General features: G+C 35.4%; 4 protein-coding genes and 1 non-coding gene across 6 annotated transcripts; 2 read left to right on the forward strand and 3 right to left on the reverse strand.

Annotated features, from left to right (window-relative positions):
* The first annotated feature begins 13950 nt into the window (after positions 1–13950).
* LOC110803885 (glutamine--fructose-6-phosphate aminotransferase [isomerizing] 1) lies at positions 13951–21178 on the forward strand. 2 transcript variants are annotated; one of them, XM_022009427.2, is made up of 11 exons: positions 13951–14337; positions 15087–15259; positions 15660–15771; positions 16281–16423; positions 17898–18059; positions 18815–19175; positions 19263–19513; positions 19601–19715; positions 19920–20175; positions 20325–20493; positions 20791–21178. In XM_022009427.2, the coding sequence occupies exons 1-11, from the start codon at positions 14112–14114 to the stop codon at positions 20872–20874; spliced, it is 2052 nt and encodes a 683-aa protein (XP_021865119.2). In that variant the 5' UTR covers positions 13951–14111; the 3' UTR covers positions 20875–21178. The 2 variants fall into 2 exon arrangements, with proteins under 2 accessions (XP_021865119.2, XP_021865118.2); XM_022009426.2 differs by having other exon boundaries at positions 13952–14337; positions 16278–16423.
* A 1421-nt stretch (positions 21179–22599) lies between these two features.
* On the reverse strand, positions 22600–28358 carry LOC110803887 (serine carboxypeptidase-like 40). The gene is made up of 7 exons (XM_022009429.2): positions 27809–28358; positions 25117–25224; positions 24762–25036; positions 23742–24002; positions 23515–23630; positions 23253–23345; positions 22600–22964 (listed from the first exon to the last, which is right to left on the reverse strand). The coding sequence occupies exons 1-7, from the start codon at positions 28254–28256 to the stop codon at positions 22694–22696; spliced, it is 1572 nt and encodes a 523-aa protein (XP_021865121.1). The 5' UTR covers positions 28257–28358; the 3' UTR covers positions 22600–22693.
* An 8048-nt stretch (positions 28359–36406) lies between these two features.
* On the forward strand, positions 36407–37288 carry LOC110803894 (protein BPS1, chloroplastic-like). Its single transcript, XM_022009436.2, has one exon. It carries the CDS (start codon positions 36407–36409, stop codon positions 37286–37288), a length of 882 nt encoding a protein of 293 aa, XP_021865128.1.
* Positions 37289–37617: 329 nt separating this feature from the next.
* On the reverse strand, positions 37618–41922 carry LOC110803891 (agamous-like MADS-box protein AGL15). The gene is made up of 8 exons (XM_022009434.2): positions 41407–41922; positions 39187–39268; positions 38862–38926; positions 38681–38780; positions 38536–38577; positions 38353–38394; positions 38093–38265; positions 37618–38002 (listed from the first exon to the last, which is right to left on the reverse strand). Exons 1-8 carry the CDS (start codon positions 41586–41588, stop codon positions 37930–37932), a joined length of 759 nt encoding a protein of 252 aa, XP_021865126.1. The 5' UTR covers positions 41589–41922; the 3' UTR covers positions 37618–37929.
* Positions 41923–63005: 21083 nt separating this feature from the next.
* On the reverse strand, positions 63006–63112 carry LOC130466558 (small nucleolar RNA R71). Its single transcript, XR_008926760.1, has one exon. It is a non-coding gene; the product is annotated as a small nucleolar RNA R71 (small nucleolar RNA).
* Positions 63113–72089: the final 8977 nt, after the last annotated feature.

A 72089-nucleotide genomic window follows, 5' to 3' on the forward strand; every position in this document is an offset into this window, starting at 1 on the left:
GGCAAGATCATTTTTCGGGGCGCGTACGGTACACCAACTAGTATCTTAAGTATATCATTTGGGAATTAACATTGAACTTATTGAGACCGATAAGCTTATGCAACACGGTTTACAAATGTGCTTCGAAATGTTTGGTTGTAGAATGAAGTCAATGCTCTCAACTATTATTTCGACTTCTCAACACGCTTTTATTTCGGGGAGATTTTTGGCATACAATGTCCTTCTAAGTCATGAGCTTATTAAGAAAATTAATTCTCGGCGTAGGGAAAGTCTTATCTAGCCTCTCTTAAAATTGATATGAGTAAGGCTTATGTTCGTATTCATTGGGATTTTCTTTTACGAATTCTGCGAGCTTATGAATTTTCAGGTCATACATCAGTGTATTTCCACTATTTCTTATAAGGTACTTCTTAGTGGGTATACTTCCAATCAATTTAGACTAAACCGTGGTATTCGACGGGGAGACCCTTTATCTCCCTTCTTGTCCTTTTTCTGCATGGATATTCTGTCGCGAATGCTACAACTGGGAACTGATGTTAATCTTATTAGCGGAATAACTCTTTCTAGAGGATGCCCTCATATTTCTCATTTTTTCTTTACTGATGATGCTCTATTATTCTTCACGGCTTCGAGGGATAGTTGTACTCAAATTTCGTGTATCCTTAAGAGGTTTTGTGGGATCTCAGGACAACAACTAAATCTTCAAAAATCTCATTTTAAGGTTAGTCCTAATACTCCTATAATTGAACAAGTAGCTTTTAAAGATATCCTTCAAATGGAGCTATTTCCCTATGTAGGGACACATCTTGGGGTGCCAATTGATTTGGCAGGGGAAAAACACTCAACTTTTAACTTCATTATTGATAAGGTTATCACAAAGATTTTGGCTTGGAACTCATGTAGGTTATCCCAACCTCAAAAACGGATCCTTATCAACTATGTTCTTATTGCAATGGCTTCTAATTTACGAAGCTCTATGGAAGTCCCACTCGCCATTTCATCAAAATTAGATTCTATCTTAAATTAGTTCTTTTGGGCTGGTAAAATTGGATATGGAATTCATTGGATCAACAAGGATACAATCCAATTGCCCCGAGGTTTAGGAGGGTTGGGAATCAGAAGTACTTCTTGTTTGAACAAGGCTCTTTAAATGAGACATGTTTGGCGCTTGATTAATAACCCGCAATCTATGTTAGCAGGGGTTGTTTGACATAAATTTCCGATGCCTCTACATACAAGAACTCCACCTATTCTTAGGGGACATTTCTTTTCTTGGGGCATGAGAGGCATGTGTAGAGCTAACAACAGAATTCTGAAAGGTTGTGCTTGGAAAGTGGAAAATGGAAGAACTATAGTTGTAGGGAGAGATAAATGGGTTAATGGTGATGTCCCTGTTTTTAGTTCTAATGTTACCTTAAGGCAAGCTAAGGATTGGAAGGTGCACCATTTTATCTTGCCAATGGGTGCAGGTTGGAACCATGACAGGATTCACTCAAGCTTTGAGTTTGAGGATGCGAAGATTTTAGTACGTACGTAACTTCCATATGTTGATGCAGAAGATTTCCTCTACTGAAAATTCCATAAATCTGGGGAACTTACAGTTAAAAATGCTTATGCGATGTTGATGGCGGAAGACACGACGTACATGGGAGATGACCCTGCTCGAGCTTTCTAAAAGGTTTTGTGGTCAATGATCATTCTTCCTAAGTGGAAGTTATTTATTTGGAAAATTCTTCACAACGGAATTGCCACCAAAGTTGATCTTGATAGAAGAGGTATTCATGTTTCACTCTTTTGCGATCTATGTGACAATCAGGAGGAAGATGCTCAACATATTTTTCGTTTTTGTGGTATTGCTAAACAATCTTGGAGGGGTGAAGTTTTATCTCTTCACTTAGAATACAATGATTCCATGTCCTTTAAGGAATGGTTTATGTTCTATATCCGGCAATTTCATAGCCAAGATGGAAAGAATAGTCATAGGACTGTGTACTTTATTAGTACTTTATGGGCTTTATGGTTGGTTAGGAGAAATCGGGTTTTTAGAGGGGAAACTACATCCTTTTCAGTTGTGCAGGTGCTCATTACTCAAGGTATTGAACAAAATGGAATTCTTCACCACCATGCTCATCCTTTATTACGTTTCCTTTACCTTTCCAGAGGTAGATCTAGAGTATCCGCCATGATTTTTCAGAGTAACCATCACTGGCAGGGAGAAAGAAGGGGGATACAACCTTAATTTCTGTTAAGGGGTCGTGGATGAAAAGATATAGGAATGCAGGTATGGGTTGATATTTAGAGGGGCAAGCGATTACAAACGGAAGGATCTTGGGTGGCGTGATTGCGGAGACTGTTGCTATAGCTCTGCAGGCGAAGGCAAACACTTGTCTTGAGGGGCTTCGTTATTTTCCACGTTATAATCCTTTCAGATTCGAAGAGACTGCTTCAACTTCTTTTATCTAATGTCACTTTGGATGTGCAGCTAATGTGGACGATCAATGAAATCAGGCGCACTGGGAATCGTTTGAATGGTGTAGAATCAACAACGTAGATCGGAGAGGGTACATAAGGCTCAAGATCTTGCAAGAGCGGCTTCCACCCTACTTATTTCTTTTTCTAATGTTCTATAGTTTTGTTTCTTTAAGCTCATGTAAAAAAACATATATTGAAATGTCAATTCACAAGTCATAATAAAGAAAATGTATCCACATAGTGTTCTATATAATCAAATAGAACGTATGATTAACAAGTCAACATCATATATTAACTAAAGAATTAACTAATTAAAAACACTCCATATATTTTCTCCCTACTTTATTTTTCTACAAAGTAAAGTTATAAACTACACATTGATAATTTATTGGATCAACTTTTCAGCAAAATCCTATCCAAAAGATTCTTTCATCAAACTTCCACCAAACAATATGAGCATAATTAAATCACAATATGACATCTTTGTTTATATTATGCACATGTGTAACGAGTTCACTTATTATTATTTATAAAAAAAAAAGTCAATGAATTCTCTAAAATCAAAATAATTATAAATAGAAATAAAATGACAATGATCTAATCATCTCTACCCTCCCCATTCTATAAATACTCATCTTCAAATCCCAAATCATACAATAAATAAAGTTAATACAAATTAAAGAGAAAACTAGAAATGTGTGGAATATTTGGTTATATAAACTACAAAGTTTGTAGGAAGAGGTCTTACATTATTCAACTCCTTTTCAATGCTTTGCGTCGGTTGGAATATCGTGGTTACGATTCTGCCGGCATTTCCTTTGATTCCTCTTCTTTTCAACATTGTTATTGCAATTCTGATCATAATAATAACAATGGAGACGTACGTTGTTCGTGTCTTTTGCCTTATCCGTTGTTTTTTCGCAACCAGGGCAATGTTGATGCCCTCGTTAACTTCGTGTATGAAGGTATGAACTATTGAGATTTGAGTACGAAGTATTATTTATTACGTGTACCACTTTCTATTTTGTTTTCATTTCTAGACTAGATAGATATGATCTTATAGGTAGCCATTTTGAACTCTTTGGTAAGTAGAATTACATACGAGGAGTTTTAATCGTGATAGAATGAAATATATGAGTTTCATCGGGTACGTTACTATAACTACTATATATATACGTGTGGAGTTGTAGTACATATGGTATGGAGTACACGTTGTATGTTGTATGCTTTCTCATTCTCATGGATACTTCCTGAGTTTTGGATTAGAGTAGTACGTTATAGTAGTTTAGTTACTCCCTCCTTTTTTTTAAAATAATTGTCGCTTTAAATAACTCGATGTTTCCAAGCAATTGTAACTTTTAGAATATCTACGCCTCTACGCAACTCCATATTAATGATTTAAACAATTACACGAAAATACTTGTCATATTATGAAATTGTGTGGAAATTATAAAGATATGTTTGGGGAAACTGGAGCGTATTCAAGAGAAATGTACGTTGGTAGAACAATAGTTACAAGAGAACTTAACACAGTTACGAAATAGAACGCATTAGAAAAGACGTCTTATTTTCCTCCCACTAAGGGTGCGTTCTGTTCACCTTAAAAAAATAAGTTTCAGTTCCAATAAGTTCAGATAAGTTTCAATAAGTTCCAATAAGATTCAATAATAATAATAATAATAATAATAATAATAATAGTAATAATAATAGTAATAATAATAATAATAATAATATAATAATAATAATAATAAATAATAATAAATAATAATAATAATAATAATAATAATAATAAATAATAATAATAAGAATAAGAATAAGAATAAGAATAAATAAATAATAATAATAAATAATAAAATTAATAATTAATAATAAAATAATTATTCTTATATTATTATTCTTCTTCTTCTTAATATTATTATTATTTTTATTATTATTAGTGAAATATTACTATTATGATTATAAATAACCCGACACGATATTAACCCGAACCGATAAGAACCCAAATTCGGCGAAAATTGACCTATTACATTCAAACCCGATTTACCCGATCTGACATGAAGATGACCGATATGATTCTCAAATCCGTTTAAACCCAACCCCTTTTCAACTCGTTCCCGTTTAAACTCGTACCCGTTAATACCCGAAACCGTTTCAACCCGTTCCCGTTTAATCCAGGATCTGTTAAAACCCGAACCCGTTTCAACCCATACCCGTTAAATCCTAAACCCGTTAAAATCCGAACCCGTTTCAACCCGTACCCATTAAAACCCCAAACACGTTAAAATCTGAACCCGTTTCAACCCGTTCCCGTAAAAATCTGAAAACGTTATTTATTATTATTAATTATTTTATATATATATATATATATATATATATATATATATATATATATATATATATATATATATATATATATATATATATATATATATATATATATGTTACTAATTAATTATTATTATTATTAATTATTAATTATTTTAGTATTTTTTTTTTTTTTATTATTGTTATTATTTTTTATTATTAATTATTATTATTATTTTTAATAATTTTTTATTGTTATTAATAATAATCATTATTATTATTTTTATTTATTTTAATTATTTTATTTATTATAATAATAATTATTATTATTATTTTAATTTATTAATTTATTAATTTTATTATTATTATTATTATTATTATTATTATTATTATTATTATAGGAAAACACCAAAACGTTACAAGCTTAACAAGCTACAAAGAACAAGTGAACTACAAGAAGTTGGAGGGGAGCCGAGATACAATCTGGGCCCCCACTCCTCTAGCTATGGCGAACCCGATCCTGCTGAAAATGTGGGCAGTTGCCCGCGCCCCAATGTCCTGAGCCCTGGAGTACGTCTGGACCCGCTTCAGCAAAGAAACAGCCCCTTTCTCTAATTCTCCAAAAGAAGAGAAGGAAAAAGGAAAGAAACCGTAACCCAAAGCCCTACAACGTGCCGCATACTTATCCTGCTTCCGTTGCGCTGCAACCGCCACAACCCGACCCGGAACGAAGCCTGACAACCCCGATTGCGTCATAGGGGAAGACCCAGTCAAGTCAACACACACATCTAGACCGCCATCCCATGAGTAAAGCAAAATATCTGCAGGACGAAGAGCTCCATCACTCTCCCTAGTCAGCCCAACATCAACCTCCTTGCGAGCAGAAATCCCCGACCGATAGCAAATATCCAAAAGGGTATCACGAACAACATTATGTCGATGTTTGATACCCACAATCCCAGCACAAGACACGGCATGATCCCCATAAATGTCCCCGTCGAAAACCCGAGAGCAAGCAGAACACGGCGTCGAATTAGAGAACAACGGAATACCCAACCGATAGCAAAGAACCGAACGATAAGTCTTACCGTTCATAGTCTGGCCTAAACCCGAGATGGGGACTGCCCGCAACCAAGCCGAGGAGTGATCCCCCTGCTGCGATTTCCATAGGGCAACAAGACGTGAAGATAAGGAGTAGGCGGATTCCGCATCAGCAGTAACCTTCGTGAAATATATGTCTGCCAATTTCTTCATGAGTGTGGGGGCAGCGATCTCACTAGGGCTACGCATAAGGTCGGACTCCACGGTCCTATTGAAAAGACCAAGAGCATCATCAAAGGCCGGTCTCGGTCCATCAACACCTGAAAGCCGAAGAAGCGAATCCTGCAAAGCAGAATACTGCAAACGGGATGCAAGAAAAGCATAATGCCGAACATCACCAGCTGAATAAACACCCAATCCTCCATAAGAATAAGGCAAGGTGGCAAGGCGCCATTGCCAGTCACCGAACCCAGGCCCCGAAGCAGTCACGATGCGCTCTAAAGAAGCCCGCAGAGCCACATCAAAAGATAATTGGGCCGCTTCGAAAAGATGAGGCGGACAAGTGCGCATAGCAAAGTAGAGTTTAGAAACTCCAGTACACGCACGAAGAAGCAACAACTCACACTGGGGATCATTAAGCTTGGCTACAGCATCCATCAACACAACAGTCTTCGACACACGCTGCGAAACCAACTCCTTGCAAAAAGAAGAATCCGTACTGACTGGGCCACCAAGCAACTTAACACCGAGCGCAGGACGAGCAATATCCGTAGGAAAGACACCCTCCAGACGACTGCGTGGGTCCTCCGAAGGCCAGAAAACCTCCGTCTTCTCAACATTAACATGGAGACCTAAATGAGGACCCTCCTCCAAAATCAACTCCAAGACCTGTCCAACCACCAAAGTGTCACCAACGATAGTGCCATCGTCCAAGTACCAAGCCTGAAGAGATAGATCAAATGAGTCTCTGATGCGACACACCAATGGATGTAGAACCAAAGAAAAAAGCAAAGGGCCGAGAGGATCCCCTTGCTGCACACCCTGACAAGACCACAAGGTATGCTCCCCATAATACAGCCGCGCTGGAGAAGAGTAGCAGAATTCAACCCAACGCGAAAGAGCAGGACAATGAAGCCGAACCTCACGCAACAAAGCCGATCGATCAACTAAATTGAACGCATTCTGAAAATCCACCAATAACATAGAGAGGCCAACATCGGCCCCACGAGCCTCAACCAACCGATTGACAGCATGGAGAATGGCCTCACCACCTGCTGGAACCCCAACTCCAAACTGAATACCTCCAAAGTAGGCTCCTAAACGCGGACCAACCAAAGCAGCCCCGACCTTAGAAACAAGGCGCCTCCAAATAGTGCCCACAGCAATAGGCCGAATACCCCCACCAGGCTTAACAAGTGGCGTAAGAGGAGCACTAGCAATGTATCCTCCAAGCACAGCAGGGCACTTTCCAGCAAGAAAGAGATTAACTACCTGAGTGATAGCATCCACCAACTCATCAGAAACAGCTACAACAGCACCACTCAAGCAATCCAAAAGGTGTTGGGCACGCAAGCCATCCCTACCGCACGAAGTACCACGCGGAAAGCCCTTAATCTGCTCCAAAACAACAGCGGAGGAAGCAGTAAGGTGATGATCAACAGGGATATCCGGTAAGGTAGGGACCGGAACGGAAGGGTGCTTTGCTCGCAAATCTGCAAGGGTAGCATCATTGTAAGGGGCAAGACCCGAGGAAGAAAGAACCCTAACTGCAGCAGTGTAGTGATCATCAGAAATCTTTCTCTTGCATTGGTTAATATTACGCTCCGCCAAATCATGGTCTTCGTCAACATCCAATGGAGACACACTAGCCAATGTGTCTATGACTAGTTGCTCGGAACCACCAGGCTCACCCCAAGAACGAATAGCAGAGGTGATACACTCTTCTTCTTCTTATTATTATTATTATTAAAAGTTTCAATAAGTTCCAATAAGTTCAGATCAAATAAGTTCAGATCAAATAAGTTGAACAGAACGCACCCTAAAATGCAAATGTTAAAGGAAAAACTACTTCGTAATACGTATATAAGATGGGAGGAAGTGATTTCCTGAATGAATGATTATGTAATTAATTTGGGGCAGTGATCACATGGAATGCTGAAACTTAACCAACCAAAATCTAATTAAACAATTTAACAATGTAACATCACGTGATTTCATTATTTCATAAACTGTTACCAAACTCAATTTTAAAGTTGTACAGGTAATAAAGTAAAGTAGTACTAATATAATACTCGTATGTTCTCATTTGCATAATGATCATCAATCTGAATCTTGACTCTTGAGCAACAGATAGATAAATTTATTACCCACTTTCTTGGAGTAGTGATAATACTTGCATTTTTTCTAAATTATTATTATAGTTGATCCCATTACTAATTTAAATCACTTTATCAACGCACTAATTACTTTTGGATAGAGGAAGTAAAATTAGAACAAAATTTGTTAAGTTACTTTTAGGATATTATTAAGGTAGTTTAGGAAGCTCTAAGCTAACTTTACCTAAGAACTCCAGACTTTCACGGATTTAGCTAGGGATTCTTCTTATCCAACGAACTTCCTTGCTCTCATTGAGAAATGTTTATTCATTGAGAAATAAACTATAACTAAAAGTAAATATAGCGCAAAAACATACTTTCTCTGTTCTTTTTTAAATGACACAATTATTTAGACACGTTTGTCAATGCATTATTTCAAACATTAATATCTTCGATTATGGATAAGAAAAAATTGTAAAAAATTGACAGTTAAAAAATATTTATTGAGACGAATCTAATAAGATCTCACACGATTATGTTTTTTCTTAAGTATAAATCACAAAAGGAGTCAAAGAAGCGTGTGTAAATAGCGTCTTAAACTCAATTGTGTCATATAAATAAGAACGGATGGAGTATTTATGATGGGTTTGTACTTTATAGTCCGGCTAGGTTAGGTCACGGATGAGACTAATATTTTTTTTTTCTATTCTGAACAATTTATTTAAATGAAGTTTTTAATAAAATAAAATCTTTTTTTATCAACGGTTGTTGAGAAAATCAGAGAAAATTAGTATTTATTTGGATTGTAAAGTGATTAGTGCAAATTTAAGAGTTTAGCGGAAAAAAAACTTATCAGAGTTCAGTGTAATTTATTTATTAACTATTGTAGGTTAAGAGTATAATGCCTTTTTTTGAAAATTTGATATGAAAATCAAAAAAATATTTTGCTATTTTTCTTTGACGAAGTTTCCATAATAGCTTACTACGTATTATAGAAACATTAATATAAAAAAAAAACTGTGATTTTTTTTCCATTCCTAACATATATGTTCTTCAAATCAGTAATAATTCTTTTTTTATCCTTGTCGTAATACATGAAATCATAATTTATTTTTTCATAAATACTTTTTTTTTGAAGGAACCCTTGAGAGGGAGTTTCATAAATACTTCTATTATATTAAATAAAAGGAAAAAATAAAAACAAAAAAAAAATCAGGAAATCAGATCTTTTAAAAGATTCTTAAATTAAAAATCTAATATACATATATAAAGGAGGCATATTTGCTGAAAGATTAGAGCGCCACCTAGGATTACTAATGGTTTCGACCAATTAAAAATAAGATTTCTAATTTCTTTTTGAATTAGAAAAATCAAGTTCCACGTGGATATTTTAATTAATTAATTTAATATATACAACTCCATCGAAAATCAAACACTCTAATAATTAAAAAATAATCGATTGCCACGTAGATAATTAATTAGGTGCCTCGTAGATATTTTAATTAATAAATTAATTACTAATATATACAACTCCGTCTAAAATCAAACACTCTAATAATTAGAAAATAAATCTAAAATAAAATTCATCCAAAATCAAACAATAATCTAATTTATATATATATATATATATAAAGGAGGCATATTTTCTGAAATATTAGAGCGCCACCTAGGATTACTAATGGTTTCGGCCAATGAAAAATAAGATTTCTAATTTATTTTTGAATTAAAAAAATCATTTGCCACGCAGATAATTAATTAGGTGACACGTAGATATTCTAATTAATTAATTACTAATATATATAACTCCATCCAAAATCAAACACTCTAAAAATTAAAAAATAAATCTAAAATAAATTCATCCAAAATCAAGCACTAATCTAAAATAAAATAAATAAAATTCAATTTAAAATCAAACATTAATCCAATATTAGAGCGCCACGTAGGAAATCTAATGGTTTCGGCCAATGAAAAATAAGATTTCAAAATTAATTTTGAATTAAAAAAGTCGAGTGCCACATAGATAAATAATTAAGTGTCACGTATATATTTTTATTAATTAATTATTAATATTACGCATGTACAATTTCATCCAAAAACAAACAACTCTCATAATTAAAAAAATAAATCTAAAATAAAATTCAATGCAAAATAAAAAACTAATCTAATCTAATATATATAAAATCGGTATATACATAGGAGTTTTATTTAAACATAACAATTTAATAGAATCCGTGCATCGCACGGGCTAAAATCTAGTAAAATTAATAAAATAAAATAAAATAAAATAAGGATTCACCAGGATATGATACATGTCATTATTAATGTGTCTTTTAGTACGGAATATATAATAATAGATGCAGCTATCTCTCATTAAACCAACTTGCAAAACCATTAACGGAAACTTGTGTTTACTCCGTATTACGGAGTACCTTAGTGAGTTGACATTTTCATAGAATCTTAGAACTCCCTTGTTAAATCTTTTTTCTTTTTTCTTTTTTCTTTTTTCTTTTTTTGACGATACCCTCGTTAAATCACCAATGAACTACTTGTCGAGTTGTCTACCTATCGCATATCTAATACTCTTATCTATAAAAGTAGAATTATTAAACTGACTTATCGCATATCTAATACTCGAGTTACTTGTTGAGTCGTCTCATTTGTTAAATTATTAAGGTCTACTAAGATAACATAAAACAAGGGCTAATGAAATAAGATAAGATAAAATAAGTTTAAATAAGTACTCCCTCTGTTCCTTTATGTTCTTCCCGTTTGGAAATGGTGTGGAAATTAAGAAAATTGAATCTTGTAATGATTGGGTGTAAGAGTAATGATTGAATATAAGAAAAAGTAATAAAGTAGTAAAGGAAAGTAATAAATAAATGAAGGAGAGAGAATTTATTTTTAATAAAGTAATAAAAAATCATAAAAGTGGGGTTGGGTGGGTGAATAGGGAAATGTGAATGAATCAAATAAGGGATGGTGGTGAATTTTATGGTAAAAAGGTATATCCCAAAAAGGAAATGGGAAGAACATATAGGAACGCCCGAAATAGAAACGGGAAGAACAAAAAGGAATGGAGGGAGTATAAAATAAGATAAGTTTAAGGTTAATAAGATAAGATAAGATAATATACTCCGTACCTGAAAATTCAGGTGAATAGAATGGTACCAATAACAACTTGTAAACGACCGCCTTGATATCATACTCCTTCCGTCCATTAATAATCGATCCACTTTCTTTTTAAAGTCGTCCCTTAATACTCGTCTCGTTTCTATGAATGACAGACTTTTAATAATAACATATCATTTTTCTCACTTAATCATGGACCCACATACATTCCTATTTGCTAAAAAACATTAAAAAAATTCAACCTCACCCCACCCCTTTATTTGACATATTTCTCATTAACTATATTAAAAAAATACCTCTGTATCAACTACCACCTACTAAATTAATAAGCCAATTAAATTGCCTAAACCTTTGTGCCGGTCAAACCGAGACGAGTATTAAGTGGCGGAGGGAGTATAATTTAAGCAATAAAACCAATTAGTTAAGAAATGAAAATAATTAGTTAAGCAATGAAAATAATTAGTTAAGCACTGGAACCAATTATTTAAACAATGAAACTAATTAGTTAAGCAATGAAACCAATTTGTTAAGCACTTAAACTAATAGTTAACCAATCAAAGTTGTCTTTTCAGTAACGCGATCTTGCACAAAAGTTGTCGATAATATTATTAATTACTCACATTACGTGTCCCGTTGTCAACTTGTTAAATCATTGAGAACAACTTGTTGTATTTATTTGTGAGTTGACATTATATACTCCGTATAACGTTACATTCCCTTACAAAAGGCAAATGATAAATCATTAGAATAATTTCTCATTTTTCAAGTAAATCAACTTAAAAAAAATGTGAATTTACTTAATTGGAAGAAGTAAAATCCTTGGATTTATCACCTCCCCTTATAAAACTATTGATGAGTATTATTTGCCGAGTATTATTAAATTATCGATGAGTATTATTTGACATTTTATTCTCAGTATAACGTTACATTCCTTATTAAGTCATCGATGTGTCTTATCGCACATCTAATGCTGCCCTGTTCGGCAAAACTAGCTGTAACGTGAAGCGCTTGAGTAGCGATAACTATTAGAGTAGCGGGCATCGTTTAATAGTAGCGAGTAACGGTTAGTTGTCATGTTAGCGAGTAACTAGTATGCGTGTTCGATAAGAGTAGAGGTAGATAACGTAAAATACAACAAAACTATATACAGTATAACGAATTACTCCACTTTATCATAAACTAGATTAGATCCCGTGCATGCACGAATTTTGATCATTTATTTTACAAAATATTTAACTGAATATCCCCAAATTACTGCATAATTATAAATTTGTTTAAACATACTCATTTAAATTTATTCATCGAATATGTGTAAAATGCTAATTTGACCAACATGACATATCGAGTTAATATATTTTTGATTATTAATGTACCGATTTGATTAAAATATTACCAAAAAGTATTTAGCAAAATTATTATTACGTGGTATCTATTATTACCATAATTTCTATACTAATATTTTTTTTCATACATAAATAGTTTATAAAAAAGGGTAAAGAATAAAAATAAAATAAAATAGATATATTTTTTAGGATAGTGATTTTTGGCGGGAAATTTTACACCAGGAAATGGCACGTGTCATTCCTGGTGTCTGTTTTAGTATAAAGTAATAGATAGATAAATTTATCAAACGATACCCGCTACCTTTGAACGCTGATAACATTAACGTTTGACAAAAGTTAACCAACCGCTAAACGCTACATAAAATCTATTTTTGCCAAACAGTTACAAATTTTACAAGTAGCATTTTAACTATTTCAAAATACTACCCACTACCTCACAAGCTACCGCCGAACGAGTAGAGAATCTAAATAGTCTAATTTAAAGGGTCCATTCCATTCCATTCTTTTTTTTGTTGACATAGGGTACATAAGAGAGTACCAAAATCTAATATATATATATATATATAAATCTAATATATATATATATATATATATATATATATATATATATATATATATATATATATATATATATATATATATATATATAAAGGAGGCATATTTGCTGAAATATTAGAGCGCCACCTAGGATTACTAATGGTTCCGGTCAATGAAAAATAAGATTTCTAATTTATTTTTGAATTAAAAAAATCGATTGCCACGTATATAATTAATTAGGTGTCACGTAGATATTTTAATTAATTAATTACTAATATATACAACTCTATCTAAAATCAAACACTCTAACAATTAAAAAATAAATCTAAAATAAAATTCTAGATAATCAAACACTAATCTAAAATAAAATAAATAAATTCAACTTAATCAAACATTAGTCCAATTTTAGAGCGCATCGTAGGAAATCTAATGGTGACGGCCAATGAAAAATAAGATTTCAAAATTATTTTTTAATTAGAAAAGTCGAGTGTCACGTATATAAATAATTAAGTGCCACGTATATATTTTTATTGATTAATTATTAAATATTAGCATATACAATTTCATCAAAAAAACAAACACTCTCATAATTTTTAAAAAAATCTAAAATGAAATTCAATGCAAAATCAAAAACTAATCTAATCTAATATATAAAATTGATATATACATAAGTTTTATTTAAACATAACAATTTATTAGAATCCGTGCATCGCACGGGCTAAAATCTAGTTGAACACAAAAGTAAACAAATTCAATTCTCCGCAGAATTTTCCAAATCTGTTATTCTCAAAAACACAACACTTTAAAATTTCCCAGGAAACTGCAATTCAATCCAGAGTCAAAAAGTCAAATTTGACACCCCTTTTCTAATCAGTTCTTCCTTTCTCTCTCCTCCCCTGCATACAAACATCCCGCGGATCCTCCGATCTCCCACCCGAAATTCACATAGAAAGCAGAGAAAAAACTAACAATGTGTGGAATTTTTGCATACTTGAACTTCAATGTCAACAGAGAACGCCGTTACATTCTCGAAGTTCTCTTCAATGGCTTACGCCGTTTGGAGTATCGAGGTTACGATTCCGCTGGAGTTTCAATTGATTCTTCTCTTTCCTCTGATCTCTCCATTCTCTCTCCTCCTCCCCTTGTTTTTCGCCAGGAGGGTAACATTGAATCCCTCGTTAAATCCGTCTATCAAGGTGAAATTCTTCACATTCTTGTTGATTTTGTGATGTTTTTAGTTGTGGGTGTTTTTGGGAGCTTTTTCTGGGTTTGAGGATTTTATGTTAACTGTTTTCTGTGCTTGAGTAGTAGTCTAATGGATTGGGAATTTCATCTATTTTCTGGGTGTGAATTGTTTGTTGCTTAGGATCATGGTAAAGAATTTAGATCATGGGGTTTTGAATTTTGTAATGTGAGAGTTTATTTAGAAAAATTAGTCTTAGGTGTTTTAGTGGTTGAAGTTTTTTTGTGTGTGGAAATTATGATTGTTAATTTAGCAATTGAATCTTGTTTTTTTTTTTTTTTTATCATATACAGCAGTTCTCTGGAGTGTATTTGTTTTAACTGTCAAATTGGTGCTTAAATTATGCGATTCTGCACAATGCAAATGTACATAACTGATACTACTGGCTGTCGAATTTTTGACATTGCATTTATTTGTTGCACTCGATTTCGCTTTAGCATGGAGAACGTCTTTATTTTGTGATCCATAGCAGGAATAAGAGAATGAACATGCAAATCTACTTCCTTTAGGATGTGGTAGCATTTCTAACTCTTAAAATAGCAATTTCGAATGTCATTGTTCATGTTCAATGGAATGGCCCTCATGTTGTGTGTGGTCGAGGAGGAGGGTGTGGGGGAGTAGGTAATTGTGAGCTGAGTGGCATCGCGTAATATTTCGATGAATTGTGCATTTTGTAACCTGTGGTAAATTCGCATATTACAGATGTTGCAGCCACAGAATTGAACCTAGAGGAGTCATTTTCTGTTCATGCTGGAATAGCCCACACTCGATGGGCGACACATGGTGAGCCTGCACCAAGAAATAGTCATCCACAGACCTCTGGTCCTGAAAATGAGTTTGTGGTTGTACATAATGGAGTTATTACTAACTATCAGGTCTATACCGAATTCTTTTTTAAGAGTCCTCTATGTACTTCACTATTGATTTCAAAATTGTAATTCTTGTATGCTTGTTTTTCATATGCTTCATTTTGTATACAAGGCTTCGTCACCTCTTGTTCCTGAAGTTTTGTCAAGCTCAACTTTTGGCTTATGAAAGGTTTATTTCCCCCAAAACAGAACAACAATGTCAATAGCTTGAATGCTTGATCTTTTTAAGGGGACATTCACTGCAGTCAATTCTAGTGGAATTGCTAGGATCTGATTAAAGCTTTTCTTCTATGAGAACTGTAGAGTAAATTTCATCATAGAATGAGCCAAGTAGCATTAGGTGTTTCTTTCTGTTACCAATGCATACTTACTTCTTACTTTGTTTATGTTTCTTTTGCATGTTTAGGTATTAAAAGAAACTCTACTTCGACATGGTTTCACATTTGAATCTGATACTGATACTGAAGTAATACCGAAGCTTGCTAAGTATGTTTTTGACAAAGCAAATGAAGGAGAAGGTATGTATTCCTTTTGAATTGGTTGATATGGTGATTAAACGTACTACTGTTTTAATTTTGTGGATTCCCAGCCATATCCTGCAGTTGAGACTTGAGACTTTTGAAGTTTTAAATAATGAGTTGTGTTTGACCTTTTGCATTATAGGATTGATTTTTAGCAGAACTTTCCTCTCTTTTTTTTTGGGGGGGGGGGGGGGGGTGTTTGGGATCGTGGACATGTGGTTAAGGGGGTGAGAGTGGGGTGGCCGTGTGTTTGAACTTTTTACTCTGCATTACGTTTCAGTATCTCCCAGAAACTATGCATCCTCTTTAAAATGTTTGATTCTTACTCATCCCTTCTTTTCACCTCTTACACATTTTAAAGTGAATGGATGATTCAAATCTCAATGAATATGACCCCCTTTTTAAAATATAGTTTGTTAGTCCATGACACGGTTAATTTGAGGAACATATTAATCAAATAACAAATCACCTGAATCTATCATATCACACTTTTCTTTTTGCAGCAGAGAACACAATCTCATTCAGTGATGTTGTCCTGGAGGTTATGCGGCATCTTGATGGAGCATATGCACTTATTTTTAAAAGCAGACATTATCCAAATGAGTTGATTGCTTGCAAACGTGGTGGCCCACTGCTTCTTGGTGTCAAAGTAAGTCAAAAATGCAGTTATGTTGTGTAAAGTGGTTTGACTTTACCAAGGAGCCCCTACACATGTCTCTTTGTTATTTATGTCATGGAGTGTGTTATTAAAAATATAAGTGGCAAATGTATCCGTTTATCATTTATTTCATAGATTTATGTTGTCAATATATGAATTAACAAACCTAAGAACATTCGTCTCAAATGAAAAAAAAAACATAATCAAATATGCAGATTATAAGGATGTAAAGGAAGATTTTGATTTATAAACCGGTAATTACAGAAAAGCAATGGATATTCAAGCATTTAAGAAGCTTGATTCTCTCCCAATGAACTCTTAAAAGCTCAGCAAAACTCTCCACAATATAACATTCAATATGATGCAATATCCTTGCAAACTCAACCAGTAAATCAGAATAGCAAGCACAGCAATGGTAGAGGAAAGTGGGAGATTTGATTAACTAAACTCAAGGTACGGATAATACAACCAAGTAGCTTTAGGCTACCAATCTCCAAGGCTGTAACTTTAGGTTACATTTCTCTAAAGGCTCTAGAAATTACACAATGTCTTTCCTCTCTCTTTTCTGTTCTATTTATGCACTTGGTAGTTCATTTCACTAAGACAGAAAACCTGAGGAAATTGAGGATACCGTTTCTTCTTTAGTTAGACAGTGCAAGAAGAACTTGGCATTTTCATTCCCTGGTTTCCTATTTTTAAATAGGGACTAGGGACAATCTTGTTTGATGTTCTCTAAGCTTGAGCTTTTTATATTTTGAAATGCATAAATATGTTCTGTCATGTGTAATCTCTGATTCTCTTCATTGATGTTCACCATGCTGTACAGCTGTAGATAGATCGAACTTTAAGAAATTATTCCTTTGTTTAGCATTTAAGAAAAAAGAAGTTTATTTTTCGTAGTGTTGGGTGTCTCACCCTATCAAACAGATAGTTTTGTCATAATGAGATACTTGGCGTCTGGAACAGATATCATGGTCGTGTTATTACTGTTTAGCTGATATAAGTTTTGGCATCACGTGAAATTTGGTCTTTCATATTTACGTTTCCTCGGAAAATACTTTGACATAATTGAGTCAGGTGCACATTGATTCTTGATAAATGGAAATTTTCTCTATTCCTCTTTCAAGGACCTCACATTCTGCTCCTTACCACTCGCTTGTTTGTATGATGCTTGCATCGATGCTTGCATCGATGCTTGCATCAGCTTCATTCTTTTCGATAGCATTGGTTATTTTAATTGGGGTTTATTGGTACTCTTACATCAACTCCAATTGTATCCATTATTGGCGTAGGGTCATATTAAAACTGTAAAACTTTGGTGTATTTTGATCAGTGCTTAAAATCAGGTTGAGTTTATTCGTCCTATCTTATGGTAGGTAGAATCAGTGTATCGTAGATTCTTGTCTTGAGTGCATAATTCTTCCTCATGTTACCACTAACTGAATCAGGAACTTTACTTATTCAGGAACTAACAGAAGATGTGATTACTGGAGCATCATTTCCTGACTTCAAAATTTTGAGCAACGGGCAGCCAAAAGAACTTTTTCTTTCAAGTGATCCTAACGCTCTTGTTGAGCACACGAAGAAGGTTTTGGTCATTGAGGATGGTGAAGTAGTTCATATAAAGGTACTTCTGTGGTTATTATTGTGATATTCAAGTGTTACATACGAATAGTTACTTAGGGAAGCATGCATTTTCACCACTTCCATTGTATAGCGTTAGAGCTTGGTCATATTGAAATTTTAAACTTGGTGGTCAGATTGAAACGCTCTAAAGAACGACTTCATAAGGAAAGAGGGCCTTGAAGGGTCTTGATTTCTATATTTAACGTACAATGCATAGTTAATGTGCATATGGCTGAGGACATCTCTGGTCATGAAGAAATACTTTCAAGGAAGCTTGGCCTTGGAAATATTAATTGAGTTTATCAGTATTTAAGTGCCTTATGAAGTATCTTGTAAAAAATTCATACTTCTGAATTTCAATAGGTCCATGATAATGATTTAGGCCATGTTCAGTTCACCTATTTTCACTTATATCAGGAAAAATAATTTCAGATAAGATAAGTTCAGCAAAAATAAGGGCTGGCCAAGTACAATTTTAACTAAATAAGTTTTGATAAGTTACAATAAGTTCAGGAAAATTAAGTGAAAATCAGGTGAATAAAATGCACTCTTAGTCTATCTTCGTCATTCTTTGCATGGTTGGACCTCTATATTGCTCCTTTTTGAGGTATTTGTATGTCTTAGTCGCTGAGGAGATGTAGACAAAGAATCCATCAATGTTCCTAATTGTGTTTAAACATTGATTTCTCAATTTAGCGAATGCATGCTCAAGTTCGGAATTGTGGTTTTACTTTGTATTTCTTGGAACTTTTTCAGGACGGAGGGGTGACTATTCTCAAGTTTGACAATGAGAAAGGAAAGAGTAGTGGCGCTATATGCCGCCCTTCTTCTGTGCAACGAGCACTATCCATTCTTGAGATGGAAGTTGAACAAATTAACAAAGGAAAATATAAACATTATATGCAAAAGGAGATTCATGAACAACCAGAGTCCTTGAGAACAACAATGAGGGGAAGGCTTATTCGTGGAGGTTCTTGCAAAGCCAAATCTGTCCTGTTGGGTGGAATCAAAGACCATCTAAAAACTATCAGGCGAAGCAGGCGTATTCTTTTTATTGGATGTGGTACAAGTTACAATGCTGCTCTAGCCGCTAGACCCATTTTGGAAGAACTTTCTGGTTAGTATATGGTGCTTTGTGCTTTTAGGTTTTTCTTTGAATTGTTGTATCAGTTTGTATATTTGACCATGCTGCTTCGTTTGTCAGGGGTTCCTGTTACAATGGAAATTGCTAGTGATTTGGTTGACAGGCAGGGACCTATATATAGGGAAGATACAGCTGTCTTTGTTAGTCAGTCTGGTGAAACTGCTGATACCTTGCAAGCTCTGGAATATGCTTTAGAAAATGGGGCTCTGTGTGTTGGTATAACTAATACAGTTGGGAGTGCAATTGCCAGAACCACGCATTGTGGTGTGCATATAAATGCTGGGGCTGAAATTGGTGTGGCAAGTACTAAGGTATATTCACATATCTACTATCTGATTTCAATCTGTTGTCCAGTTTCCTCTCTGAATCTGACTGTCAGAGTTATTTATTATGAGCAGGCATACACAAGTCAAATTGCTGTGATGGCTATGTTAGCTCTAGCAATTGGTGACGATACTATCTCTAATCAAGGCAGAAGAGAAGCCATAATCGATGGTTTATTTGAACTCCCAAGTACGTTTTACATCCTGTCTATTTACATTATTTTTACCTTTGTTAATGATTCTGTTTGTAGGCCGTTTTGAAAGTCTACCTATCCCGTGACATTAACAGAATTCATGCTGATTCAATATTTGCCCCCTTTCTCATATATATACTAGAATGCTACCCATTCACCATGTATATGGTTGAGTAAAATATTAATTTTGTGAATTGCAGGTCGGGTAAAAGAGGTGCTTCAACTTGACCATGATATGGAGGAACTTGCTCAACAACTAATTGATGAGCAATCACTTCTTGTTTTTGGAAGAGGTTACAACTATGCAACCGCTTTAGAAGGTGCTTTGAAAGTGAAGGAGGTCTCTCTGATGCACAGTGAAGGAATACTTGCTGGTGAAATGAAACATGGTCCATTGGCTCTTGTTGACGAAAACCTTCCTATCGTCGTGATTGCTACTCGTGATGGTTGCTTCAGGTTAGTCTTCCAAGTTGTCCAAAGGATAATCATTAACTGGATCCCCCCTTCTCCTAGACTATTCTCATTTCATTTTTTGTTATTGTTCTTATCTTTTTTCTTTTTTCATGGTGTTGAAGTTATAAAATCTGTTTTGTATATTCTTACAGCAAGCAACAGTCAGTAATTCAGCAACTTCATGCTCGTAAAGGGCGTCTAATTGTGATGTGTTCAAAAGGTGACGCAGCATCTGTCTGCCTAGGTGGCTCATGTCGTGTAATTGAAGTTCCCCAGGTTTCAGACTGCCTTCAGCCTGTGATTAACATAATTCCATTACAGGTAAAGAAAATACTCATTCAGCTCTCTTTGACACGGGATAGTTCATTACACAAAGCCTGAAAGCCATTACCATTTTCTTAAATTTGTTATAAAAGTGTGCTGCTTCAGAAGTTTAAAGTAATCATCAGTCTATTTGTCTACCTCTTCCGTCTCCCCCCTCACCACAGGCTGTGGTTTTATCATCTCCGTAAATCATCTTTGTAGTTGAATGGAATTTGGAATGTATAGCTAGTTGGTGAATAATCATGAAATTTGCTGTATTATTGCGTTTAACACTAGATTGCATTTTCCTTGCAGCTATTAGCTTATCACCTGACAGTATTGCGAGGCTTCAACGTTGATCAACCTAGAAATTTGGCGAAAAGTGTGACGACGCAGTAGTTAGAATTTGTAGTTTTGTACAGAAAGAGGCTCTGAAATGTTGTTTGTTCAATCTCCAGAGTGTTTCCTGACGGTGGCGATGTAAGTTCTGTTCTGATGCACTATTTTAGATTGAGTGTAAAATCTGAGTTATTTTTTGTAAAAAGTTGTCTACACAATTAATTCTAAATCTGAGGTTAAGTAGCTTAAAATGGTTCTCAGCAATGTATACGTGTGTCCTTTTCTGTATGAGAACTGGATAACAATAGTTTCAGCACAAAGTTAAGTTACAGGCGTTTCAACATCAGTCAGTCGATTCGAAGAATGATACGGAGTTGTCTTGAGAAAGACTCACTTTGTCCTTGTGCCTGTTGTGAGTTTGTGATGAGAAAAGAGATCGTTTCCCATTGATTTTTTAGCTGATATGCAATTATTATAACGGGTAGACCTGGTTATCGGGCGGGTCGGGTCAGGGTTGGTGCGGGTCAAAAGAGGGTCGGGTATTAAAAGGGTCATTTTTAACGGGTTGATAATGGGCGGGTCAATAGCGGGTCGCGGGTCAATAGCGGGTCATTAGTGGGCGGGTCAATAAACGAGCAATGAAAAATGAAAAACAAAAGAGCCATGTGCAAATACAAGTGAATACGAAGCTATATACGTAATTTTTTGTATCATTACTATTTTAATTTTCAAAATAATCGTAGTATAAGTTAGACCTTATAATGACCCTGTCCAATAAAGATCCTGTCCAATAAGAGCCCTGCCCAATAAAAGCCATTTACTACGTATTTCGATATTTGGGCTTTTGGTATTGTTCTTGAGAATTATGTTGTAACATTGAATATTGAGATCATGTTGTCAATCGTAGGATTCGGAGGTGCAAATAAGCGCAGAATTTTGTACTATCTGGTGTTAAATAATACATGGTGACTTTTCTAGTTTAGTGGTCGACTCTTTCTTACGAGCATTAGTATTACTCTGTATTAGGGGTAACTTAAATTTCTCATGAATGACAACTGACAATTTTTGTGTGAGATCGTCTTACTAAAAAGACCACTTTGATTGCTTAACTAATTAGTTCCAACGCTTAACTAATTAGTTTTAGTGTTTAACTAATTAATTCATTGCTTAACTTAGATGACACCAAGGTAGTCTTTTGTGTATGACCGCCTAATATAAAAGTTTGTAAATGACAATCGACACGTGTCACTTCTTGGTGCAAATTTTTCCCCTAAAAAATCTCTACTTTATTTTTATTTTATTTTATTTTATATCTTTCTTTATTTACTGTTTATATATGTATGGAAAAAAATATGAAGTATTTGTTTATAGATTATGGAAATAATATATCTCTCATAACAATAATTTGCTAAATAATTTTTTGGTAATATTTTAGTTAAATCAACATATTAATATATCGATTATTTTGGTCAAATTGGCATATAAAAGATGTAATCGTAGCAGACGGAGATTGTAATTTACATATTAGATGATTAAAGATTTATTAAATATGCCCTAACTGTAGGGGATAAATATGTTAGTCAAATATATTATAGAAAAAATTAGTCAAGTAATTATAAAATATGCATGTGTGCATGCACGAGTCTTAATCTAGTTATAAGTTATTTAAATGAGCTTCAGCTAAGACTTACCGAGGATAAAGAAAACGAAAATGGTAAGATTAACATTTTTGGTTAATTATATTGAACCCATTTATAATTAAGACACCTAAAAAAGAGTTAGCAATTAATCACTCAAACGTACTCCCAAGTTATATTCTATTTTATTTTCCTTGTTGGGAGACATAGAATTCCTTAGGAATAATTTCATAAAAAAAAAATCAATAGAATTTGGTTCTAGAAGTATTGGGTAGAGGTGTTCCAGCAAGGAAATGTGAGATCAAAGAAAGAGCCCTAAGAGGTTGAAAGCTAGGCACTTGATGTCCTGCTCCTCTTACTGTTGCAAATGTTAAATTCCCTTGATATTCTTGTGTGTATCCTCCTACCTCTCCCTTTATAAACCAAGGATGCCATTTTGTCTTTATTGGAACTCCCATTTTATTTATGGATGCCCTTGTTGAAGATACTGGTATTCTTCCATCCGTGTCACCACTGCATCATATTCACATGTAATTACATCATATCTTCATTAGGTCAATATAATTATATTTCAACCACAAATCATGCATGCTCTAACAATCCATATATCGTGGGATTTTGAATTCATTTCACAACCCAACTTTAACACATGAACGTAACTATGATTCACAAATTAATTTAATGTGCAAAGACATCTTCTAGCTAGCTTAATTGGCACAATCCATCAAAGGTTAAAAAAAGCATATATATATAATCATAGCATATCATAAAAAATGATGGTTAAATCAATATAATAATTACCTAAAAATCCATACACGAAGGCCCTTTGCCATAATTTCCTTTAGAAGAGGGATAACTGTTGATGGACTGTCTCCCCATTTACTGATAACCGCACTGCAAAATTACATCATTCATTATTATTATAATTATTATAACCCATTATAAGTTATATACTTGATAATTTAAGCACTTTCCACAGATTCATATTCTCAATAGGGAATATATATATGCAATAAGACTAGCTAATATACCAAACTAGATCGATGTAGATTAATTTTATTACCTGCAAGGCTGCCAATCATAAAAGAGGTTGGTCACATTTGCATGAAGAGCCTTTTGGACCTCAGGGTTGTTCATGTAAGCAGTCACATAATGGTCACTACATGGATCCAAATCATGCTACACATACCCAACAATTAAAAATTAAAAATTAAAAATTAAAAATTAAAAATTAAAAAATTAAAAAATTATTAGCGAATGGGGTCTGATCTGATCGAATTGGAGACTTACAGTGAGCTTCTTGGATTTGAGAGTAAGATTAGTGGAATGACAGACAGGAGCATAAATGTTGTAAACATCCAAGTATTGTATATCTATCTCTACTTGATCCGCGGCTGAATTGCATTCTATTTTCTGGTTGTTCGCATTTGGACTGAAATTGCAGTGCTTCATTACATCATTTCTTACTTCGTCTGATATTATTGCATGTGTCCAGAAATACTCGTACATTTCCTTCAAGTCTGTCTCATCATTTATCACTGCATTTCCCATCTTCATTTTTTATTCATATACCAATATAATTAATTAGTTAGTTATAATCACTCAAATATACAGTAGAAAATCAATAACATCATTAAAACGCGCGTACATGAACAACAACGTAACCATCTATATACAATGTTTATTTAGAAAATTACAAATTCTTGTACGTAAAATACTATTTGATGTCAAACCGCATGATACATCACCCTCACCTAACTAGCTAGAATTCTAATTGAGCATGATTTGACAGTTAAGTACGTAAGTGTCTCACATTCTTACAAAAAGAGAAAGGAGTTAAAAATTAAAGAGTTAAAACTAGGCTAGGTTGAATATTGGGTTTTGGGTTCCAAAAAATCTTTGAGACAAAATTCCAAAGTGTAAATCCCAACATTAGACATCCAAATTCCAAAGATGTTGCCATTAAAACAGCACATGTTTTATTGGGTGAATGTCAGAGATTTTTGTTAGTGGGAAAAGGCATCTCAACTTGTTTCTCAAGTCAAACCCTTAATTATCACTTAAGCAATCCACATGGCCGGCCTTGGGTTTCAATTATTAAGGCCAAATTCCCAATTATTGCAAAATTGATCCATTTATATGTATATATGCAAAGTACATTTGTACTCTATAGTCGTCAATTAAATCACGTAAAAGTTAATTAACACACCTAGCTATACTAGCTTGTGTATAAAATTAAAGAAAGAAGTACGATGATGAAATTAGTATGTATAAGTACGAGGGCGAGGAAGAGAAAGAAAAGAAACGTACAATGATGCCCTTGAGGTTGATGATGGTACTTTTAGGCTTGGTGTTGTGTTGAAGAATAGCATGAGCAAGTTGAGGAACATAATGTCCAGCATAACTTTCACCGGAAATGTAGAAATCTCTGCCTTTATATTCGGGGAATCTCTCGAGCCAATTCAATAAAAATACGTAATTATCTTCAGCTGTTTTAGTGTCGCCGTTTGTATCATAATCTGATGTTGTGTTTGAGTACGAAAATCCAACTCCAACCGGGGACTCCAAGAACAAAACATTGGCAACTACACAAATTTAATTTACATTTTTCAAGTTTTGTAGCGTTAAATTATCGAATTTAAAGACGGGTATTAAGATATAATACCGTGATTCCATGCAAATTTGTTCCTGTATAATTCTTTGCCCGTACTTTTAACTCGGAATGGACCTAACTCTTCCATAGCTCCGTAAGCCAAAGAAGAACAACCGGGGCCTACGCAAAAATAAATAATGTACTTAATATATCAATCAACTACTACGTAAGTTTTAGTACAATCCGTTGTTAGTTTGTCACTCTCTCGTTACAAAATTAGTTGTCACTTTATCTCAATCACTCAAATATGACCACAGTTTTTTTGTTTTTTTAAAAAAACACAAAGTAAAATAACTTTACAAACACTACAAGAATTTGTATCTTTAACGACAACCTAATTACGACGGGTTAAAAATTCCGTCGCAAAAGCCTTTTGCGACGGGACTAACAACCAAACAATGATGGGAGTAACCGTCGCAAATGTCTTTTACGACGGATTTAACGGGATTTTCTATTAACGACGGCCCCCCTTTCATGACGGGTTCGTGACAGGAAATCCCGTCGTTAATCAACGATTATAGGCCTTTCGCGACGGGATTTCCCGTCATTAATAGTACAATTTCTTGTAGTGAAAAGGTGAAGGATTTTTAATTATTTTGTGCGACTCCGTATTTAAGTGAAGGGAATATATGCCAGATTTATAAAACGGTACGAGTATTTTCCAAGAGTTTGTAATAGGAAATATATGTATAGTATCGATGTGTCCCTATACGATATTCGTTAAGTTGTTTTTATTGGACAGATTAATCTAGTCGACCGTACATCCAAAATATCATTATTTCTCATATTATGTCCTTATGCGAAATTCATTAATGTATTTGAGCGTAGGACATACAAAATTGTCCATGTCTTAGTATATTAATCTAATCTGTAAACATAAATATGTCACTTTGTGATAATTCCAAGTTATTTTTGGGCTCAAGTGCACAACATACTCAAGCGGCGTAGGGACCAATTCTACCCACAAACACATGCAAGTATGCAACGATGTTTTCCTATAGGGGAGGGGAATTGAAGGTTCTATCGGGTCGAAATTTTATACGCATTAATCGGGTCGGATAAATATGTAATTAAGCCCCTTTTAAAATAATTAAATGGTAAGGAAATCTTTACTTTAAATTTTAAAGTGCCTAATGAAGTTTGATCTCACAGTCAGTTTTAGTTCTCCTGATAAGAGATTCTCTTGTTAAAGTTTCCCTAGCCAAGGTGCACCAAAAGAACATATGTGTATAAGCACAAGAACATGACACTACGACAAAAGAACATGCGTTATAATAATTCACTTTTTTGTTATAAAGAATATTATATTATTTTCACTATTTATTAAAAATATAAATAAAAAATATATTCATGTTCTTTTCACGTAACCAGATGTTCTTTTGATTATATAATAGTGTTCTTAAGGTGCACCATGCTCACTGTACACCATGTTACCTTCTAAATTGCGCCAAAATACTACTTCGTATATTTCTTTCGATTTGAAATCTCATACAAGCCAATCTTGCTGCATTAGCTGGCAAACTCATTGAAAAAAGAAAAAGGATAAGAAAATCTCCAATTCAAAGTTCCCCTCCTCTTTAGTGAAGTCTAATATAATCTCACAATCAATTTCAGTTCGGCAATAGGTAGAATTGTGAAAGTTTCCTACCACATACTAAATGAAACAACCAATTGCTTGTTGGTTTAGTGGTGATTGGGGCTGAACTTGGTAGGAATAACCCGTGTTCGATCCCCCGCAATAACAATTGGGAGGGGACTGAAACCTAACCACCCAAAACTCGTCCCGAATCCGGATTAGCCATAAGGATGAACCGGGTGCTAACACCAAAAAAAAAATACTAAATGAAACATAATAATTTATCGATTATAGAGAAATGTAACCCCCTATGCCCAACCAAACAAACACTAATCGACTAATAGTATTATCAACTCCTTTATCCTATTACAACTGCTCATATTATTTTTATCAATTTCTCTGTTGATTTTTGTTATGGTTCGAATAATTTGTGAATGTAGATGCATTATTTAAGATAAATATCACAAGACAAGTTGAGGAATTACAGTACTCCGTATATGTTAATTGAGTCTAATAATGATGGTGACGTATTTGATTGAATGTCTGCATAAAAATTAAATTAAAAATAACAGAGGACAAATGGTACAAAATGATAAGATAAACCACACAGGCGAGCAAATCGAGATTGTTATCCGAGAATTCAGCCATTGTTTGTTCCGCAAACAATGGTGATTAAACTACGGAGTATATACTACTGAAAATTAATACTAATACACCTTGATAATCATACAAGTCTTAGCTCTTGTTAATCCGTCAAGGTTCTTACGAACCAATTAACCGGTCTTCGATTATAGTACGTCTTCTTTCTCATCAAAAGATTTCAAACAGGAATAACAAAAAGAGACGGAAAAAATATCTACACGTCTCATATCCCTTAAACCACAATTAAAAGAAACTACCTTATCTATATATTTTGGTACCGAAAAAGGAAAAACAATGCAAATGTAGTGAACTAACTCATTAAAAAGGCCTCATACACTTTTTGCATTAACACTTACACAACACAAAAGTTCACACATTTACAACTACTTACCTACTGGATTAATATATATAATCTATTCATATTATATTCAAATAATAATATAGACAAAATACTCATAAATTATAATTAAAGAATTAAAGAATTACCTCCATTAAGCCAAAGAAGAAGAGGCAAAGAATTGTTGTTTTTGTTCGTAGTAGTAATAGGAGCTTCCACAAAATAATAATAAAATGCCTTTCCAGCTTTGGTATCAATTGTAACATAACCACCATATTGTGAGAAGTTCACAGGTGGTTGTCCTGGTAACTTTACTATTCTATCCCTCTCCTTAAGCTCCTTCTGATGATCACGACGACGACGAAGACGATGATGGTGTTGGTGATGTTCTTTGTGGCGTTTATTAACTATACCATCCACAAGCATTGTATCATATGGTTTCTTGTCAATATTATCATTACTTGTACTACCATGGTATTTGGCTTTGTATAGTTTCGTAAGATGAGCATTTTGGGATTTTGCATTTATAAATAATGGGAATAAAAATAAGGTTGAAATTACAAGAATTGTTGTACTTTTTGGGTTTATTTCCTCCATTTTTTTTGGGTTTTAACTTTAGAGGATGGAGAAGAAGGGAGAGTTTCGTTGGAAGTTATGAGAAAGAATGTCAATGAGATGATATAAAGGACTACTTGTATTATTATTGTGGAATTATTTCAAATATTAATAATAACAAAATAACAAAATAAAATAATTCCGAAAATATGTGGCGGTGGACCAATCATTTTCTCCCTCATGGGCTCATTTTCTGAGTTTGTAATGGGCTTTTCTTGTTTATTGTTTTTGTTTTCTGGTTTTGATATTTCAGATTTGTTATAAAAAAAATCATCTATTCGATCTGCTACTCTGCTACGTAGTTCTGTAGTGGAGTAGTATGGAACTATGGATAGATAGATGTAGTGTTGTTTTAGCTGGTTAGATTAATAGATTCAACAATAAATTAAAAAGCTTCAAATCCAAATCTACGCGTAATCTTTGAAAAGTAAATTAACTCAAAGCCATGGATTATATAATATCGGTATACTTCGTTGAATTATTATGGTATTTGTTTATTACTCCCTTAGTCCTAGAATACTCGCATTGTATTGATTTTTTGTCTTATTTACATAATTTACTTTTACCCTATTTTATTTCAAGTATATGAAAACAAAGGTTAGTACATATTATATTGTTGGCTTCATCTTAATATATATTTTTTAAAATATTAATATTTTATAAGTTTTTATAATATGTAGTTAAAGATATTGGTGGTCAAAGTTTGCGCATTGGCAAGCGTGTTCAGTCAAAATGATGCGAGTATTCCGAGACGGAGGGAGTATGTCTTTGGGATTTAATTGGAGCTAAATAATTTTCGGTTTATAACCAACTATAGTTCGGGTACTATATGTTACTACGTATAACGGAAGTAAGAAAGATAATTAAGAACGCAAATAAAGAACATAGAGATAAAACATGGTTTTCTAACAATGTGTTAGCTATGCCCATGAAGAAAGTTTTATTGATCGTGAGGAGTACATATTACATAATACAACTAGGTTATGACCTAAAGAGTTTATTATAGTACTCTCTGAACAGATGCGGAAAATGCACAACATATAATTAACCCTAAGCTAGAATAACAATTAATAGATATCGCAAAGTCCGGGGGGTGTTGCCCACAAACCCCCATCGGGGACCTCGTTGCATCCCCGAGCTCCTAAGCCAGGTCGCGTCGCTCCCTGACTCACCGACCAGGCATCAAGATCCCGTATTGGGTTGTTTGAAGGAAAGTGTAATTGAATCAAGGCATATCAAAACTATATGAGTAAAAAAAAATATGAGTAAATGAAATACAGTGTAAATCCTAATTTTCATCAAGCACATAATTGATTAATCATGTACCCTGTATTACTTTTTGTTTGATGACATAAATAAAAATAAGTATATAATACTCAGACAATTGATTTTAGCACACTCCTTATGAAAACATAGAAATTTATGCTTTGCTTACATGATGTGATCTAATATCAACTGGCCAGTTGATGTGGCAAAAAATATTTCCATAGGAGTCCGTACTGGTATTTCATGTTTCTATTGATTACTCTCATCCGGAGTACTCCGTAACTAATGAAGGGAATGACATGCAAGTTGAGCATGATTTAATACATGTGGGCTAATCACATCACATGCATTGGGAGTTGGAACAAGCTAAGTTAATTGGAAATTGGCCCCATTTTAAGGATTTGTACATGTTATGTCACACAAGTCAACATCACCATGACCACCCTAATCCCATCGATCAATTGATTTTCTTATTTATCACAACAAAATTATAAAGTCTGCAAATTATGGTCAATCCTGACAGATATTTTGACGAGGAAAACACCCCCACATACTAATACTGGCTTACAGCGCAACCCATATCAAATTGCCGATGAGCTATGTCCCTCTTACTTCTTCTAGGCCTATGGTCATGGATCAGCCCGGTTTTCTATTCGGGCTTGGCTCGCCCTTATTTTTGAGATAATGTCTTGGCCAATTGCTTCTACTGGTATACCTGTTTAGGCCAAGCCCAAATTGGATAACCCCTATGGTATTGGCGAATGGCGACCACCACGTACGTTCTTTATGGCACGAACTCAAAATGACGCGGTGAAAGACAAAGCAGGCATGCTAATAAGGTTTACACAAATTCTTATTTATAATGGATGTACAATAAATATTGTACACCAGAGTAAAAGTTGACTTAAAATGCTTAAAAGTTACATTTATATATGTAAAAGTTATCTACTCTTCAAAATCATTAATAATGTATAAATTAATCATTTAACCCTTTAAAATATTTATCTATCAACTTTTTAATTTTATAATATAAAAGTTACAGAAAAATAGGTTAAAGTTACAAAAAAAAAACTGCATAAAAGTTATCTTGGTGTCACCTTGTGCGCACAAGACCTTTTGTAAAGTTTAATACTTCCTCCGTTCCGGAAATATCGTATTATGGTTGAATTTTACTCATCTAACCATTATTTTGACTCTTAATATCTCAAATCATGTGCAAGTAAAAATTATAAAAAATTAATATTTAGAAAATATATATCGATACGAATTTAACATGACCCCGTATGACTAAAATTTCGTTATGAACGAATTACAAAAAATTGTCAAAATCGTAGTGTAAATAGTGTAAAACAAATGGTGCGATATTTCCGGAACGGATGAAGTAAGTAAAGTTCTATATTGGAGGAATAACATTATGAGTAAATTTGAAGTCGTTTTCTTCATCTTCAATGTACATAATGTAGTTACACTTAATATTTACACTTGAATTTAACAATCACCTCCTCGCGTTTAAAATCATAGTCCCACCCGTGTGTGGAAATGATAAATCAAAACTCGTATAAACACGTTCTCAAATCTAATCTAATATACATATATAAAGGAGGCATATTTGCTGAAAGATTAGAGCGCCACCTAGGATTACTAATGGTTTCGGCCAATGAAAAATAAGATTTCTAATTTCTTTTTGAATTAAAAAAATCAAGTGCCACGTAGATAATTATTTAGGTTCCACGTAGATATTTTAATTATTAATATATACAACTCCATCGAAAATCAAACACTCTAATAATTAAAAAAAAATCGATTGCCACGTAGATAATTATCTAGGTGCCACGTAGATATTTTAATTAATTAATTACTAATATATACAACTCCATCTAAAATCAAACACTCTAATAATTAAAATATAAATCTAAAATAAAATTCATCCAAAATCAAACAATAATCTAAAATAAAATAAATAAAATTCAATTTAAAATCAAACATTAATCCAATATTAGAGCTCCACGTAGAAAAATCTAATGGTTTCGACCAATGGAGTCATATTTGCTGAAATATTAGAGCGCCACCTAGGATTACTAATGGTTTCGGCCAATGAAAAATAAGATTTCTAATTTCTTTTTGAATTAAAATAATCAAATTCCACGTAGATAATTAATTAGTTGTCACGTAGATATTTTAATTAATTAATTAATAATATATACAACTCCATCAAAAATCAAACACTCTAATAATTAAAAAATAATCGATTGCCACGTAGATAATTAATTAGGCACCATGTAGATATTTTAATTAATTAATTAATTACTAATATATACAACTCCACCTAAAATCAAACACTCTAATAATAAAAAAAATAAATCTAAAATAAATTCCCCAAAAATCAAACAATAATCTAAAATAAAATAAATAAAATTCAATTTAAATCAAGCACACGTAGATATTTTAATTAATTAATTAATTACTAATATATACAACTCCACCTAAAATCAAACACTCTAATAATAAAAAAATAAATCTAAAATAAATTCCCCAAAAATCAAACAATAATCTAAAATAAAATAAATAAAATTCAATTTAAATCAAGCATTAATCCAATATTAGAGAGCCAAGTAGAAAAATCTAATGGTTTCGGCCAATGAAAAAAATAAGATTTCAAAATTAATTTTGAATTAAAAAAGTCTGGTGCCACGTAAAGCAATGATTAAGTATCACGTAGATATTTTTTATTAATTAATTATTAATATTACGCATATACAATTTCATTCAAAAACAAACACTCTCATAATAAATAAAAAATTTAATGAAATTCAATGCAAAATCAAAAACTAATCTAATCTAATATATAAAAGTGGTATATACATAAGATTTTTATTTAAACATAACAATTTAATAGAATCCGTGCATCGCACGGGCTAAAATCTAGTATATATATATAAAGGGGAGTTTTTTGGAGAGATTTTGGAGTGCCACATAGGATTGTCATGTCATTAAGTGTAATTTAAAATAAATATTAGATACAAATAAAAATGAAAAAATAACTTTTGAAATAGTTTATTATCCGTTTACAAATCTGAGTCCAACAAACAAAAAGATAAATTTTGTAAAAAGATAATATTTAAAAAATAAACAAAAGATAAAAATTTGCAAATTAAAAAAAGATAACTATAATTATCAACTTTCAATATACGGTATTTTTTTGTTGATGATCTATATATATCTAAACCAATAAAGATTAATCAAACATGCCTTGGGAAAGAAGATGATCTGTGATTATCTCAATTGTGGAACCACACCACGCCATAAAACCACCATCACATTATGTAACTTGCTTGCTTATTATATGTACAATGATATGGCAAAACTTTTGTTGATTGATATTCTTCTTTTCGTTCCAGGTTGTTCAATACAGTACACTCCAGATTCGGACGATCGAGGATTATGCGAGAACTTCATAGAAAACTACAGAAGATGAGCGTGAAATTGAGATAATTGTACATAATCGGGTAAATATTTGGTATGTTTGGATATTCACTTAAAATATAATTGTATATCGACTTATTGAGTTTTTGTTTTGGAATTACAATTTTTTGAATTACCGGTTACAATCATATATGCATGTGCTATTTGCTTTTTTATCCTAATTTATTTAGGTGTGATCTCAAAATTTTCACGATGTATTATTGTCTTTTTTGTGTGGTCAAAATCATTCTTTTACTTTGGATTATTTAACACCTGCAATTAGTGGAATCATCATTTTGATGCACTGGAATTTTTTTTTTGGTTATATATAAACTTAACTTCTCATGTAATTCGATCAAGAGTATATAGGAAGTTGGTATTGAAGGATAACATATTTTTCGATTGATGAGAAGGATGACAACACCGAGCAAGTCATTTGCGGTGATTTTAGAGATTCCAAAAAAAAATCAGTGCATCACCACAATGATGATTTTAGAGATTCCAAAAAAATTATCAGTGCATCACAATGATGATTTGCATTTCCTTAAGCGTATTACGGGTGTATAAACACACATGCAATAGGTAACTAAGCTATACGATTGGATAATTGTTAACAATAAAACCAAAATTTACATAAAATAAAATAATATATTCAAATATAATAGACATATATGAACAAACAATTCAATATGCATTATTAAAATTATTTGTATAATAATAATAATAAAAAAAAGACCCGATAAAAGATAATAATAAGAGAAAAAGATAATTTATCCCGTTTAAAATAATAAAATAGAATTACAAATGTTATCAAATCAATCATATGTTAAGTAGTTATGTATTGTGATAAAAAGACACACGTAATTGATTCTCATATGAATTCATCAAGGTAAAGTTAAAAAATAAATCTCACAAACAAAAATAAATATATTTAACCCGTGCATCGCACGGGCTTTAAATCTAGTTCTCAATAATCCAATGTAAAATACTTTCCTATAACAAATCATAGAGCACGAGCTCTCTTTTGTATCAGTGGTGATTGAGGCTGAACTTGGTAGGGAGGACCTGTGTTCGATCCCCCGCAACAACAATTGGGAGGGGAATGGAACCTATCCACTCAGAACTCGCCCCGAATCCGGATTAGCTATAAGGGTGAACCGGATGGTACACCAAAAAAATAGAGCACGAGCTCTCTTTTGTATCTTTCTACTAACGTTCCAACATGCTAACGCTTTATTTTGGCAAGCAAAGCTCCAAATATTGGCAAACAGAAATATCACATTTTTAATGAAAAAAATTCTTTTTTGTGAAAGAGAGAGAAATAAAATAAAATAAAACGAAACACAAAACAATCCCAAAATAACTACTTCATGGAAAATAAACTACTCCGTATAACTGAAGACAATCTTATATTTCAAAATACAGTATTACGAGCATTGTTTAAGAAAGGTTCTATTAAATTTTATGCAACATAAGTAATCTGTAATCCTATGAGTAAATTAGTAGATATTGCTATCATCAATATAGAGACATGCCACAATACTTACAGTTGAGTAGTTGAACTTAGCAATCATCCCATCAAGTGTGAAACCATAATACCTTACACTATCCCGTATTCCCGTTAGTGGAAAAGATAAATCAAAGCAGCCAAATTCGTATAAACGCGTTCTCATTAGCTGTCAAAAGCTGACCCGACCTGAAAACCCGACCTGAATCGACCGAACCCGTAACCGATCATGACCCGAAATTACGGTAAAATAGGTAACCCGAAACCCGACTTGTACCTGATCCGAAAAAACCGATAACCGATTTTAACCCAATGTTGTAACACCCGAACCCGACACCCGACCCCAAGATGACCGATAACTGAACTGACCTGACCGAACAATGACCCGAACCCGATTCGGTACCCGACCCAATGTCAATCCGAAACCGATTGTAACTCGATGAAACCTGCTAATCTGCTATTGACCCGACCCGTGACAATCTGATTTACCCGACCTGTTGATAACCCGACTTATCATTGACACGACCAAATATTAACTTCAACGATAAGTCTTTTTTAATTATTTATTACTAGATACTGAAAAATTAAAACGCGAAAAAATTAAAACGTGTTGAACAACTTGACGTTTTTATATAAATAAACAAAAGTAAAGTAAAACTTGTTTTGTCTTTACAATAATTTCGAGTTATTTTTTGCAATTTGGATGATATGAAAGGTAAGAATTGAATCTAACATCCTAACTAACAATCTTTCTCTTTGTCTGCGCGACCTATGTCAATGTGCTCAACAACGAGAAAAACGGTTACGCTATCACACAGGAAACTCGCATTGGCTCGAAACTCACTCACTTACCCCTCATTCCAAAAATGAAATTCGAGTTGCGGGAGTAAATATTTTTCACTTTCACATTTTGAGATGACCAAATCGATCATTAGTTTGTAATCCATATTCACTTTATATATGTATCGACTTGACAAAACCAAGCGATTATTTGGTCTATAAAATATTTAACTCTAAAATAAGTTCAACAATATTTTTTACAATATAAAATAATTAAAATGTATAGGATAGTTATCAGACCCGAGTTTGACCCGTCCCCGAGAGTGACCCGACCTGAATTCTATCTAATCCGATTATTATCCGATCCAAACCAAGACCCGGACCCGAAAATAACTGTGTTGCAAATCGACTTAAACCAGACTCGATAAGAACCCGAACCCGAAATTACCTGCTACAAACCGACTTAAACCCGACCTGATAAGACCCGAACCCGAATCAAACCTGACCGAAATGTGACCCGACCCGAACCCGACCTGAACCCGGGATAAGAAAAAACCCGACATGACCCCACCTGAAATTGACCCGACCAAACCCGAACTCAACCCGGATGGAATATTGACCCGACACGACCCAACCTGATCATGACCCGAGACCCGGAATGACCTGACCCAAGCCCGACCCGATTACCTATTTTGGCAGCTCTACTCCAATAGTCCAATGTAACATTCTTTTGGTATCCTTCCAACATGCTTTGGCAAGCAAAGCACCAAAATTTGGCACACGGAATTCTCAACACTCGCATCATGCAAGTAGTCATTAATTTAGTCATACAGATTAGAAGACGTGTTTGATGACAACCACTAAACCTTCTCACACACTTTGCTAAACAACTAAGATAACCTCATTTTGACCCAGCCACCCCAAACAGAGAATATATAAACGGAGTATATAACAAGATTAACAACAGAAATTCTCACACAATTTCTTGCTCAAATAATTTGTTATTATCCCAATCTTATTAATTAAAAAACCCCAACTTTTCCTTTTGTTTCCCCCAAATTTTCAACAAAAAGATTCACTCTTTATTTGCTTTTTTGTGAATTTTGGTGTATTTTCCATGGTATTGTTCGTCAAGAAATCAACCAAACTTCTTAGAACATCGAACCCAAAACTGGATCAATCTGAATCAAAAGCTCTGAAATGTTTCCAATCATACTTATCAGAGAGCCTCAATCGATTGCTCTCTGATAAAAGACATGGATCACTTTCTCTCTCCTGGTTCATCCCCTGTTTCAATTTCTTACAGGAGATAAACAGAGCATTCACAAAATTGGTGAAAGATTTAGACCACCCATTTACCAAATGGAAGGGAGATTTGGCAGAAGATTATCTTTCACACAGTTTAAACATTTTAGATGCTTTAAATTCAATCAGTTCATCCATTTCTCATCTGGGTAACTCTCGACTCACTCTCTGTCATGCGGTGAGTTTAATCCCTAATTCGTCTTCTTCAGCTCTTCATCACTTGAAACCAATCAAACCCAGAAAAATTGAACCTGGGAATTGCAAGAAAAAAGGTGTTGAAAGCTTTGATTGTGACAAAGAAAGGGCAATTTATGAAGCTATGGTGAAATTGAAAGGGGTTAATTTGGTTGTTTTTAGGGTTTTGTTGTGTGGGGTAAGTGATGGAAGTGTTGATCATCTAGGTTTGTTGAATTCTTCTGAATTGGAGGGATTTGATTTGGGGTTTGGTGGAAATTTGATGGTTAAGGAGATTGAAGAGGTGAATGTTACAGTGAAAGAGGTTGAAGATGGTTTGATTGAAGGTAGAAAGAGCAGTAACTCTAAATTAGCAGCAGAAGAATTGAAGAACAAATTGGGTGAACTTGAGAATTTACTGGAAATGGTGAATAAAGAGGTTAATTGCTTATTCTCTGAGGTTTTGGCTAGGAGAAGTGAGTTAATCAATTGTCTTAGGCTTTGTAAAAGTAACAATTAGGGTTTTATATCCATTGAATAAGAATGTTTAGTAATTAGTTGTACCTGTATAAATTTAAGTAGCCAACTCCATGGTTGGGATAAAGGCTTCGATCGTTGTTGTATGTAAATTTCACTTGCAAAGACTGCTTCGTTGCTTGGATCAAAGTGTCCTAAGAGCAACCAAGCAAGCATCTAGGGACTAATTATCTAGTGATTGTAGTTTGTGAAATTAAATACTCTGTAATAAGAATGTTTGGTAATGTTTTGCTTTCAGTATTTGTACAAAGTAATGTGCGAAATTTTGTTTACAAAGTTAGTTTCCCGGTATGTGCATGAAAGGAAAACAAATGAACACGAATGGAAGTCGGTTTTTATTGTTGTTGGCGGAAAATAAGAGACAAGTTTAGCTAATACTCTTAACAAATCATTCACGTAGGCTATTATAAAGCTCCTTGTGTATGAAATGACATAGCTCTTCGTTGTAGACTATTTCGACACTCGCGAGTAGTTAACTAAATATTTACAGCTTATTTAATATATGATGATGTCAAGTTGTTAACTAAGTGCCACACATATATCCTGTTGGCTATTAGATTACCAAAACGTGCTATTTCTGGTGCCAATTTGAGCAGCAGCTAGCAATGATGCAGAGGAGGATAATCAGAGAGACACTTCTGGGCTTCCACACTCACTCTCGGTTGCTTTCCTCTTTCGAATGTTGTCACATGGTAGCCTGAATTGTAATGTAAGAGACAACAATTTTAAATAAAACAATGGACAAAACACTAATTTATGAAATATGGGGAAAAGAGGAGTGATGTACCCTAGGTGCAAGGTAACATCAGAATCTGTTTTGTCGAGTTCACTGTTGCAGCCTCCATCAAAACCTGAAGTCCCGTTGGTCCCAGAAGAAACCTTGGTTGATATGGGGTAGTACTCCAGATACATAGGTTCCGGGCGTTCAGATGGTGTATGATATCCTCTAAGCTCAGAAATCTACACATCATCAAAATACAGATTTATAACTGCTAACACAGTAAAAAAAAACTTGATCACTATGATGGGAGAAAGAAAGATAGTTACTTGTCTGCGTAAAGTCTCATTCTCTAGCAACGCCCTCTGCTCCTAGATTGTTAAAAAAAGTTCAAAAAAAAATGCATCTTTAGTCTTGGATAAAACATTTACTACCATGTCACCAGGACCAACAACAAACATCAAACAGCAAATTATAACTATGTATTCATATAAATATATACTGTGAGGTACCTGTATTCGTGAATGCTCGAGTTGTTCCATCAGAAGTTGGTCCTGCAGTAGCAAGTATTCACATAAACTGATATTAATTTGGGTGTTTGTCGTACAATAATAACCTCAAATAAAAGACACGCATAACCAAAGGGAAGGCAGCCACCTTCTTAGCTTTTACAGACAGTAAACTTTCATTGAGTTGCTTTTCCAGCTGCTGCAGTTCTTTCATGCTCAAGCCTGATAAATCTTTACCCAGCATCCTCCTGTAATTGACAATGGTTATTGACAGAGTTTAGAATAAAAGAGCACAAACTTGAATCACTGACAAGTTTGAGGAAATATACATTTGTCTCAATTGGAGCTTTGTTATCTCGTCTTTCAGACTATCAATCTCCTTCAAATCTTCTCCCTGCAAATAAAAAAACAGCATAGTTCGATAAGAGAGGCTTGTTTATATAAAGTAAGCACATAATTGTCTAGTTGGCCATAATCAACAGAATTATTCATGCCTAACATTAACCAGAAACTTAAAAAAAAGATGTCTAACTATACAAGTTATGCAACAGATCGAGAAACAAAAGGAGACATTTTTGTAATCATCAATCAAGTATGAAAATATAAACACTTTCTTGAGAACTAAAAACAGAATTTGAGTTAAGACCCTTGTACCTCAATCACGAGCGTTGTTTTTCCAGTTGTGACATCAGAAGTTTCCTGAGCATTCTTGTACCTCGAAAGCGTTCTTTTCATGCTGCGCATTAATAATTAAAACACTTAAGCACATAGTGAATCAAAAAAACGTAGCAATAGAACATTAAGAATTAGTTTATATCAAAGGAACAACACATTCGGCATGCTATGAATTGTGCTGAGAGCTACAAATAAGTTGTTACAAATTAACCTTGGACCTAAAAGCATAACTACATACATAAGCTATCAAGTACCAACGCACAACTCATATATAAAACACTATTCTTTCTCATGACCCACATAGAACTTCAATGCTAACAACTAAAATGTATTGAGATGATGGAAAACAATTCACCCCTTCTCTTTTCATCAAACAAACTAAAGCACAAACATTTCTTCTCTATGAAATTCAAAGACATATATACCAACATGTGATCAATCATAAACAAGATACTTGACCCTCCATGCATATTTCTGTTTCCATACATTCATAATTCATTGATCCCAAGTAAATGTCTAGGACACTCCATAGTCTGACATGGGTATGAAATCTATACATGACACTTCAATTTTACAAAGAAATTCATGGGACAAATACATGCATGTCGAGTTTTTAGGGCAAAACCCCGATCCTATATCCGAAATTCTAAGTCACAGACATGTCCCTTGAATCACTCACTCATTTAATTAGTCATGTTCATGTAGACTTGTATTCAATTGTCAGTATTCAATAGGTCTCAATAGTCGTACGAGTTGTACCCATATTTGAGTAACATTTTTCAGCCCAATAGCCAGTTTTCTGGACTCACATACACCTGATAACATGTTGCAATTTAAGCAAAGAAGTGCTTAAACGCCAGAGAAACCCGGGTTCGAGGCTTAAGAGGCCAGTAATAACTACTCCTAAATCTTAATAACAACTACAACATGTTACTCCCTCCATTTCTTTTTGATGTATCCATTTGGAATCTGGTGTGGTTTTTAAGAAAATTGGAATATTGGTTTGTATGGGTATAAGTGTAATGATTGGGTGTAAGAGAAATGATTGGATGTAAGAGATTATAATAAATAAAGGAGTGAGAAAATAATAAAGAAATAAGGTAAGAGAGAGGAGTGATAATGATGGGTGATAAAGGAGGTGAGAGAGTGGGTATATGGGGAAGGGAAAAGAATTAAATATTATGGGTCGGGAAAATTAGGAGGGAATATGGGTAGAATCTTTAGGTATTTTGGTAATAAGATAGAAATGTAAGGATATTTTAGGATAAAATGTATGTCCAAAAATAGAATAGATTCTAAATGGATACAACAATATGAAACGCTTAAAATGGAAACGGATACAACAAAAAGAAACGGAAGGAGTACAATTTAAGCAAAGAAGTGCTTAAATGCCAGAGAAACCCGGCTTCGAGGCTTAAGAGGCCAGTAATAACTACTCCTAAATCTTAATAACAACTACAACATGTTACAATTTTATATTCAAATAAACCTAAATCTTCCTCCTAAAGTTTTAATCTTTCAAATTTCAGTGTCATTTTTTCACATGCCTTCACCCTTCTAGACTCACTCTCTCACAAATAGTCATGCACTTCTACAAAATAAATAAATTAAGTATCAATTACTTCTCCTAGAGAAAACAAAACAAAAATGGAAATTAATAAAAGCTTTGATTTATTTTTTATAAACTTTTTTTTTTGTACACGAAAAATAATCCGACTGAGGAAAGAAGTAGAAAAGTCTTTCCGGGACCAAAAAGAAAAAGAAAGAAAAGAGGAATATTTAGAATTAGAAATGGCCTTGCAATTTAATCTAAAAATAGAAACTTGGAAAAATCAAAACTCAAAAGCAATGGGAAAACACCAATTTTTTTTTTTTTTTTTTGATTTTGACGATAAGAAGTTGAATGTTCAAACTTTTATTATTTTCAAGGGAAATTACTAGGAAGAAACAACAAGACTTGTAGTCCACAAGGTCAAACAAATTAATCTTGACATGCAAACACAAAATGAAAAATAAAAAATTTCCAACAACAACAATTAAACTTAAATTCAACACTTATTAATGATAATCCCAGAAATTGTAACATGCAACTTTACAAAGATAACATTTCTCTGTAAAAAAAACTTCTTTTTGTTTTTGTTTTTTTGGATATATATTCAAAAGAAATTCCCAGGAAAAAAAAAGGAGAGAAATTCAGACCTGGAGCTAGAGAACTCAAAAAGTCTTCCAGTACTAGAAAAGATGATAAGAGCAACCTCAGCATCACAAAGAACAGCAAGTTCATGAGCTTTTTTGAGCAACCCAGAACGGCGTTTTGAGAATGTAACTTGTCTGCTATTTGCATTTTCGATCTTCTTTATCTCAATCTTTCCACGACCCATTTCAATTCAACGAAAACCCAGAAAAACCCAGAAATTAATTTTAAGAAAACCCTAACAAATGATGATTAAAAACAATCAATCAATCAATCCCCTGTTTTTCTCCCCTGTTTTATTTTTATTTTAAGAATACTTTTTTAAAAAAAAGAGCTTCCTTTTTGGTAATTCTCTCTCTGTTCTAAACTTAGAAAAAGAAGAAGAGAGGTTGCTAAAAATGGAGAGAGAAATGGGAGGGAGAAGAAGATAAAGAGGCGTGGAGAGAGATTAAAAACAACTCACTCGCCAATTGGAGAAAGAGGGAGAATGAGGAGAGAGAAAGCCTAGAAACGGTAAGTCTGCATGGCAAAGTCTACACTGTTGCATGACCCTTTTTGCCACATTTAGAGCGTTTTCTGTAATTTTTGTGCCTACTTGTGGGCCACCATCTCTATTTCCATTCCAGTTTTCTTCAGACCGTACCAATATTTTCACAATTTTTCATTCTAAAACTAGTGTGTACCCCGGGCGATGCCCCGATTGCTACTTTAATAATTAAAATTTGACTTTTTTTTTCAACTCAATATTTGACTAAGATACATGTAGACCATAAAAGTGAAAAGATTCATTAAGTTCATCAACTACACATGTACATTACCTTCATCATGCAAAGTAATTTTTCTAATATTTTAATTGTTTAATTCACGGTTTTCCTAATATTGTAACTGTTCTTTTTATTTTAATATAGTCCATACAAAATAAAAAGTAACATAAAAATTTAGTTGTTTTAGACTTCATGTTAACATGTATTATAAATTAACGTGCATGGATAAACAACAATTAGTGGTTGGTTAAGATGGTAATGAAACTTAACTTCTACACATGAGGTCTTGTGTTCAAATCTCATTGCATTAGTTTTGGTTGTCTATGACATGGCATAACACTTGGTGAGTGGATGATGTGGCGTAAAGAGGAGAGTACTATGTGGCACATATACATTTTTCACAACGCCTTTTAATATATTATATAGATTGCAAATTCTTGTATTAGACGGTGTCATAATTGGACTCGATAATGACAAATTTAAACGTATTTGGTGTTTGTAGAGTTTTTTTGTAGTCCAAATGAGTTACAATCGATATCACAAATAAGAGAAGGGGATTAAGATGCATGTGTGACATATTGTATATAGAAGTAGGTTAATAAATCTCTACCATTCGATCAAGACCTCGTTATTAGACGGTTTGTCTCAATAAAAAAAAAAATTGTAAGCACACTTAGAAATCGTTAAAAATACAAAATATGGAGTAAGTAAAAAGTTTTGAGGAACGGTAATTTTCGAAATACTCAATCTAATAAGAGACTTGCTAAAAAAAGATTTCCAATTTTACCAATAATTTATATTTTCCAAAATTGAAAAGGATGTGTTGATGTGATATATAAATGATGCCAAAATAGGGGGAAATCTTGGTGACTACGTATAAAAATGAAGTTTAATGATTTAACTTTTTGCTTTAAAATTAGGTGGAGGAGAGAAAGAGAGTGAAGGGATTTATCATTTGTACGAAGGGGACGCATCACTACATTTCCTTTCTCTGCATATTGCTGACTGTGCTTTACACTGTTGCTTATTTTTACTTTTACCATTTTTTTCAAACAATACATATTCTTGTAAAAGACCGGACACATAGAGATTACTTCGTATTTATCGGTTACTTCTTCCGTTCCTTTCTGTTTCATTGCGCTGTAGTTAAAGTTCTCTTTATTAAAAATTGGGTGGAAATTGAGTTGATAAAGTGGGCATATGAGAAAAGAAATGGAGAGGGAGCAAGTGGAAAACTACCATTTAAGGTATAGAACAATTTTAATGGACACCCCAAAAAGAGATATAGAGCAACCAAAGAGGGGCATAGGGAGTATGTTACATGTGATGTCACTCATTTTTTGCCCATCTTACATACTACTTCGTACTCCATATTAGACACAGTCTGACAGTTAAGTGTAACACGGTCGGATATGAGACTAGCTAGAATGTTGTTAATAAATTGGCAAATTGCCAATTTTTAAGCTTTAAACTTACAAAATTGTTATTTTAGAGAATCACATGATTATCAACTAGATAAATTATTACGAGTACTCAATAAACATAGACACTTCAAGATAATAATAAAACCTTATAATAAGTAGAACATATTAAGGCATCCCGGTGTACCATGTATCCTCTCACATTTTCCCCTTACACCCGAGGAGAAAACGTGAGAAGGGTCACCAATGAGAATTAAAATATCCTTGGATGCATGGTTCATCCGGGTGCACCTAATAATTTTCATACAACGAGTGGTTAGATTTCACTCATTATATTTGGATATCTCTCCCCTCATAAACAAAAATAATCTATGGATATTTCTTATCGATAAGTAAAACAAAAGGTCTTGTACGGATTAGGTGTACGATAAATTTACTATATATCGGGATAACTTTTACCCAATTTTTGATAACTTTTAACATATTTTAATTAACTTTTATGTTATAACTTTTTTCATGGATAAACATTTTAAAGTGTTATAAATTTAAATTTTTACATTATTAGTGATTTTGAAGGGATATTTTATTAAAGCGAAATAAATTATCACTAAAACATAGATAAGATTTACATTATACTTATGTAACTTTTAAACTTTTTAAGTTCACTTTTACTCTGATTTACAATATTTATTACACCTCCTTTAAATAAGAATTTGTGTAATTTTTTTTTTTTTCTTTTCCCTATCTCTAGGGGGTTTTATTCGACGCGCGTTTCCTAAAAGCGCATGCATTTATTTTATGTAAGTACAGATCTACCCTTTCTAAGCAATCAAACCCCCTCCCTCCAGTAATTAACCCCTCCTCGCCATTTTCTTACCCTCTCTGAACATTTCGACGACCCTCCTCAGCCTTTCTTCCCCTACGGAACTTTGTAGACCAAGCTTACCCCCGACTCATTTTCGTACGATTTATTACGGATCAAAACTTAATTATTCATGACATATAATTTATTTTTAATAATCATAATTACGACAATAACAATAATGAACATTAATAACGTTAAACGAAATATTAACCACATTAAACAGATGATAACAATATTACACTATAAATATATATATATATATATATATATATATATATATATATATATATATATATATATATATATATATATATATATATATATATATATATATATATATAAATATGCTTAAATGAATATTTATAAAATAGAATTAAATTAGTAAATACCATTTCTAAAATAAAAGTATATAAATTTTAACGAAATTAAATGAACTATATAAAATATTAGGAAAAATTAATATTAATAATCCCAACTATACTATAGTTTATTTTGGAATAATCCCAACTATTATATCACCCATCTAATAATAGTCCAACATTACCAGTAACCTTTGAAACCGGTAAATAGATATATTCTTCAAAAAAAATAATCATTTCAAGTCTTCTTCTTTCTTATTTGGAACCACCATAGCAGAAGCCACACTTGTCGAACTCCACGCCGCCACCTGACTCGCCCCCCCCCCCCCCCTAACACGACCATCATAACTAGTACGCTCCTCTTACACCACCACTCGTCCGTCCTCTTACTAAAAATAAGTTAAGTTGTTTCACCCAATTTCATCCGACTTTCCTATTGGAAAATACGAGGAATTTCCTAGATTTATTGCTGCAAATAAGCTTAACTTTTCTTCTTCTAAACTTTACCCCATTAATTCATATTAATTAATTAAGACTCATCTCCAAATTAAAAGCTTTACCAAATTCCCTTAAGTTTCAAGTTTTATTTTTTCTTCAACCAGCCAACCAAATGATCCGATCCCTTGTATTTCTCTGTACCCATATGTGAAATTCCAAATTAAAACCCAAGCTGTTAAACAAAGGAACTGATTGGGAGAGAACTCTTTTGAGTCCATGTCATTTTCTCTCTCCTCAATTTGTGTATTTTATTGATAAAATGAATTCTCCGAAAATACCCAATTTATCTTCATAATTTGGGTTGTCTTCCTATTAACCCATGTGCCATTTTCTCATCATACCCAAACACATTAGTTGATTTAAATTTAATTATAGAGGATGAATTTGAAGCCCATAATTAGGAATTAATGGAGAGAGAGTGAAATTTGAGGAAGAAAATAAAGAGAGTAGAGAAGGAGAGGGTTGAAGATAACGTGAAACAAAATATATAGAGTGATGTATTGTCCATAGAAGTGGAGAAGGTTCCCCATCAATGAAATGAGGTATTGTGGAATGAAAACTAAGGTGACATGTATCACTATTACCGACTCCAGCGGGTTAACAAACGGGGAAGACTGTTTTAAGAAGGGTCTCTATATATTTGGGATTAATCTAGAATAAATTACAGTTGGGATTAAAAATGGAATACCACAAATAGTTGAGATTATTAATATTAATTTTTGCAAATATATAATGAAGAATACATTTCTAATATTAAAAAAAAAAAAATTAAACTGCATCCTATGTCACACAGAGAATTGAATGCGCGTATCACATGACGGTGGTGCTGTAGGGGTTTACAGTTAAATACATAATAACATAGAGGAACAACACCAAAGCCAAGAATCATGCATAAAGTACAGATCAAGCAGACTTACGTTTGTAGCGTGTTTTCCCTAGATTCAACGTATCACGAACACGTACAAGAACTCCAGATGTCGTTCCTCTACTTAGTTCACCGTCACGTTCAGATCCGTCTTGAGATCGATGCCTTAGAAGTCACTCAAGATATTAACTTTTGGGAAGAACAGTTTGTAACGGAGGCACAAAGAAAGTTATAGGTTTTCTCTTTTATTTAGGTTAAAACTGATTAGGCAAAAATTGTGTGGAAAAACATATATAAGGGTGGATTGATGTTATAACCTTAGGGTTATAACACCAACCGGCCAAGGCACTAAGGCCAAGAGCCGGCCAGCATTGCTCGCACAAGCCCACGAGCACACAACCACATGAGCTGGGTCGTGGGCCTTGCCGTGTGCGTTGTTGCTGCTGCTAGTCCGCGCGCGCGCCCAGCCGAGTGCATGGGCCTTGCTTGGCGCTAGCACACTATTGCGCCTCGGCGGGCCTTGGCGCTAGATTTCTTGTAGGACATAGGTTCATCACTATCTAATATGAGAACTTCTAAGTTTTCAGTCAAGAGGACACCTGTCCATCTATCCGGCTGAACCTTAGTTCTATGTGACCTACGAGGGGCAACAACGTTTTGAGGAACTACTCCCACTGGCTCTTCTGAAGTCCTTGGAGGTTCTTCACCTTGAACTGCTTCTAAAGAGTTCTTGGTTCTTTGTTCGTCTCGAATCTCTTCGAGGTCTATTATTCTCCCACTTGTCAATTTGGAAATGTGATTTCTTTCCAAAAAGACACTATCACGAGCAACGAATACCTTGTTCTCTGACTTGTTGTAGAAGTAATGCCCCTTAGTTTCTTTTGGATACCCAACGAAGAAAAGTTTTTCAGATTTTGGTGCAAGCTTGTCCGAACTTAATCGCCTGACATATGCTTCGCAACCCCAAATCTTTAGAAAAGACAACTTTGGAAGTTTCCTAGTCCATAATTCGTATGGAGTCTTTTCAACAGCCTTTGACAGAGCACGATTCAGTGTGAGTACTGCTGTTTGCAATGCATGTCCCCAAAATTGTAAAGGAAGTTTGGCTTGACCAATCATTGACCTGACCATATCGAGTAAGGTTTTGTTCCTTCGTTCCTACACTCCCTTCCATTGAGGTATCCTCGGAGCAGTCAATTCAGAAAGAATACCACATTATTTTAGAAGGTCCTCAAACTCGTGGCTAAGATATTCACCTCCTCGATCTAATCTTAGAGCTTTGATTTTCTTGCCATATTGATTCTCTACTTCATTTTGAAATTCTCGGAATTTCTCAAACGATTCAGACTTGTGTTTCATCAAGTAAATATAGCCATATCTACTGAATTCGTTTGTAAACGTTATGAAATAGCTGAAATCACCTCTAGCTTTCATACTCATAGGCCACATACTGAAGGAAATAATGCCCTTGGTCCAAGTATGCATTCTATGTTAAGTCTAATAAATGCGGTTCAGTATTAATTAACAAGTTAATAATTCAGTGAGATCAAGTGAGCTGAATGCCTAGCTAGAGGCCGCTTCAGTTCAAGTGGAATTAATAATATTAATCCACAGCTTACTCTTGACTGAACCCGTAGGGTCACACAAATAGTACGTAAACGGATCAAGTATTTAATGGCATTAGATACTCCATCTATGGATATTCGGAATCGACGGATCTTGGTTTCAGTGGGAGCTGAGATCGTCACAGGCAAGAAATGAATACTCCGGAAACGATGATATTGCCGGAAACGGAAATATGGATCGTATCGGAAATATAAATATTATCCAAGTCGTAGATGTTGCCGGAAACGGAAACATGGTACGTATCGGAAAATATTATCGGAAATGGAAATATTACCAGAATCGGAAATATTGCCGGAAACGGAAATATTGTCAGAATCGGAAATATTATCGGAATCGGAAAATAATTCCGGAAACGGAAATATTAAATATTTGTTCGAAACGGAAATTGATTCCGGAATCGGAAATATTAAATATTGTTCGTATCGGAAATGAATCCCGGAACCGGGAATTTAATCGGAAGCGTATCGTACGAATTAGCATCGGACGAGGCCTGCCGGACGAAGGCCCAGCACGAAGTCGGGCCATCGCCCTGCAAGCCAAACGCGCGCCCAGCCAAGGCATCGCCCAGGCCCACCGCAAGGCAGGCCCAGCGCGCGCCTAAGGCCATGGGCCTCGCTGCGTGGGCTGCTGCTCGCACGCACGCATGGGCGGCCCTCGTGGCTGCCGTGTGTGTGTGCGAGTTTGTGTTCATGCACGATTCCTAAAACTATTAGAATTAGTATATGATTAAATTCCTATTCCTAAAAGGATAAATTAATTAATTAGAGTTCTTATAGGATTCTAAGTTTAATTAATTCGTATCCTACTAGGATTCCAATTCCCTTTCCATAACTCTATAAATACGTGCCTAGGGTCACATATTTTCAGAGATGAATTCAAGTATTCAAAGTGAGTTTTGAGAGAAAAATTCAGTCATATTTCTTACCTAAGAGTGCCGAAAATTCTAGTACCTTAAGGGCGATTCTAGTTGGTCAATCTTAAGGCGGATCCGGACGTGCTGTGGACTATCTACGGAGGGACGACACTTGGAGTCCTAAAGACTTGTTCTTGTTCGGTTCGGGCGCAGCTAGGGAAGGCACGCAACAAAGAGTATGCATCTAAACTATGCTATATGATTATGTGTAAATAATATGTATTCCTGGCTAAATGGTTTTTCCGCATGATTTATGAATTGTCATATGTATCATAACCTAACAGTGGTATCACGAGCCCCTTATTATTTTCATAATCTAAATTGCATGAACATGGTTAAATATTACAAATTTGCAAGAATTAAAAGGGGTGATTAATTTTCGTAATTGTTAATTAATTGCAAATTGCGTTTATTTAATTATACGTACCCAGAATCCTCAAATTCGAAGCCGAACTATGACTTTTCGAAGGTTTTAGTTTTTCGAATGCAAAATTTCGTAAATTTAAGATGTTAAATTAAATATTTGCGATTCTTGTTGATAAATCTTGAATTTTTGATTGACCTACTGTATATGTTTAACAAGTTTGAATGCCTAGCCTTGTTAATTATGCAATCTAATTTGTAATTATGATTAATTTGTTGAAAATTAGAATAATTTAGAATTAATTTGATTTTCATAATTAATTATAATTTAATTAGAAACCTATGATTAAAAACCACCATAAAAATTGTAAATTTATAATAAATTTTAAATTTTTATGACCTAGACTTGAATCCATAATAATCGGAAATCAATTGGATAATAAATTTTCGATTTTTCGCCCTAAAATTATGAAATTAATATTATTTATTAATTTGTCATTAATTTTAAATATAAATTTTAATTTTTATGCGATTCGTTCATATAACTTGCACGCACAAAGCAATGGACGCTTCGTGTTACCCTTAAGGGGTGTTGTATAGTGCGGGCATGCGACGACGAGCAAGGGAGCTCGTCGCCCGTGCGGCACGAATGCAATGAGCAAGGCATGGTGCACGAGCACAAGGCAGCAGCCCTGCCTTGTGTCGTGGGCCACGAGCTATGGACGAATGGGCATGGGCGAAAGGCAAGCCATGGCAGTCGCGTGTGGGCAGCAAGCGAGCTGCGCCACAACGCGTACTGCCTCGCGCAAGGGCGCGCAGCCTCGCGCGCAGCGAGCGCAAGCTCGCGTGCCACGAGCGCTGCGCCCAGCGTTGATCGCGCGGAATTGCTCGCGCACAGCGAGCGATGGCTCGCGCGCACAGCGAGCAATGGCTCGCGCGCACAGCGAGCGATGAAGCGCGCGCAGCGAGCACCAAAGCGTGCGATGGCTTGCGATGGTAGATGCAGCAGCTATGCGACGAGCGCCTGGGCTGCGCGCACATGGCCAGCGATGGCTGTGTGCGTGCGGCCCATGGGCGTGCGATGCGTAGGGTGTTTGCGTTACGATTAGATCGTTTTGAATGTTTAATTTGAAAATTTTCAGTTTACGTAATTTTAATTAATTTTAAAATTAATAATTTAAATTATTTTCTAGTATTTTAATTTTGAATATTGTAATTATAATAAATTTTATTTATTCTAATTATTTTACTAAAATTAAAATCATGAATTAATTTAAATACAACTGAAATTAAATTAAACTTTTTGGATTCAATTATAAATTTATATGAGCTTTAAATTTTAATTAAATTTGTATGTTTCCGGTTAGACTTGAAATACATTTTTATGTTTAAAAATTAGTAAAGCATATGAATTTATTGGTTTAAGTGGGAGCCCTTTTAGTCATAAAACTCTTGATTAGGTCTACAAATCCTTAAGGTTAAAACAACTTGATTAGAATTAATAAGGACTGAATAATTGGTAGATTATTGGTGCCCTTGATTAATTGCTGCAAATGTTTACGTGATGCATAATGTGTTTTACTAACCAGCTATGTGGGCCATTCATGATAATGAATGGGTGAATGGTATATATTGTATATGTACTGTTTTGCAGGTTATGAAGTGACTAGTATGACCCAAATAGGATAGAAAATATGGTCTACGTACCATTAATTTGAATGTAATTGGTCTAAAGTACCAAAGTTGTTTTTCAATTCAAATATGGTCTGCGTACCATCAAATAGTTGTAATTAGTTTTAATTATAGCTTATCCTATTTGAAGAAAATGGTGCCTCCCACGGAGATTTTCAAGACGGACTTTGAAGTCAAAGCTTCAAGATGAAGTCGGGCCATACTAGATCACCTTTATCTTATGCATGCTTTAAGTTATTTATTGCTTTAAATATGTCTTAATTATGCATAAGATTATGGCTTGATTATGTTGCATGATTAAGGATTTTAGTTCAATTAAAATCTAACCAACATAGTAAGAGCCTTAAGTTCCAAACTTAAAAATTGAGTTATAAGGTGCCATGCCAAAATATACACTTGCTTGGATATCCTTTACATCAATCTAGTAATAGTTTTCGCTCAGCGAGGTGTTACTTATTGGTCCTAAAGGGGCAAGGTACACAAATAATTGTGAGTACATGTTAGTTTTGGTGAAACTCAACGATATAAGTAAGGAGTCCTTTTATGTCGTGGCAAAATCGATAGGTTTACCTAATAAGTTCTTAGACGTACCTATCAACCAAGAATAGTTTCTAGACTATTAGCAAAAGGCTTTTGCTTACCTAAGATGTTTTAGGATTAAGTCGACAAACTGTGCTTAGTTCTTCAATGATTTTAGGATCTTGGAATCATTTTATTCACAACTGCCGGAACAATAAACTCGAATAAAATGCTAATGACTTGTTTAAATTGCATGATTGCTTTAATTTTCAAGTCATTATTCATGATAAATGTTTAGACTTTGCATGCTTCAATGTATGTTTTAATTATTGTTTATAATTAAATATCTTGCACTGCAGTAAATCCTTTTAGAAAGGTAACAGTAAATTTCCTCGATTGGTAGTGAATCCAAGAACGATTCACGGAAATGAGAGAAAATGAGCAATTTAAAATGTACGTTTCTTATAGCGACTTTTATGGTTGTTTTCGAGTATCAAAATCGAATGGCAAACCAATTGGTGCTTGTGAATTCAAAATACACTGTAGTTTTGAGATCATAAAGCATTGAGTTTAATACGCTCAGCTTTACCAATGGTTAACAACCTAATATCTTTGTCCATTTAATTCTCGAATGAGTCTAGTCCCTAGACATTCGAATAGATCGATGATTAGAGAACTTTAGAAGCTTCTGGTAAGATCATCTAGTTGAAACAGAATATTCAACATAAATTAAATGGAAAGAACCTTGTTGGAGTGACATTGGACATGTCTAACAAAATATAAAAGTCAACACTAGAGAATTCAATTCTTAAGGCTATAAGAAAGGGTACAAGAAATAGGAAAACAAAGGAACAGATGAAAGGAATTTACAATTCCGTTTCTACCTGTAAGTTTATGTTTAAAGAGAAGTGACCTAGCAATCAAACTTCCTTGGTATCATATACCGCTTGAGGTTCTTACTTCGATAATAACTCAAACAATGGAAGCTAGGATACACTAATGACCTACAAGTGGGAAATGAAGCATGGCAATGCTACATTAGTTGTAGGGTCATCTAGTTTGTTTTAAGTCCTTTCAAAGGCTGGAACTTAATGGCTATTTTGTTCCATAATCAGCATACCTAAATTTCTGCTTCAAACACAGAAAGACTCACATTCAGAAGAACAAAAACAATGCTTGTTTGTTTGTTTATTTGAATGAAATGGTCAATTACAGGTTGAGTCAATATGCTTGATTAAAACAAACAACTCTTTAAAGAACTTTACTAGGTTCAAATCAAACCCTTGATTTGAGTTCCATTAATCTTTGGCATTGTTGCTTAGACCATATCAACAAGTTAACATTCATAAGCTCTATTTTGATGGACTTATTGAAAGTTGGTTGATTTCTAGATCAACTTAAGACAAGCTAGTCTTACTTGTTGAAAGTAACAAAGAATATGAACTATTGTTAGAACGCCTAGACGATAGAGTTCAAAGCTAAAAGAAAAGTTTTATGACTTTATTATTTCACACAGATTTGAGTTTATTTACTCAAATGTGATATAAGTTGAATCTGTTTGGCTAGTTCAAAGATTCAGAAGTATAAAATCCACTTGGCAAGAAATCATAAAGATCTAGGTTAGATCATGTTGATGATTACTTGAGACCAAATATGATCATCAATGATTGTGTGTTGTAATTTCACAATCTAGCTCCATAAGATATGGCATATCTACGTTGGAATGATCGAAGTCAATTAGTACTTGATTCGATCAATGATGAATCATAAAGACTTTTCCTATAATTTCTAAAACAAAATGCTCAACTACCACCAAACTAAACCAAATTCGTCAAAGCTATTGAAAAGTAATTTCAGGATATCTTTTCAATTATATATATCTAAAGAGTTGCTAAACTCAGTGGGAGCTTAGTGTTTGTTATTCAACAAACTAAGGCCCAAGTCTAGATATATGTTTCATTGTGATTTATTCAAATGAGACACAAGGGTATTGTTTCTACCACGAATTTTTGAGAACATAATGTTTGTTTGCTCGAAATGATGTCCTTTTGGAGATTCGTTTCCAAAATGACAAGTGGGAGAAAATAGACCTCGAAAGTCTTCGAGGCGAACAACAAACATAAACGGACATTCCGGAGGATTTTCGAAGTGCTTCAGAAAATCCGAACTTATTCTTTAAGGACTTTAGAAGTGGCTTTAAAGAATAGACATCTCTTAGAAAACTTTACAAGTGCTTCAAGGAGAACAGAATATTCAAAGGACTTTCAAGTGGCTATTGATATTCTATTGTTTGATGTTCTATACCCAAGTAGGCATAGAATTCAAGTCACTGAAACTATGAGATTCTTCTATTAAATAGTGAAGAAACCTACAACTTGCAGTCAAACTATTATCATGTAGATTAATGAGTTTGTGACTTGTAAGAAAGCTATGACGAAACCCAGATTCCCTAAAATGGTTAGAGGCCATATATAGACTCAAATGTTTTAAATGGTTAGAGGCCATAAAACATACTCAATGTTTTGATGACAAAATTGAAATTTTGTTGATTTGCAAGAATAGTTTCACCCCTATTGGTTGCAAGTTTGTTTTAAGGATAAAAACCATCAAACATGGAATTGTGTTCACACACAAAGCTAGATTAGTTGCTAAAGGTTACAAGCAAATTCATGGCATGGATTGTGTTGAAACCTCATGCAAAATCGTAATGCTTAAGTCTATAATTAAAGCAATGATTGCATATTGGTACATATGGCAATTGGATGACAAAACATATTCCTCAATCAAATGTTGGAAGAAAACTATGTACATGGCATGTCATAGGATTTGTGGATCCAAATAATGCTTGAAATGAATGCCAGCTTAGGAAATCTAAGTACAGATTTAAGCAAGCAATTGGGAATTGGATTTTAGTGAAGCTAATAAGTATTTTAGTTTCATAAAATATACATGATTCTTATAGATATATAAGAAGTTTAGTGGGAGTACGTAAAACTTATTTGGTCCTATGTGTATCACACATATCTCTCTATTGTGAAATAACATTCAAATACTAATGACTTAGGTTTGAAATTATTCATCAATGATGGACCAAGGCGAAACTTAGTACATACTGGGTATTAAGATCTATTTACAAAGATCTTATGATATTGTTTTGGATTAAGTAATGGCATTTACTAAATCAAACACGAAAGTCTCCATTGGAGATATTCGACCCATGTGAATAAATCTAAGTAAAGGATGTTTGAACTATGTATAAGCATTTACTAAGTTAAACATCAAAGAGTCTAAATGAGATTCTTAACCTATATTATATGTCAAAGAATTTAGCTGAATTTAGTATCTACTGAAACTAGATAAGCTAAAGTTACATGAATAGAATTCAATTGGGAATTATTCTGCAAAAGAATTTATCATGTATGATATAATATGAGGATCGCCAAAAACGTATCGTATAACTTTAGGCATGACGAACATATACCAATCTCTATTGATCTAAGTGAAGATCAACTAGATTGAGATCAAGAATGCTTATGGTACTTGAAAAGGTACATAGGAATAGTTCTTGATTCAAGGAAATAAAGATATGCTAAATATTGATGCTACACGCATAAACACTGGCAAAGGATCAAGCAAGACCCTTTGGAGTTAACCATTGATAAGGACGAGCTATAGAGCATCGTGTTTTGAAATGGCAACATGGATTGGAAACCATGAGTTGTTGCGTGGGAAATTAAAATAATAATTTCTATGTTCTAAGATATAGTTGGAGAGTCTTCCACATATCTATGAACTGCTTGGATAGGTAAATCCAAACAAAGCATCACTAGCAACCTATACAGTTGAAGTAAAAGTAATTATTGCCTAAGAAGCAATAAAACAGGGTTGTTTAAAGTTCTTCACTGAACTTGGGTAGATCACCTATCTGCTGGCTTGATGGTTCTTCATTGAAAAATGCGTAGAACCACTCTTGAAGCAAGAAAAACGTCTGCTGACTTGATGGTTCTTCATTGCAAAATGAGTAAAACCACCATCGAAGTAAGAAAGACTAGATCACATAATAAACAAACTCGAAAAGATCTTATCATCATATCTCAAAGAACATTCGATGAAAAGGATGTTAAGATTGGCAAAGCATGATAACTAAACCTATGCAACAAGTGAGAAGCAACACTCACGTTGTCGCACTGGAAATCAAGCATAGCTTTGAATTCCATGAACTGTTTTAAAGATGGGTTTGAGGCCCATGGTTGTAAAACATTAGGGTTGAACATTTATCATATATGAAATGTATTTTCATATTCCATTTAATCTTGGTTTAGTATTAAATGATGAGTCCCTTCAATTTGACGATATATTCAAGATAGACTGTCAGGACCAGTCCTGTGACTAAGAAATGTCTATCAAGTGAACTTGAATGTCAAAGGTTGAAAATGGTCCCTAGTCGGAGTTTTCTGTAAAATTGGACGCATAGAAAACGTTAGACGATTAGAATGCAAGATGACTAGTAGTTCTGTTTCTTGAACTATGTGGACATGGCAATGTCATAATCATTTGCATAGATACTTACTTTGGGAAGACTAGTATCGGACAAGACCTATGAAACTTTACTGTAAGAGATGAAAATCTGTCATAAGTAAATTTCATTAAAATTATTAGACACTAAATCCTCAATACCTGAGTGATTTGAGATTACTTGTTTGAGAACTGGTTGCTTTGACGTTGACCAACCGTCGCACCGTAAAAGGAGGCTATAAAGGCAACGCTCAGGTAATCACCTATCAAACGAAGTCTAATCTCAAGATCGCAAGATTGGGATTGTCCTCCCATAAATCGGGATGAGATGCTTAAAAGTTGTACAAGGCCACTCGGAGAGCTAGAAACTGTGAAATGCATGGCCGTGCTCGGATGAATCTTAGGCTATGATTATCTGTCTATTTGATCAGTTGAACTCTGAAACCGAGAAACACCTCTGGACATAATAAGGATGACAACTCTTACCTTATGTTCAAGAGCAAGCATCGAGCGACAAAGGAATTAGGAAATGCACACTTGTCCCTAAGGACAAGTGGGAGACTGAAGGAAATAATGCCCTTGGTCCAAGTATGCATTCTATGTTAAGTCTAATAAATGCGGTTCAGTATTAATTAACAAGTTAATAATTCAGTGAGATCAAGTGAGCTGAATGCCTAGCTAGAGGCCGCTTGAGTTCAAGTGGAATTAATAATATTAATCCACAGCTTACTCTTGACTGAACCCGTAGGGTCACACAAATAGTACGTAAACGGATCAAGTATTTAATGGCATTAGATACTCCATCTATGGATATTCGGAATCGACGGATCTTGGTTTCAGTGGGAGCTGAGATCGTCACAGGCAAGAAATGAATACTCCGGAAACGATGATATTGTCGGAAACGGAAATATGGATCGTATCGGAAATATAAATATTATCCAAGTCGTAGATGTTGCCGGAAACGGAAACATGGTACGTATCGGAAAATATTATCGGAAATGGAAATATTACCAGAATCGGAAATATTGCCGGAAACGGAAATATTGTCAGAATCGGAAATATTATCGGAATCGGAAAATAATTCCGGAAACGGAAATATTAAATATTTGTTCGAAACGGAAATTGATTCCGGAATCGGAAATATTAAATATTGTTCGTATCGGAAATGAATCCCGGAACCGGGAATTTAATCGGAAGCGTATCGTACGAATTAGCATCGGACGAGGCCTGCCGGACGAAGGCCCAGCACGAAGTCGGGCCATCGCCCAGCAAGCCAAACGCGCGCCCAGCCAAGGCAGCGCCCAGGCCCACCGCAAGGCAGGCCCAGCGCGCGCCTAAGGCCATGGGCCTCGCTGCGTTGGCTGCTGCTCGCACTCACGCATGGGCGGCCCTCGTGGCTGCCGTGTGTGTGTGTGAGTTTGTGTTCATGCACGATTCCTAAAACTATTAGAATTAGTATATGATTAAATTCCTATTCCTAAAAGGATAAATTAATTAATTAGAGTTCTTATAGGATTCTAAGTTTAATTAATTCGTATCCTACTAGGATTCCAATTCCCTTTCCATAACTCTATAAATACGTCCCTAGGGTCACATATTTTCAGAGATGAATTCAAGTATTCAAAGTGAGTTTTGAGAGAAAAATTCAGTCATATTTCTTACCTAAGAGTGCCGAAAATTCTAGTACCTTAAGGGCGATTCTAGTTGGTCAATCTTAAGGCGGATCCGGACGTGCTGTGGACTATCTACGGAGGGACGACACTTGGAGTCCTAAAGACTTGTTCTTGTTCGGTTCGGGCGCAGCTAGGGAAGGCACGCAACAAAGAGTATGCATCTAAACTATGCTATATGATTATGTGTAAATAATATGTATTCCTGGCTAAATGGTTTTTCCGCATGATTTATGAATTGTCATATGTATCATAACCTAACACATACGTCCGTATGTATTAGCTCTAGTAGTTCGCTTGCTCTTTCTCCCACCTTTGAGAAAGGTCGCTTTGTCATTTTGCCAAGTAAACAAGATTCGCATTGATCAATCTTCTCTAAGTTGAATGATTCTAGAATGCCCTTCTTTTGAATTCTTTCCATGCGTTTTGTGTTTATATGGCCTAATCGACAATGCAACAGATATGTGAGATCGAAATCACCAGTTTTAGCCTTTTTGGTATTTATGTTATAGATTTGTTTGCTTGTATCTAGCACATATAGACCATTTTCTTGTTGTGCTGAACCATAAAACATTCCATTCAAAGAAAAAGAACAACTATTGTCTTTAAACTAAAAACTAAAACCTTTATAATCCAAACTTGAAATGGAAATGATGTTTCTAGTGATACTAGGAACATAGTAACAGTTTTCTAGTTCCAAAACAAAACCACTAGGCAAAGATATAAAATAAGATCCTACGGCTAATGTAGCAATCCGTGCTCCATTTCCCACGCGTAGATCCATCTTGCCTTTATCAAGCTTTCTACTTCTCCTTAGTCCCTACGAATTGGAACATAAGTGTGAGCTACAACCAGAATCTAATACCCAAGAAGTAGAATTTGCAAGATTACAATGTATAACATACATACCTGAAGGAGAAGCAACGTTTTTGTCCTTATTTCCTTCCTTTATTTTAGGGAAATCTCTTTTATAATGACCAATTTCATTACAATAGAAGCATTGCGCCGTTGAAGGAGAAGTGTTATTCTTCATCTTGCTCCTGGAAGGCGCCTGTTGCCCTACGCGGGTGGATGAAGATGCAGCCTTGCTTTTCTTCCCCTTGCTCACTTTCTTGAAATTAGTTCACTTCACATTCAAAGGGTCTTGCTTGAACTTTAGGATTCTCTCGAATTTCTCGAGCATTTCCATAAGTTCACCGAATGTGTTCTCTTTCTGATTAAAGAGATAGTACATCTTGAACCCCTCATAATCCCTATGAAGAGAGTTTAGCACAAGTGATATAGTTATTGGCTCTTTGACGGAACCACCAAGTCTCTCAATTGTGAAGAACAATCCAATCATATTCACATGAGACCGAATTTGTGTGTTGATGTCCATCTTAGCGTTGTAAATGCGCTTTTGTGCCTCTAGAAGCTCAACTTCCAGACACAATTCATGTGGTGTAATGAGTTTGAGATTGCTTATTGAATTAGCCAATTCATCGACCCCGTTGCCAACCATTTGGCCATTGGGTTGATACCTCACACGACATCTATACCTTAGATGACTTAGGAGTGCATGAGGCTCATAGGTAATGAACCTCCCTCTCCAATTTTCAGGGATAGATTTTAGGATAAGTTCCGAGACAAGGTACTTGTGAAGTGCCCAATTTCTGTACCTTTCTGGAGTCATACCCCTCGCATAATAGCTAGGAAAAGGTTGTTTGACGACATAGCTCATGTCATTAAAATTTAAAACTTCGATAAGTTTCCTTTCCTATTCAAGAAAGTTAGTCAAGTTTAACTCAACATCCAGAATTTCTGATGCTTTGATTGTGGTTTTAGACATTCTACACTTGAAAAGAATTTGCAATAAATAAGCATTCATAATCCTTTAATAACTTTGAAATAAAAGCAAAAATGCAATCATTAAAGTTATTAAACATTTCATTCATGCAAAATAAAACATGGTCTATAATGAATGAAACGATTCCAAGACCCTAAAAGTCTTAAATTCTTAAGCATGCTTTGGCTTGTCTTAAGTCTTTTAAGATTCTAGGTAAGCAAAAACCAATTGCTAGTAATCTCCAAATTACTCTTAGTTAATAAATTAATAACATAATTTATCCCTTTGCCACAACATATGCCATTGTTGTTTGAGTTAAAACCACAATCAACGTGTTCCTTTGGGATACCTTACCATCTAAGTATACTAAAATAGCACCTCGCTTTGGCGGAAACCTACTACCTTAGGTCCTGAGATTTTTGTAAGTGCTTGATTTGGAAGGAAATTATAAACTCAATATTACTTTGGACCTAGTTGTTTCTATGTTGGTTTAATTATTTAGTGAACTAAATCTAATCAAACATACGAACAACATTCATGCATAATATACATTCATTCAATATATATAAGTACATAAATAACTTTGGTGAACTAGTATGGCCCAAAAACTTGGTCTTGAAGCATCCAATCTTCCCTTCAACTTGTTAGCTTGGCATCGTCTTGAACTCCATTCAAAAGCTAGCTTAAAATTTTAAATATCCTAGAAGAACTTGAAATAATAACTTAATTACATCAAAACTTCAATGGTGCGCAGACCATATTTAAAATTTACATTCAAAGATAAAACGGTACGCAGACCGTATTTAACTATCCTAGATTGGCCATACTAGTCACCTGCAATACATAAAATAATTTCTATGCATTCATCCATTCGTTTCCTAAAACGAATGGCCCAAATAAATATGCAAGTATTTACATAATTTACTTAAAAATCACGTTCACGTAAAACGCATCCTAAAAGATTAATCAATTCCGAATTATTAATCCTTAGAATTATTATAATCAAAATTTAATTTAATTAAAATAATGGTGCCCTTCGAAAAATAATTAAAAATAATTATTTAAAATAATTAAAAATAATTATTTAAAATAATTTCATTTAAACGGCTCCCACTTAAATCGATATTTTAATCTGGACATTTAATTTTAAATATTTAAACTCACGGCCCGACCCAAGTCAAATAAAATAAATTAATCAAAAAGTCCACTGTTAGCCCCTTCGTGCAAAATTAAGCCCAAAGCCCAAAATTTGGCCTTGAAATAAAACGAAGAAAAGTTGCACAATCGGATGCATCGTGGGCTAGATGAGTGCCCAACCCAACGACGCGAAGTGCCATCGTAGCATCGCACCCACACGAGGGCGCAAGCCCAGCGCACAGGCACGAAGCATCGCAGCAGCGCATAGGCTCCCTTGCCCATGCCCGCTGCCTGCTGCTCTCGTCGCTGCTCAATGCCTCGGCCCAGCATTGCTGGCCTTGGCGTGTGGCGTGCCGCGAGCTTTCCCAGCTCAGCGCTGATATGTTCATATTTTATAGTGTGTTTACCCCCGTCCCTTAGTACTTTTTGATCTCAAATGAGCTCTTCGGAGCGATGTTTAGTACTAATGTGCTCCTTGTAGTGTGTTTGTAGTTTCAGGTTCATCATTGTAGGAATTAGCATGTTTTTGTGCATTTTCTACTCATTTTAATCAATACAAGAGATTATGTACTTTCGAGAGCACACACATTGAGTTGGAAGAGTTTTCGAGCAAAGCGGATAGTGAAAGTACTAGAAAACCGACACTCGTCTACTCTTTTGATTATAACTTACGTTTTACAACTCCAAATGAAGTGATTCTAATTTTGTTGGATTCTAGACTTCAATAGCTTTCCAACGAGTGGTCACTCGCCTAATTCCGACGAATAACGAAGGAGATATGGAGTTTTAAAGATAGAGGATCGTGCAGTTTGTACGCGCGCCCGGCGGGCGAATGGCTGCCCGACGGGCGAACGTCTGCCCGACGGGCGGGAGCTGCCCGACCGGGCGCGTGCCGATGATTTCCAGAATTTCTCCCTGCGCCCGGCGGGCAGTCCTGCTCCCGACGGGCGGGTTACGAGCTGGTCGCCCGACGGGCGGATGGCTGCCCGACCGGGCGACGACAACCCAGGGCCCTTTTTCTGCGGTTTTCTTCCGGTTTTTCCTTATGTTTATGGGCAAACTATAAATACTAGGCTTAGTTGTTTTAGTTGGGCATCTTATTTTCTAGTATTAGCCCCTTAGTTTATTTCTCTTAGCTTTGTTTTCTCTCTAAATTTATGCAAACACTTAGTTTTCAATTTCAATAAAAATTCAAGCTTTCTATTTCTCTTGTTCTTCAATTAAGGTATTGTTCTTTATTTCAATTCTTTGTTTAGCTTTAATTATGTTTTCAATCATGCTAATTGCTTTGTTTATTGTTAATATGCTTGAGTAGTCTATTTTCTAGGGTTTGGGGATCCATGAATAATATGAAGGGATATTGAATAATTGTGATTGTTGGCATTGTAATTAATTCCTATTGATTGGTTTATTTCACTATACAATTAGATTTGCGCAGGATTAATTGTGGTAGTTATGCAATATCAAGTTAAGATTCGAGAGATGCAATTTGATGTTTAGGCTTGTGTCAATAGGTGGAATTAGAGTTAATACGTAGCGAGAGCCCGTTAATTCTAAGTCTATGATTAGTATCGATTCGAGAGAGCATGCTAGTCTAATTAATTACCTTGTTGATTATCGTGATTGTTCGTTGTCCTGGATTGTTATTTATTGGTGAACCTATGCCCTAGATTCCTTAATATATTGATTTATAATCGTTTAATTGTCGTTCGTAGTCTTAGCATACAATCAATCAACCAACTCTTGTTCCCAATAGTCTAGTTTAATTAATTGATAGTAGAAAGAACGCCTGTTTCCCTGTGGATTCGATCCTGACTTCCCTTGCTACCTAGCTAGTGGACTTAGGTTATTTTTGATTAGGTGATACGACTTTAGCCTGTCAAATTTTGGCGCCGTTGTCAAATTCTGTTATTAATTGTTTTTCTAGATTATTGTTTGTTACTTTACTTCTCAAGGGACTCTCGTTCCTTGAGATCGGATCTCACGACTGTTTTCTAGTTTTTGCTTGTTTATGCCCAGGACTGTCCATACCAGCGATCTGACTTCGTTCGATCCTGAACCTGAACGGACCTTCCGTAGACGACGTAGATTCGTTGAACAGTTGAGAGACTATTCGGACTCTGAATCCGACTATCTGATTAGCAATCTATTCCTTACAGATTCAGAGATGGGTGACCAAGCACCACCACCACCACCCCCACTTGTGCCAAGGCTTACAGACTATTCTAAACCAAGTCTGTCTATGCTTCCCAAGGCAATCATGCCTTCTATTGCGGTCGAGAATTTCAAGATCGAACCCCAGCTGATAAACATGATCGAGAGACACCAATTCGGTGGGGAAAAGGGTGAAGATCCTAATCTCCATATTCAGTCTTTCATTCAGTATTGTGCCACCATTAAGCAGAAGAATTTAACACCGGAGCAGACTATGGAGATACTCTTTCCATTTTCATTGAGTGGGAAGGCAAAGCTATGGATTAACAGTCTCAACCGCGCAGCTATGAAAATCACCGATTGGAATTCCTTGGCCCTTGCGTTCTATGTTAAATATTTCCCACCTGAGAAGACAGCTCGTCTGAGGGGTCAGATACTAGGTATCTCTCAACAAGCAGATGAGAGTTTGTTCGAAGTTTGGGAGAGATTCAAGGACTTGCAAAGAGAGTGCCCGCACCATAATTTGGATAACTGGTTCCTGGTTCAGCAGTTCTATAATGGTCTGGGTAATGAGTCTAGGTGTCTTTTGGATTCAGCTGCCAGTGGGAGATTTATGCAACTGGAGGTGCATAGAGCTTTGGAGGTGATCGAGGAGATGGCCATCCATAGTGCCCAATATGGGAATCCTAGAGGTTTTGCCGACCGGGGTGTTAAGCATGAGATGAATTCTATTGAACAGCTTACTGCTCAGCTAACTGCCCTACATCACAAGCTAGATAATATACAGATCGCATCCTCCTAATCCACCCAACATGCTAGTGTCGCTGCAATGAGTGCCCAATCTGCCAATGTCTGTAATAGTTGTGGGATACAAGGCCATTATGCACAAGAATGCCGGAGCTCTATCGAACAATGCAATGCATTCCAGTCCTACAAGTAGAACAATCCGTACTCCAACTCTTACAATGAGGGGTATAAAAACAACCCCCTACTATCATATAGGAGTAGTAATGTCCAGAACCCCCATCAGATTCAACACCCTCCACCACCACAACAACAATACCAACCACCACCACAACAGTCATACCCACCGCGGAGTAACTACAACCCGCAGCCTAGTGGACCGCCTGGTTTTCCTCCACAACCTCAACCTACACAACCTGATCCTATGCTTGTAGAGATGAGGAATATGATGTTGGAATGGCAGAGATCTCTGAGCGAAAAGGATGCCAAAATCGATGCCCTCACTGCTCATAACAAGATCATGGATAAACAGTTGGCACAAATGGCTACTACTCTTGCAGAGAGACCCAAAGGTCAACTCCCTTCACAACCTGTGACCAGAGAGTCTATAAATGCTATCACTTTGCGGAGTGGATATGAGTATGATGGGCCGCCTATGATTATTGAAGAAGAGGTTGAAGTATCTGTCAGTGGTGCTGTGCCAAGAGAAAGTGAAAAGGTGGTCAAGGAGAAGGAAGCTAACACAAGGGTTGAGAAGAAAGTTGAGATACAAGTTCCACCTATCAAACTTCCTTTCCCTCACCGTCAGCTAAAGAACAAGCTAGACAAGCAGTTTGGTAAGTTCTTAGAAGTGGTAAAGAATCTGCAGGTAACGGTTCCTTTCACTGAATTAATTACTCAAGTACCTGCATATGCTAAATACATGAAAGACATCTTGACTAGGAAGAGAGCATTTAGTGAGGTGGAGACTGTTGCATTTACTGAAGAGTGCAGTGCCTTACTCCAAAACAAGTCTCCACCCAAGTTGAAGGACCCTGGGAGTTTCTCTATCCCGTGTAATATTGGCAACCTTTTTATTGACAAAGCCTTATGTGATTTAGGTGCCAGTGTTAGTGTCATGCCCCTGTCTGTATGTACTAAGTTGAACATGGGTGATTTAAAAGTTACCAACATAACTCTGCAAATGGCTGATAGATCTGTAAAATACCCCCTAGGTGTTCTAGAAGATGTGCCTGTTAGAGTAGGTAAATTTTTTATCCCTGTTGATTTTGTTGTGTTGGACATGGAAGAGGACAGGCAGATTCCTATTATTTTAGGTCGACCTTTCCTACACACTGCGGGGGCAATCATAGATGTCAAGAATGGCAAGTTGACCTTAAATGTGGGGGATGACAAGGTTACTTTCAATTTAACCCATGTTGCTAAGAGCCCTATGGTAGAGGAGTCATGTTGTGGAGTCAATATTTCTAATGATTATTTCAATAATGAATTGACTCATACTAACTCTAACAATCCTTCGGAGAAAGCACGTGTTTCAAATTGTTTTGCAGGTGGAGGTGACCGGAATATCAACTCTTTTGCATGGGTTCGGAAGGAAGCACGATTTGATAACGATGCGACCCAAAAGCCCGAAAGTTCTGTAAATGGTGGGCACCGTATTCATAATCGGGGTCGTGATCTGTCACTTCCCGCACCACATAGCTCATCCAAGGCATTTGAATTGACACCAGATGGGACCATCTTTGGTGCCCCCATTCGATGAGTTGTCATGGCTCTCATCCCCTTCTTTTCGTTGTCTGCGCATAAACTGAGATTGTGTAATGGGGACATTGCATCAATCTAATCGGGGGATGAGTACTTCACTATCCATTTATTTCTTTTCATAGTGTACTTTTTGCTTTCGATAGTATAGTTTAGTTTGTGTTTTTATAGTTTATTCTTTGCTTTAGAGAAGTGAGGAGAGGGTATTTTCACTGTTTTGGGTGTTTGATGATGTACAGGTGTTAGCTCCTAGTGCGAAAAGTCATAAAACATCGTAAGGAGCAAGTTCGCAAATGGCCCGACGGGCGAAGGCCGCCCGACCGGGCGCGTGCAGAAGAAATTTATTTTGCGCCCTCCGCCCGGCGGGCAGACGTGCACCCGTCGGGCGAGTTTCGAGCTGGAGGCCCGTCGGGCGGGCGTTGGCCCGGCGGGCGAGAGGAGAAAAGGCTGATTTAAACACGAGATTCATTCCCATTATTTCACTTCTCCTTTCAATCATCTCCTTTTTGAGCCAATGAGGACATTGTCTGATTTAGCTTGGGGGGGTGTTTCACGCACTTGTACATTTTAGGTATGTTTTCTTATTATTTTTGCATTTACTTATTTTGGTGTGTTTATTTTATGTGTGTTTATTTTTGTGTGTTTATTGCTTTCTAGAGTAGTTTATTGCTTTAAAAAAAAAAATACAAAAATACGTTCCGATGAATACAAAACCATGCTTCCCTGTGCCCCTTGATCGAAAGTTGTTTTGATTCTTGGTATTTGATGATGAGCAATGTAAATGTGTTATCCATGATTTGATATCCGATTGCTTTGATGCCTTAACATGAGTCAACTCTGACTAACTATTTGTGGACTTGGTGCTCGGCTAGTTGATTTGGTTAGGAATGTGTGATAGCTTCCTGGTGTGTCATTGATTTTGAGTATTGATTTGCAACTATTAGTAGTGTTCTATGACTCATATACATGCACATTGTGGAGGACGAAGGCATTTTTCTATTTAGGTAGCCTTCAGATGAAATTAGATACATTTGTTCCCTCCTTTTCTACCCATGTTGTTGCTTGTGCCCTTTATTCGGTGACTAGCTGTGAGGGGGTCAAAAAAGCACGAGGCTAATGCGTGACCTCGTCCCTCGTGGGTGTGACGATTCTTTTTATTCAATCAAGTGTAATTGGATTTCCTGTGAGTATACACCCAATTAACTAGTAATATAGGAGTCGCCATTCAGTTTTTAACGACAATGAGAAAAACTGACAAAACTCGGTTATCGTGACATAAAGGGAGTGCAATTATGTTTGACCACGACGGCCGTAGGTTCCCTTGTGATCCCTGGTGTGGGGATCTCTCAACATACACCTGCAAGGTAGAGATTGAGGGTTCGGGGGACTGTAACTACCGAGAGGAGTACTCGCTCGTCGATAACTCCAGAGGCAGGATATCCTTACTAGCTCAGCATAAATAATTGAAGGGACATGCGTTAACTATTAAACTAATCTGAGTTGATTTTAGCAATATGCAACACATAATACTAGATCGATCGCGATTATCTGATTTAGATTGCATTAAGGGACCTAGCATGATAATCCAATTTCCCAAAAATATTATATTTATTAAGCGTGATAGAACAATCAGATTTAGTTAGTTTAACAGTTCATAAAAAGGGCGAGGAAAGCGATTAAATCATCGAAAAGGGATACATTACGACGCACCCTTGAGAGGTGCGTCATGGTTCTCAGAAAACTAACCACTTTGACTTTGCTATTTCTCCTTTTTATTTAAAGAATCTCAAATTACGGGACATGATACGTTCTGTTCGATTTATGGATCGATTGCGACAGAACGCGTGAACAATTTCGCAGCGCGAGGCTTAGGCTTAGGGGTTGGAGTCAATACTCAGAATATGAATTGTGTGTTGTGTTTTTTCACGTCGAACTTAAGGCCCTATTTATAGAAAAGAGTTCGTGGAAAGATAGAATTGTAGAACTCTAATCCACGAAGAATTAGGAGAAACACGTACCTAGGTATTTTCAGCGCCCAGGGCTGGGCGTCAAAGATTTCGGCGCCCAGCCCTGGGCGTTGAAAATAGGATCCAGGCAATTTCAGCGCCCAGGGCTGGGCGTTGAAATTGCTGTTTGGGCCGTTTCTTTGTCAGATTCGGACTCTTAGAATCCGGGGTGTATGAGACTTAATCGAGTCTTTTAGTGCGTATTAATTTTATGACGGAATGCGTCTGGGCCCGTTACGAACTCTAGGCTCGTTAGGATTTCAATCAATACGTGACTCTTATTTTCGAATCGTATTAGGAATAGGATTCTCTCGCAATTTCTATCTCATTTAGGATTTATGTCGGAGTGCAACACCTAATTCTGACAGGTTTCTATCCTTTATGACTTTCCACTTTTAACAACTACCCATTACGGCAATTACTATTTTTAGCAGGTTTTCATAAATAGCAGGTTTTTATAAATAGCAGGTTTCGGGTGAAATGAAAAGGGGAATTGAGATTCGTTATTTTATAGGAGATGCGTTGTCAAGTGGAGATTTATGTTCTCATCATCGAACCTTCCCTTTCGGGAATGGGGACAAAAGTAGGTGTCTACAGTTAGTCCCCACTTTGACTGAGTCTTGGAGTAAGACGATGGTCAAAGTATTAGACAGAGTGCGTCGCACAAGCCATGGTGACCTGTTCTTGCGAGGGTCTCACGAGCTCCCGAGTGATAACATTTGACTTAAGGGTCATCACTTGAAGTGTCGACATATCCCTCACGTGTCATTGGGATTTGTCAACGGATAGTATAGAATACTCCCTCACTTTGTCATTGGAAGTATCTAAAGAGGCGTAGAAACTCCCTCACTTTGTCATTGGGAGTAGCTACAGATGTTTTCGAAATCAAAGCCATAAAGTGTAATTGGGCCTGGCCAAGCCCAATCACGCGGTAAAAATGTTTTTAAAGATTCTCATTTTCAGGGCTAGTTAAACGAGAAAACCCCCTTGTTTTTATGGGACGTAAAACGAAGGAAAATCCAGCACATCGCTCTTTTTTGAAAAAAACGGAAAACCAATCCTTTTAATTTTTGGAAAAGGGAAAACCAGAAAAAGTTATCGTTGCAGCGACTAAGGACCTACGCGACTTGTGACGTAGACCCCGCCGGCTAAAGATGGCGAGCCTGTCCGCTAAGGGTGGACGCCCCATCCGAAAAAGTGGACGAATCTTGTTTTTGAATATTTGAAAATAAGGACCTACGCGGCTTGTGACGTAGACCCCGCCGGCTAAAGATGGCGAGCCTGTTTCATTTTGCTTTTGAAGATTCTATTTTTCGAAAACTGAGGATCTGCACGGCTAGTGACGCAGACCCCGCCCGCTGAAGGTGGGCGAGCCCTGTCCGCTAAGGGTGGACGCCCCGCTCGCTGGAGGTGAGGGAACCTGAATTCGTCCTTTTTTATTTGGGATTCGCGTGGTTCGTGGCGCGATCTTGCCCGATTGAGGTGGGCAAGTCCCTATTTCTTTTGTTCATCGTGATTTCTTTTGAGAATTTCTTTTTGTTCATTCTTGTAAGAGCGAATTCTTTCGAGGGATGCTCGGATTTAGTTGCAACCTGAATGTGGGTTGACAACGTGCTTAGGTGGACCATTGTCTTGTGGTCATCTTCCTTCATGGTTTTGAGCTAGTCCTTACGGCTCAATTTTGCCACTACCTGGGTCCTTGATTGGGGGACCATGTATAAGTATCAACGACGACCTTTGTCTTGAGGTCGTAAACCGGTTTTATTTTTTGAGACATCCAAACACGGGACTTCGTAGTCTGGGAATATTGTTTTGAGTTTGCATAATATATATTTTCTTTCGAGCCACCAAGCGCCCGTGCTTGACGGTCATTTCCTGTAAAAGAGGTTCCTTGGGGATACGCATTTTGTAATGTCCTTGATCGTGTTTGGGATCGTGCTCGTAAGTGCGAGCGATCTTTGTAGTGGTGTGCTACTCTTAACAAAGTCGTGAGGTGCGACTTGCAGTAAAGAAATCGGCAACTTTCAAGTCAAATGAATATGGCAGGGCCCACTAGAAGTTAGGGCCTTTTTTGAGCCTGGGTTCATTTTCGGCGCCCAGGCCTGGGCGTTGAAATAATTCACGCCCAGGTGGGGCGTTGAAAGTGTTGTTTGGGCTGGTCTTTTGATGACACAGTTGGCCTCTTGTTCGTTCGTTTTCCCTTTTTTTTCCTTTTGAAAGCGTTCGTAAATGTTCGATACTTAGAAAGATGATATGTATGTAATCCCCCGTAATTTTATTTATATATTTTAACGAATATTTAACATATTTAATATATATTTAAACATAATTTATGGATTTTAGAAACGAATATGTAATTGAAATATAATTATTTCATTTCATTTCGAATACTTTTAATGATTATGAAATCAAAATATATTTTCGAGTTTTACTTTAAAACGAATTCGAATTTCGAAACCACGTTCTATTGAAATTAGAAAACAAGTCCTAACCATTTCGAATTCAGCAACCTAAATTCTACTCCTGGCCCAATTGGGCAAAGCCCAAACCAATAAAACCCCAAAAACCATACTCCCTTCTCTTTTCTAATTCACGTAAAAGAATCAGGTTTCCCTTCCTTCAACCTCACGCACACAAGCAACACCAGCAACTCCCTCTCAGCCGTGCTCTCTCCTCCGCCTTGTTCTCCACGGCGCCGTCCCAGCCGCCAACCACCACGAGCACGGTAATCTTCGGCTCCTCCCCTTTCGATTCTCCTTCTCCTTCGATCCCTCCTCCTTCGTTCCTCCTTTGAATGCTAATTTTGTTTCTTACAAACCTTTACTCCTTGTGCAAGCTAGCCGCAGCCACCAGCAACCACGACCACCTGACATCGTCTTCTCACTCCTCCGCCCAACCGCGTCGCTGAGCCGCCACCCTATTGCCGCCGGTAATGATCTTCCATCCTCCCTCATTTTCTTTCTTTTTCTTTCTGATTATTTTCGTACTTGTTCCTCCTCCCTTTTCGTGGCTGACCTTCACCAATTCGCGCAGCCACCGCAAGTAGCACCACCGTGTGCCACCGTCGCACAGCCCCTGCCGCAAGCCACCTCCGTTCGCCGACCAACTCTCTCTCCTCCTTCTTGAATTGGTTACTTTCTTAAACCCTAAGTAACTAATTATTTTAAATTAAAGTTTGTTAATGTTCTTAAATTAAATTTATAATTTTTATGGTAAATATGATTTTCAGATTTGATGCTGAGATTAAAAACGAATTAATTTTCAGTTTTGACTAATTGAAATTAAGTTAGGGCTTAATCATGATTTATTAGCTTGAATAATGTTTTCGTGAATCAAAGCTATGGGTTTTGTGATTTAAATTATAAATTTAAGATTATATGAATTTTATAATAAAGTTATTAATTTTCAGATTATCTAATTACATTGAAATATTGGTTTTTGATTGTTTAAAGTATGAAATTCAAGGTTTTTATGATTATTAATCATGATAGGTTGAGTATGGATCTTTGAATTGGTTGTGTTGAGATACTAGGAACGTAGATTGACCATGGTGAAGCTTTTAAATGAATTTATATTGCTGAAAATTTAAAGTACGATGTTTGCAAAAGTTTTCAACGAATTTCAATCACTAATTTAATAATTATGATTCTAGGAAATCAAATGTTTAAGTTTTTATATTGGGGAGCATTCTAAATATGCTTAGGATGCATTTAGAATGCTTTATTATGGTTGTCAATGATTAGAAATTGATTAAGATTATTTATTGGTTGTTTTAGGCGGAGAATTCTCTTTAGGCGACTTTTGAAAGTGTTAAAGTGGCCTATCAGTTTGTTTACACAAGGTACGTACATACCTGCGTGCTTGGAACGTGTGCTAATTGTTGAAACCATGTTGATATTATTGTTGAACTTGGTGATGTTGATATTATGGACGAACTTGTTTATATGGAATGTGCATGTTTAATACTGTTGGACAAACTTATTGAACTTATTTTGCACTATGAGAACTGTAACATGTTGGTATGGATGATTGATACAAACATGTTGGTTGGGAACACTAGATTATTCTATATGATTGGTTTGGATCGATTGGTTGTTGTTCCCTTTCTATCTTTTCACTACTTTATGAGGGCGGTGGACCTTGTTTAGTAAGTTGAAACTTTATGCCCATATACAGGGTTGCTCATGGTTAAAGGAAAGGTTGGATAAATTGGAATGAGTCTTGATTGATGCTTTTATGATCACATACTTAATTCCAAGATAAAAAACAGTTGTGAACAAATGTGAATTGTATGTCTTATGTGATTGTTGAGTCATAACGGAATCTCAATTTGTAAATCATGTAAAGTGAAACTGAGTAGCAATAGCTTTAGACTGTGCACGTCTAAAGTGACGGACAAACAGGAGTTGGGGTTCATGGTGGTAGCCCATGGCCTTTTCTGGGACCGGATTGATCACCGTGTTCTATTTTTATTAAAACATTCCTCGATATCGCAGGTCACTGAGGTTACGGAGTCGCGCCCGTACCTCGTCTTCCTTAGTGAAGACTTCTGGATGGACAACTCGGTCCATTGTCTATTTCAACCAAAATAATATTATTGTCATAAATCTAGCCTAGTCTAGTCAAGTATGGTCGTCAAATTATCATGTTTTGTCTGCCCTTACTTATGTTCATTAGTAACATGTTAGGGTTCGTTTAATAATATCATGTTAGGAATATTATTGTTTTAGTATGTAGTACTCAGCTTTGCTGATTACGTGCTTTGTTTGTGTGTGTTGATCATGGCTATGCCTTATTGATCCTGTGATGACCCATTTTTGGTGAGCAGTCTCTAAGGATCAATAAGCGTTGCCCATCTACAGGTTTGAAGATGATGCATCATTGGGATCGGGATTAGAGAGCTTGTAGTTATATTTGCTTTATTAAGTGATTTGGTTTGTTAACTTTAATTTGAAATTTGTCGTACTATTTGTATTTCCTTATTTCAGTTA

Source organism: Spinacia oleracea, chromosome 1 (genome assembly GCF_020520425.1).
Source record: "Spinacia oleracea cultivar Varoflay chromosome 1, BTI_SOV_V1, whole genome shotgun sequence".
NCBI lineage: Eukaryota > Viridiplantae > Streptophyta > Magnoliopsida > Caryophyllales > Amaranthaceae > Spinacia > Spinacia oleracea.

What these genes read in the sequence shown, in the direction of transcription:
- LOC110803885 (XM_022009426.2), top strand. Translation starts at nt 14,112, where the DNA reads ATGTGTGGAATTTTTGCATACTTGAACTTCAATGTCAACAGAGAACGC. An exon ending in GAGTTATTACTAACTATCAG is followed by an intron (nt 15,260 to 15,659) that starts GTCTATACCGAA and finishes TTGCATGTTTAG; the next exon opens with GTATTAAAAGAAACTCTACT. An exon ending in ACTCGTGATGGTTGCTTCAG is followed by an intron (nt 20,176 to 20,324) that starts GTTAGTCTTCCA and finishes ATATTCTTACAG; the next exon opens with CAAGCAACAGTCAGTAATTC.
- LOC110803887 (XM_022009429.2), bottom strand. Translation starts at nt 28,256, where the DNA reads ATGGAGGAAATAAACCCAAAAAGTACAACAATTCTTGTAATTTCAACC. An exon ending in TCTTCTTTGGCTTAATGGAG is followed by an intron (nt 25,225 to 27,808) that starts GTAATTCTTTAA and finishes ATTTTTGCGTAG; the next exon opens with GCCCCGGTTGTTCTTCTTTG. An exon ending in CTTCGTGTATGGATTTTTAG is followed by an intron (nt 22,965 to 23,252) that starts GTAATTATTATA and finishes AATATGATGCAG; the next exon opens with TGGTGACACGGATGGAAGAA.
- LOC110803894 (XM_022009436.2), top strand. Translation starts at nt 36,407, where the DNA reads ATGGTATTGTTCGTCAAGAAATCAACCAAACTTCTTAGAACATCGAAC.
- LOC110803891 (XM_022009434.2), bottom strand. Translation starts at nt 41,588, where the DNA reads ATGGGTCGTGGAAAGATTGAGATAAAGAAGATCGAAAATGCAAATAGC. An exon ending in AAACAACGCTCGTGATTGAG is followed by an intron (nt 38,927 to 39,186) that starts GTACAAGGGTCT and finishes TTTTATTTGCAG; the next exon opens with GGAGAAGATTTGAAGGAGAT. An exon ending in ATGAGACTTTACGCAGACAA is followed by an intron (nt 38,266 to 38,352) that starts GTAACTATCTTT and finishes GATGATGTGTAG; the next exon opens with ATTTCTGAGCTTAGAGGATA.